At 36.8% G+C, this 72089-nt stretch overlaps 1 long non-coding RNA gene across 2 annotated transcripts; it reads left to right on the top strand.

Moving 5' to 3' along the window:
* Window positions 1-30578: 30578 nt before the first annotated feature.
* LOC118641367 lies at window positions 30579-46082 on the top strand. Of its 2 annotated transcripts, none has more exons than XR_004961593.1 (3): window positions 30579-30639; window positions 41394-41495; window positions 46034-46082. It is a non-coding gene; the product is annotated as an uncharacterized LOC118641367 (long non-coding RNA). The 2 variants fall into 2 exon arrangements; XR_004961592.1 differs by lacking the exon at window positions 30579-30639 and adding an exon at window positions 38673-38719.
* The last annotated feature ends 26007 nt before the right edge of the window (window positions 46083-72089 follow it).

Raw genomic sequence — 72089 nt, 5'->3', positions numbered from 1 at the left:
CATCTCTCACGATCAGAACTCCTCCCTCTATTATATATGACTGTATCCCAAATGAAACAAGTCATCATTTATACGTGACTTATTTCATCAAGGTATTATTATCCTAAGGAAGGTGCCCACAAGCAGGGCAGCCAGCCATTGTTCCTGTGTGTTTCATTCCTTCCCGGATCTTTGTTGCACTTGAGTAGGCTGCACCTGTGTTCTTAACTCACTTCACTAGGGTCACAAATGCGTAAATCTGCTCTATCTTCTCTTCTTAGGGCAATCTAACACAGAAAATGCAGAGTGAGACATTCAGATGAACTTAGGGAAACAGATGAGTTATACAAGCTGAAGAATGAGACATCCAGTTCACCCACATACTGAATACTGAAAAATAATAGCTCTATAGTTTTAGATCCCACAAGTCTTATTGTATTTTTTAAATTGTCAATATCTTTTTCTCCAGCACTCTGTTTTACTGACCATGGTGTTGACTGGTTGTGCCTTGTTCTAGATCTCTCTGTATCTGGCTTTCAGGTCCCCTGAGATGAGTTATTGATTATATCAGGTCTGGTGATTGGTGGGGAGAAGGTTCCTCAAATCCACAGCCCCACAAGTGGTGGATGAAAAAGTACCCTCTCTTCTGTGGCTCACTGTTGTAGGAACATACAAGCCTTCCTGACCCTGCTGCGGGATGTTGGGTAGTTCTCCAAGTCTCCAGCTTCCTTTGGACAGAAAAAAAAAAATGAAGCTTGGAAACCAGCAAAGAAAGGATGCAGAGTTGAACAAATTCACAGACCTTCAAGAAGTACAGGCAAGAAGAAAATGCAATAGGGTTGTGTAACAGAAACAAAACATAAAGTTATTCTCTACACCCTTCTAGCAAACTAGTTCTGTGGAGGTGAAATATCATGCTCTCCCACAGGATGTCATCCACAGCTCAGGCAACTTGGTGCAGGGGGACTGGTTCACCCTCTTCCGGCATTCCTTCGAGCTGGTCCCCAGTGTCTGTTGTTAGGTCTGCAGTTGTAACACTGGCTCATCTATCCTGTTAAAGTTGATTTATAGCTTAACTAAAACAGTTTTTCAAGAGTTAAGGCAGGATAGAAAACTCAGGGAGTAGTCCATGCATTTTTAGAATCTGTCTCACTGAATTTTTCTGGCTAGATGATTTTCTAAAGCTACTCAAAGATACGGGATCAGGAGAAACATTTTTTCCCCCTTCAACCAAACAGACCAGAATGCCTGTACTGCAGTGATATTTCTCGTCCACAAATAACATGAGATAGCAGTGGTTTTTACTTAAACATCATTTTCAATGAAAAGTAATGCCTTCAGTAACATGTTAAAAAACAAAACAAAACAGCAACGTTTTAATTTTGGTAAAAGAAAATATTTATTTTTAAGTGTAGTAATTACATAATTTTATAATTTGTTTTTCTCTATACTTTTGAAGTTCAATGAAAGCCAATACATGCTGTCTCCTCCAGAATTTGTTTCCTGTCAGAGTTTTTGCGATGTCAAAGATTACTGATAAAGAGGGCTTGGAAAGTGACAATATTAGTAATCTTGGAGAGAGTGGATACAAGGAGAACATAGTAGGTTACTAGCATTCCAGGACAGAAGCACAAAATACCAGCCCAGCCAATCTGGTGCTAATATAGTTGAATTATACAAGTTGTGTGTCCTACATCTTTCTTGTTAGCTTAACAATCCACTGGTCCCATGTGAACTGCAGTATTTATGGGATGCTGGTAAAGAGTTAGATTCACTAATAAAAATATAATTTGAGCTTTTTTTTTTAAATCCTCACCGGAGGACATTTTTCCATTCTTTGTTCAAATAGAGCGGGAGGGAAAGAGAGGAAGAGAGAGAGAGAGAGAGAGAGAGAGAGAGAGAGAGAGAGAAACATTGACATGAAAGGGACACATGAGTGGTCGCCACCCACATGACCCAACCAGGGCCGGGGATGAAATGCAACCAAGGTACATGCCCTTAGCAGGAACTGAACCAGGGCCTCTCCGGACCACAGGCCAACACTCCAACCGCTGAGCCAAACCAGCTAGGGCTAATTTGAGCTTTTTAAAGCATTCATTGACTTTGAAATATGCACTATAATCTTATAATGTACTCCAATCACTTGTGGAGTTCTCTTTGTGTAAAGTACTTTGATTATGAATTTGATTTCCTTAATGATAGTAGTGCTATACATCTTTTCTAATTCTTCTTTTGTGCGTACTGATAGTTTGTGGTTGTCTAGAATTTTTTTCATGTTATCTATATTTTAAAAAATGTTGCCAAACATATGATTATAATTTCTGTGATCTTTTATTTATCTATTTATTTATTTTTTTATTAATTAATTATTGTTACAGATGTTTCTCCTTTTCCCCCCACTGATTCCCCCCTCCCCCTCCCTCCCTGCCCTATCCCCAGTTTGTTGTTCATTTCCACTGTTCATGCATACACGCATATAAGTTCTGTGGTTTATCTCTCCCCCACCCCCACTCTTCTGGGGATTGTCAGTCTGTACCCCACTTCCAAGTCTCTGGGACTGCCCCATTCCTCAGACTGTTATGTTCATTATATTCCAAAAATAAGCGAGATCATATGAAACTTGTCTTTCTCTGTTTGGATTGTCTCACTCAAGATGATAATTTTCAAGTCTCAAAGGATAAGAGTTCTTTCTTTCTTACAGCTGTGTAGTACTCCATTGTGTATATGTTCCACTGCTTTTTTATCCATTCATCTACCGATGGACACTTGGGCTGTTCCCAGATCTTAGCTATTGTAAATAGTGCTGCAAACATGGGGGTACATATATTCTTTCTGATTGGTGTTTCAGGCTTCTTAGTGTATATTCCTAGAAGTGGGATCACTGGGTCAAATGGCAGTTTAATTTTTAATTTTTTGAGTAAACACCATATTGTTTTCCATAGTGGCTGCACCAGTCTGCATTCCCACCAGCAGTGTACTAGAGTCCCCTTTTCTCCACACCCTCGCCAACATTTGTTTGATGATTTGTTGATGGCGGCCATTCTGACAGGTGTGAGGTGATACCTCATTGTTGTTTTAATTTGCATCTCTCTGATGATTAGTGATGATGAGCATTTCTTCATATGTTTCTTAGCCATTTGTATGTCCTGTTTGGGGAGGTGTCTATTTAGTTCCTCTGCCTATTTTTTAATTGGGTTCTTTGTCTTCCTTTTGTGGAGTTGTATGAGCACTCTCTATATATTGGAAATTAACCCCTCATGTGATATATCATTGGCAATTATGCTCTCCCATATAGTGGGTAGCCTTTCCGTTTTGATGATTGTATCTTTTGCTGTGCAGAAGCTTTTGAGTTTGATGTAGTCCCATGTGTTCATTTTCTCCTTTGTTTCTATTGCCTTAGGTGATGTGTCAGTGAAAATTCTGCTGTGTATGATGTCTGAAATTTTGTTGCCTACAGTTTCTTCTAGGATTTTTATGGATTCATGAGTCACATTTAAATCTTTTATCCATTTTGAGTTTATTCTGTGTAGGGTGTAAGTTGATGGTCTAGTTTCATTTTTCTCCAAGTAGCTGTCCAATTTTCCCAGCACCATTTATTAAAGAGGCTGTCCTTACTCCACTGTATGCTCTTGCCACCTTTGTCAAATATTAATTGAGCATATTGCCTTGGGTCCATTTCTGGGTTCTCTGTTCTGTTCCACTGGTCTATATGCCTGTTCTTGTGCCAGTACCAGGCTGTTTTGATTACAGTGCCTTTGTAGTATAACCTGAAATCTGGTAATGTGATCCCTCCAACTTTGTTCTTCCTTTTCAAGATTGCTGTGGCTATTCAAGGTCTTTTTTGGTTCCATATGAACTTTTGAAGTACTTGTTCTAATTCTGTGAAGTATGCCATTGGTATTTTGATGGGGATTGCTTTGAATCTATAGATTGCGTTGGGCAATATGGACATTTTAATGATGTTAATTCTCTCAATCCATGAATAGGGTATGTGCTTCTACTTTTTTATATCTTCCTCTATTTCTTTTTTCAATGACCTGTACTTTTCTGCAAATAGGTCCTTTATTTCTTTGGTTAAGTTTATTCCTAGGTATCTTATTTTTTTTTGCCACGATGGTAATTGGGATTGTTTTCTTAGTTTCTCTTTCTGTGAGTTCATCATTGGTGTATAGGAATGCCATCGATTTCTTGACATTAATTTTGTATCCTGCTACTTTGCCAAATTTATTTATTAAGTCTAGTAAACTTTTTTTTTTAATCCTCACCCGAGTACATTTTTTCATCTTTTGTTCAGGTAGAGTGGGAGGGAGAGAGAGGAACACACAGAGAAAGAGAAACATCGATGTAAAAGGAACACATCGAGTGGCTGCCACCCACATGACCGACCAGGGCCGGGGACAAACTGCAACGGAGGTACGCGCCCCTTGCGGGAACCAAACCCGGGTCTCTCTGGACCGCAGGCCGACGTTCTAACTGCTGAGCCAAACCGGCCAGGGCGAGTCTAGTAAACTTTTGATGGAGTCTTTGGGGTTTTCTACGTATAGTATCATGTCATCTGCAAATAATGACAGTTTCACTTCCTCCTTTCCAATTTGGATTCCTTTTATTTTTTCTTCCTGTCTGATTGCTGTGGCTAAGACTTCCAGTACTTTGTTAAATAAGACTGGCGAAAATGGGCATCCTTGCCTTGTTCCTGTTCTTAAGGGAAATGCTTTTAATTTTGCCCATTGAGTATGATGTTGGCTGTAGGTCTTTCATATATGACCTTTATTATGTCAAGATCTGATCCCTCTATTCCCACATTGCTGAGCGTTTTTATCAGAACTGGATGCTGGATTTTGTTGAAGGCTTTGTCGGCATTTATTGATAATATCATGTGGTTTTTATACTTCATTTTATTTATGTGGTGTATCATGTTTATTGATTTGCGAATATTGTACCAGCCTTGCATCCCTGGGATAAATCCCACTTGGTCATGGTGGATAATTTTTTTTTTTTTTTTTTTAAAGATTTGTTATATGTTTTTTTTTAAATATTTTTTCTTTATTGATTTTAGAGAGAGAGAGGAAGAGATAGAAACATCGATTGGCCGCCTCCTGCATGCCCCCCACTGGGGATCAGGCCCACAACCTGGGCATGTGTCCTGACTGGGAATCAAACCAGTGACTTCTTTTTTTTTTTTTTTTTAATCCTCATCCGAGGACACTTTTCCATTCTTTGTACAGACAGAGTGGGAGGGAGAGAGAGGAAGAGAGAGAGAGGGAAACATCGATGTGAAAGGGACACATCGAGTGGCTGCCACCCGCACGACCAACCAGGGCCGGGGACAAACTGCAACTGAGGTACATGCCCTTAGCGGGAACCGAACCCGGGTCTCTCCGGACCGCAGGCGGACGCTCTAACCGCTGAGCCAAACCGGCCAGGGCATGGTGGATAATTTTTTTGGTATATTGCTGGATCCGATTTGCTAGTATTTTGTTTAGGATTTTGGCATCTATGTTCATCAGGGATTTTGGCCTGTAGTTCTCTTTCTTTGTAGTGTCTTTTTCTGGTTTTGGAATTAGAATTATGCTGGCTTCATAAAATGAGTTTGGAAGTCTTCCTTCTTCTTGAATTTTTTGAAATAGATTAAGGAGAATGGGTTTTAGTTCTTCTTTGAATGTTCGGTGAAACTCCCTCGTGAAGCCATCCGGTCCTGGGTTTTTGTTTGCTGGGAGAGTCTTGATTACATCTTCAATTTCTTCTGCTGTTATTGGTCTGTTCAAGTTTTCTGTCTCTTCCTGGTCCAGTTTTGGGAGACTATGTGTTTCTAGAAATTTGTCCATTTCGCTTAGATTGTCGAATTTGTTGCCATATAATTGTTCATTTTAGTTGTTAACGATCTTTTGTATTTCTGTGGTGTCAGTTGTTACTTCTTCTCTTTCATTTCTGATTTCGTGTATTTGGATTCTCTCTTCGTTTCTTGGTGAGTCTAGCTAAGGTTCCATCGATCTTGTTTATCTTTTCGAAAAACCAGCTGTGTGTTTCATTGATCCTTTGAATTGTCTTTTTGGTCTCTATGTCAGTTATTTCTGCTCTGATCTTTACTAGTTCCTTCCTTCTACTTGCTCTGGGTTTTCTTTTTATTTGCTCTCTAGTTCTTTAAGTTGTGAGGTTAGATAGTCTATTAGAGATTTTTCTTGTTTTTTTGAGGTAGGCCTGTAGTGCTATGAACTTCCCTCTCAGAACTGCTTTCGCTGCATCCCATAGATTTATGTTGTTGTGTCTTCATTTTCATTGGCTTCCAGGAAGTTTTTGATTTCTTCCTTGATCTCCTCGGTGACCCATTCATTGTTTAATAACATGCTATTTAGCTTCCATGTGTTCAAATATCTTTGTGTGTTCTTCCTGTAATTTATTTCTAGTTTCATGCCATTGTGATCTGAGAAGATGCTTGATATGATTTCAGTCTTCTTGAATTTGTAGAAACTTAGTTTGTGCCCTAACACGTGGTCTTTCTTGAAGAATGTCCCATGTGCACTTGAGAAGAATGTGAATTCTGTAGTTTTGGGGTGTAATTCTCTGTAGATATCTATTAAATCCATTTGGTCTAGTGCTTCATTTAGAATCTGTTTCCTTGTTAATTTTTTTGTCTAGAGGATCTATCCATTGATGTCAGCGGGGTGTTGAAGTCCCCTGCTATGATTGTATTGCTATCAGTTTCTCCTCTAAAGTCCTCCAGAAGATTTTTAATATATTTTGGTTCTCCTATACTGGGTGCATATATGTTTATCAAGGTTATATCTTCCTGATGGATAGATCTTTTCAATATTATGTAGTGGCCTCCTTTTCTCTAGTTATGGCCTTCATTTTGAAATCTATTTTATCAGATATGAGTATTGCTACCCCAGCTTTTTATTTCCTTTCCGTTTGCTTGGAAGATTTTTTCCATCCCTTCACTTTCAATCTATGTGAGTCTTTTGTTGTGAGGTGGGTCTCTTGTAATCAACACATGGATGAGTCATGTTTTCTTATCCAATCAGCTACTCTGTGTCTTTTTATGGGAGCATTCAATCTATTTACATTTAAGGTGATTATTGAAATGTCCTTATTTATCGCCATTTTTGTTTAGTGTGGTTGTATTTTTCTTTCCATTTCTCCTGCTAATTACAGTAGACCTTTTAACATTTCTTGCAGTGCTGGTTTGGTGTTAATGTATTCCCTTAGCCTTTTTTTCCTGGGAAGCTCTTTATTTGACCTTCTATTTTGAATGATAGCCTTGCTGGGTAGAGTAGTCTTGGATTCAGATCCTTGTTTTTCATGACCTTGATTACTTCATGCCATTCCCTTCTTGCCTGTAGTGTTTCTGTTGAGAACTCAGCTAAGAGTCTTATGGGGTTTCCTTTGTAGGTAACTTGTTGCTTCTCTCTTGCTGCTTTTAGGATTCTCTCTTTGTCTTGAATTTTTGGCACTTTGATTACTATGTATCTTGGTGTGGGCTTGTTTGGGTTCTTCTTAGTTGGGCCTCTCTGTGCTTCTTGAACTTGAGTGCCTTCTTCCTTCACCAAATTAGGAAAGTTTTCTGTCACCATTTCTTTGAATTTATTCTCTAACACTTGCTCATTTTCTTCTTAATATGATGCGAATATTATTATGTTTCTAGTTGTCCCACAGTTCTCTTAAGCTGTCTTCCTGTTTTTTAATCGTTTTGTCCTTTTGGTTTTCTGATTGGTTGATTTTTTTTCTACCCTGTCTTCTAATTCACTGATTTGGTCCTCAGCTTCCTCTACTCTGCTTTTTAGACCTTCCAATGTGTTTTTCATTTCTGATATGTCATTCTGCACTTCTTCTTGGTGGTTTTTAATTTCCAACTGGTTGTTTTTCAACATTTCTATGTCTTTACTCATGGTGCTCATGTCCTTACAGATGCTGTTGAGCTTCATCAAGATCATGGCTCTGAATTCTAGTTCTGTTAACTTGCTTAACTGCACCTCATCTCATCTTCGGTAGAGGTCTCTTGTTCTTTCATTTGGCTTTTGTTTCTGTGTTTCACCATTTTGGCTTTCACAGTGGGCTTTGGAGTCTGCCAAATTTTCCCTGTGGGTGTTGGTGTTCTGCTGTTTGTGGCTCCCTCTCCTGGGTTTGAATGAGGCAGTGAGGACCCACTTTATTAAACACCACTGTCAAGTCTTAGCTTTCCTGGTTAGTGTTGCTAGCCCCAGAAATGATAGTTATCCTCTAGTTGTTTTTTTTTTTTTTGCCTGGAGGCTATTAGAAGTCACCTGAAGAACCTTGGTTTCTGAGTTGCCTGAAAAACTCCCTCAGGTGCTCAGTGTAAGAGGATTTCCCAAGGGTAGGACAGATGCTAGTTGGTAATGGGCCTCAATTAGCATTTCAATGGCCACCAGGTGGGGTTGAATCTCCGAGGGAGGGACTGTTGACTCTCCCCAGGGCCCTGGGAAGGAGTAAGATGACCACAGTCCTGCGTGGCTGCACTCAGCAAAAGCTCTGAGCATCCTCCAAAACCCTAGTGTCCTCACACAGTTCCAGTCCAGTCTGCCTTCCCTCTGCCAGAGCCCAAGGTGAGTGACTGATGCCAATTTAGCCTTTGTCCAGACTCTGCGTCGTGGAGCCACCTGGGACTTTTAACCCAAGGGTACTGCTTCCAGCCAAGGGCGGCCGAGGCTGTGGCACCAGCTGAGGGCATAACACACAGCCAAGTTCGCAGGACTCAGCCGAGGGTGTAGCACTCAGCCGAAGCTACAGGACCCAGCATGGTCACTGGACGCAGCCGAGGTAGCAGCAGCTTTCAGCCCAATCCCCTGGTCCCAGCCCAGGCCGCTGCGGACCCTGGGCTCCCGGCCCCCTCTCGAGTCCTCACAAGCCTACCAGGATTGAGTCAATGTCCCTGGTTATGTGGTCCTCCAAGCTGCCTTTCGGTTGCCCCTTCCTGACGATATGTCTTTATTTTCATTGTAAATCCAGTTTGGACCTGGGAGATGGTCTGTGTAGCTTCCATTCACTCCGCCTCCATTTTTTCTCCCTGTGATCTTTCAATATTGGTAGCATCTATAGTCTTCTCCTATTTTTAATTACTGTTTTTCCTGTTTTTTTTGCTCAATCTCATTGGTGTTTATTATTTTCTTAGTTTTTACAAAGAATCAATTTTAGGCCTCCCTGATATTTTCCAGTCTATATTTTCACTGATTCTCAGCCTTTCTTCAATACATGCATTTTCCTTTTAAGTATAACTTTAACTTTATCCTACACATTTTCATATGAAGTATTTTTTGGGAGTTCAAATCATTTTTACTAACTATATTTTCCATTGTGATATTTTCTAAACCCATGCTTTTTAAGTAACTGTGTTTCTTTTCTTTTTATCCTCACCCGAGGACATTTTTCCATTTTTTGTTCAGATAAAGTAGGGAGGGAGGGAGGGAGGGGGAGAGAGAGAGAGAGAGAGAAAGAAACATCGATGTGAAAGGGACACATCGAGTGGCTGCCACCCACATGACCCAACCAGGGCCGGAGACAAACTGCAACCGAGGTACATGCCCTTAGCAGGAACCGAACCCGGGTCTCTCTGGACCACAGGCCAACACTCTACTGCTGAGCCAAACTGGCAAGGGCTAAGTAACTGTGTTTCTTACATTCAGGTGTGTGGAAAGTTTCTCTGCCTTATTTGTCTTTCCATTTATAAGTAAAGTAAGATTTGTGAAACTCACATTGAGAAATTTTAATTATGAAGATCACACTTTCTATATATTTACCATTTTCAGTGATGGCAAATATCCTGGAAAGTACTCTCCTTCACTGGAGACAACTTTGGTTGGTTACATATTTTGTGTGATTTCCTGGAGGAAGAAGAAAATGGTCCATGTTTATTTCAGACAAATCAACATTATACCTTGGAATAAAAGAAACATGTAATATATATATAAGTTAATATTTTAAGCAATACACATGTGTGTATTGCAGTAGAAATTTTTCTATTTTATCTGACAAAACGATTTACACTTTATTATTTATTACTTTTGTATAAGTTTTCTTTCCACTTTCTACTCTGTATTTATTTGATTTATATTTCTTTTATTGGAATATGTAGGTTCTGTTGTTTAAAAAAAAATCCCTCAGAAACATTAACATCCTTTCAAAGCCTTGCATCTATTAGTGGCCTGTACACTTCTCCTCTTCTCAATATTAGTTTTCAAAGAGTAGATTAAAATGTACTCCTAAAGACAGAACATCTACTTATTCTCATGCGTAGGATAAAATAATCCTAATGTGCAACCAATGATACACAGCCCTGCACACTAGAAGACCAAACTCAATGAGGAGAGGATTAAAGTGCTAGAGCAGCCATGTAATTTACCACATGACTACCACTCGTACTAGGTGAAGACATGTATTCTCCTACTTTTTGGTATCTGGCAAGCCTCTTCTTCATCTTGTCTTCTGTTCATGTCACCAAATAATAAGAAAATTCTAGTCAGAGGAAAAAAAAGTACAAAACAATAGAAGAATCCATAAATCATTTCTAATGTTTCATTTATTTGCACTTTCTTTGATATGCTAAAATGCTCCTCCTATTATGAAAAATAAATACAAGATTATAAACCTGTTATTCCAACAGATGGTGCATTTACAACAGTAGTAATATCTTAGAGTAAAGCAAATTCATTACTGGAAACACTGGATGAGTAGTAGCAATAAAAACACCACACGGTTGTTAATACCATTCTGACTAATTTTATTAAGGACTCTTGAATCTTATATCAAAGTGAGGGTTTGGTTTATAATAATACAATGAAAATGAAGATAGGGAATTCTCATCATATTCTGGGTATAATAAATATCTCAACTTTTAAAATATTAATGATGGGGCAAAAATACATTTTAACATAGATAAACAATTTAGTTGTTTTCACAACATATAAACAATTAATAGGTAAATATGAGTTGGCTTTCTATACAAAATCATCTAAATATTTGCTTTACTGTATTCTTTCCCCCAAAGCCAGTATGTGGAAAGCATTTTCAATGCATAGCATGCATGTAAAAGGTACTTTTTGGTCACCTAAGCCAGCAAGCTCGAGAAAATAAAACAAGGTAGACGTTTTATTTGGGGTGTAGTCACATTGCTTCTTCACTTTGTCTTAGATTTCTAGTAGCCCCATTGCTTCCTGTTTTGTAAACATGCACTTCCATGAGACCTCCTAGCTGGTCTAAAGCCTTCACTGTCTACATATTTAAGAACCCTAAGTACATTCGATTTTCTTTGTACCACAGTGTTATGACTTAAAATTTTGCATCTCCAGACTTTGCATTCCCTTTTCCAGTATGGTCTCAACAAAGAGTTGAGAGGAACATTCAATTATTCATTTATGTATCCTTGAATTACTAAGTTCATTCAATTCAATATTTACTGAGCACTTACTATTTGCAAATTAAATATATGCAACTGGATTGAAAAAGTTTCCAAAAAATTGTAAGTGAATGGTAACTTTCTTACCTTCCCTGCTGACTCTGGAATTATTGCAAGCCAATTTTTTTTTTTAATCCTCATCCGAGGATGTTTTTTGTTTTTTTTTTATCCTCACCCGAGGACATTTTTCCAATTTTTGTACAGATAGAGTGGGAGGGAGAGAGAGAGAGAAACATCGACTTGAAAGGGACACATCGAGTGGCTGCCACCCGCACGACCAACCAGGGCCGGGGACAAACTGCAACCAAGGTACGTGCCCTTAGCGGGAACCGAACCCGGGTCTCTCCAGACCGCAGGCCGACGCTCTAACCGCTGAGCCAGACCGGCCAGGGCCGAGGATGTTTTTATTGATTTAATAGAGAGAGGGAGAAAGAGAGATATTAACATTGACCTGCTGCCTCTTGTACACACCCCCACCTGGGGTCAAACCCCACAACATTTTGGGTATGGGATGGCACTCCAACCAACGGAGCCTCTCAGCCAGAGCTGAAGGCCAAATTTTTAATCAGCAATAAAGTTTCTTCCTGGACATGTGGAGAGGATTTTTTTTTTTAATTTCTTAGCACTTCTTATCAATTCTAAATATAACCCTCTCTATTAACAAACTCTTTCAATGACTAAAGAACTGCAAACAAACCAGCAGATCTCTGTCATCCTCATATGGCCAAATGTCGGTATAAAATGATGAGACCTCCACACAATATCTGAAGCAAACATAGCAAATGCATCAAGCTGAATTTAGGGCAAACACAAGTAAGAGTCATGTTGGGTCAGGCACAGTCATCCCAGAAGAGTTGACTGCTGATTTTACATAGGAATTTTAAGCACTGTAGCAATAAGGGATTGGCCAGCTCTCCTTGGCATTAGTGAGTCGATGTCATTTATAGAACCATGAGGTGGTTCATTGGTTGGTGTTGAGAAGTGCGCCTATTGGAGCAGAGCCAGCTATGTAGTCTGAAAGGTCCATTGCAAGGTAGAAATGTCGGCTCCCTTTTTCTAAAGGCAGAGGAAGAAAAACTCTTCTCCTTTTCTTCCATGGTTGTCTCTCACAGGAGACTGGCATTTGGCACCTGGACCATCCCTCACATCAGTGCCCAGGCCCCTATTAGAGAGGCAGAGGTGGCAATGGTCACTGAGTGGGATTAGAGGGGAGGGCAGCTGAGAACCCCATCAGGAATGTAGAGTGGTGATGGGTAGTGTGATCATGCATGAGCCAAGAATCCAAGCCGTTACTAACACTTGTTTCATTGACTCACTGGACTTCATTTACAAAACACAAATTCAGAGATAAAATTATAAGACAATGACCATAGAGCATTAAATTCTAAGCACTGGACTTAGCCCTGTGTCCCTATATTGGACACATGCTCACGAAGCTGGCCATGCATTGAGGTAACTTCCTTCTTGATTAGCTAGAATTAGAAGGAAGGACCTCTATTATTGCCAGGTGTATTAACTGGAATAAAGTACACTATTAAAATTCAGTGCTTATAGTACTTGTTCCCAAGTCTATAGAGAGCTGTCATTTATTGTTTAATCATGTTGAAACTGGTCCTGATGGCTACTTTTTACCATGGCCATTAAACAGTCAGCCATTTCCTGGGAGTATGGGAACTCATTTTTATTTTCAGTGCTAAAGCTGCAGGAGAGCCCTTCAAGAATGGTGAAGATGTGACAACTTCACCACTCTTGCTGAATTCCTCCACGATGAAGTCTCACTTGGGTGGATCTCATTTTTCAGTCTGAATGTTGATAAAATGGATAGTTGAAACACCTGTAAGGACAGTGAATGCAAAGAAGCACTTAGGTCTCTGGGCAACATAAACAACTGTGAAACAATATGTATGACACAATATTATAAGAAGGATATTGAAGGCTTCCCAGAACCATGATCTGATCTGGTACAGTGATACCTCGGTTCTCGAACATAATTCGTTCCAGGAGGACGGTCGAGAACCAAATTGTTCGAGAACCGAAGCAATGAAACCCAATAGGAAATAATGGAAACTGGATTAATTCGTTCCAAGCCCCAGAAAATGCCTATTTACTGGCCTAATTTGTATATAATATGTAGAAAAACATAAGTCTCAACAAGAAATAAAAGTGTACAGTATGTCTAAGGGTTAAATTCAGTGTAAAGCGTGACTCTCTCCACAAAGCGTGACTCTCTCTCTGCGCTCACACTGATGACGCGAGCAAGGCGCGCTGGGCCGAATGAACGCCATTCGGCTCAACTCGGCTCCTCTCGGAAGTTCGAGTTCCAAATATTTGTTCGGATTCCAAGACAAAAGTTTCTCGAATCTCCTGGTCGAATACCGATTTGGTCGAAATTCGAGGCGTTCGAGAACCGAGGTATCACTGTATTTCCCCAATCTAAGTGAGATGCAAGCTGCAAGAATTGAGTCAGTTTAGATACAGATTGTTCTACCACACCTGTGATGTTAATTCAACTATGTCATGAAGTATTTTCAAAGGCACAGATATCCCCTGGTGGGCCAAAGGAAATCCAATACTATTCTAATTTTTTTTTATAATGACTTTGGCTAAGAAATATAAACTTTTTTTTTTTATGCCTTGAGGAAATGGGATGTATTATTAACTAATGTGCAAAAATTATTTTATTTATCCCAGTGAGTTTTCTAACTACTATTGATGAGATTATGATGCTCAGGAATAATATGTGCCATGACCTATCATTTAATCCTCCAGAAAAGGTTTTATCCTTTCAGACAATTTGTAAAAAGACAAAGTCTGTTGAGGGTTTTGAGGGTCATACACTTTGAATGAAAGATAGCTCAGTGAAAAATTAATCTTGGCCCTGATTTTCATATAGGGAAAATAATCTAGTAGCTGCAGAAGAGAGATGTTCAACTTTAGAGGATTCATGGACATTTTGTTTCTGGGTGCTGTTGACAGTTACTGCTAAATCCCAAGCCTCTTTCCCTTTTGGGGAACATGGGTTTTCCTGTGTTTATTTGTCTCTATCATGCATCATTATTGCTAAGTTAGTATACCATCTTTATATCATTCTTTAAGTTGGCTACACTAGAAATGTTTAGGTTGAAGTTCTGATTACATAGCAATAGAATTTTCCAACTCTATGTAACACCAAAATACATATTTGCTCTTGAAAAAAAAGCAAATGAGTAGAACTTCTTCCAAGTAATAGATGTGAGATAACAGAACCTTAATGAAGTATGGTACAATTAAATCTACGAACTGATTCATAAATCCATTTTACTTCCTATAATTTAAATAGACTTTTAGAAAAATATCCCCCACCTCTATAAATAGACTTTTAAGAAACTATACCCCACCCCCATATAAGTCATCTTTTTGTGTGTCACTTGGGAATTCAACAGAAAAATTAATGCCAAATAAAAAATTAATTCAAGGAATATTTATTTACCAAAGGACTATTTACAGAGGAACTTTAATAAGGTAACTATAAAATATAGTGTAGTAACCTTGGGCTAGCTTTTACCATCCCTGGAACTGAAGACATGAGGGGAAAAGCTTCATTCATTATTTTTATGTTCACAAAGTTGTGCAACCATCACTACAATGTCATTTTAGAACATGTTCATCATTCCAAGTGGAAATCTCCTTGCACATTAGCAGGCATTCCACATTCCCACTGCACCGCCTCCCTACTTACCCCTTTCTGAACTTGTACCAGCTCAAGGCAATTATTAATCACTTTCTGTCTTTAAGGATTTACCTTTTACAGTTGTAACCCCTTATTTGTTGGGGATATGTTCTAAGACCTCTAGGGGATACTTAAAACCACAAGTAGTACAAACTCGAGATATACTATGTCTTTTTTCTATACATACATACATACAGCGTGGGGCAAAAGTAGGTTTACAGTTGTGATTATGAAAATAATACGATAATTGATAAGTAATATAAAAAATAACTGTTTCCATACTGACAACTATAAATCTACTTTTGTCCTACGCTGTATGATAAACTTTAATTTATAAAGTAGGCACCATTAGAGATTAACAAAAATAACTAATAAAAACAGTTGTAACAGTATACTATAACAAAACTTATGGGAATGTGGTCTCTCTTGCAAACTATTTTATTGTACTATACTCGGGCTTCTTTCCATGCTGTGAAATGATACAGTGCCTAAGTGATGGAGGTGAAATGACATTGGCACTGTGATGTATGGTTAGGCTACTATGAGGATTACTTGAACACTAGGACTGTGATACTGCAACAGTCTTTCTGCTAACCTAGACAGCTACTAAGTGACTGGTGGGTGGTTTTAGCATAAACAGTGTACACACGTTGGACAAAGGGACAATTCTATCTTTGTTGAAAAGATATTCCTTCCCCATTATACTGTCTAGGCACACTGGTTGAAAGTCATTGATACATGTGAGGGCTTATTTCCAGACTCTTCACTTCAATCCCATTGATCCATATCACTGACCTTATGTCAGTATCACACTGTCTTAATTACTGTAGCTTTGTAGTAAGTTTTGAAATTGTAAAGTGTGAGTCTTGCAACTTTCTCTTCTTTTTCAAGATTGTTTTGGCTCTTTATTACCATATCAATTTGAGCCTACATATGTCTTTAGAGCTGAAATAAATTTCCTGTAGGTAGCATTTAGTTGAGTCTTGCTATTTAATCCATCTAGCCACACTGCACCTTTTGTTTGGTGAATTCAATCTATTTATATAGAGAGTAATTATAAATATGTAAGGATTTACTACTGACTTCTTACCAGTTGCCTTCTTGTTGTTTTGGATTTTTGGTCCCCCTCCCCCCCATTTCTGTCTACCTTTGTAAAGTGGTGGTTTTCTATGGTGATTTTCTCAGTCTCCCCTTTTTTGGCTTCATAACTCTAGATTTTTGGTTTGTGGTTACCATGTGGCTTACATAAAACATCTCATAGATGAAATAGTCCTTTTTACATTGATAGCAACTTATCTTCATTTGCCTATAAAGATTCTCTACCCTTTCACTCCTCTCTTTTATGTTTTTTTCCCCCAATCTTTATTGTTGAAAGAAATACAGATGTCTCCCCTTCACAGTTGATCATTTTAATGTTCTGAGTTCACTGAGTAATTATAGTAGCTATGCTTGTCTTTAGTGCTCTTTTCATTAAGTGATTAGTATAATTAAGCGATTAACAACACACTATTCTAATATAGAGTTACAGTTTTCTAACTTAGACTTTTTCCCCCCATAGTTGCTAGAGTATTGTCTACTTTAATTTGCTTTTATGTCAGTCCTTAGGATCTTTTCATTTCAACTTGAAGAACTTTCAGCATTTCTTGCAAGGCAGATCTAAGTGGTGGTGAACTACCTTAGTTTTTGTTGGTCTGCAAAAGTATTTCTTCTTCATATCTGGAGTTTAACTTTGCCAAATGTAGTATTCTTGTTTGACAATTTTATCTTTAAGCACTTAGAATATGTCACTTCACTCTTCTGATCTATAGAATTTCTGCTGAGAAGTCTGCTGACACCCTTATGAGGTACCTTTGTTGGGTACTTTCTTTTGTTCGTTGGCTGCTTTAAGATTCTTTCTTTATTATTGTTTTTTTTGTTTTATTTTTTTGACAGCTTCAGTTCAATATGTCCTGGGGAAGGTCTTTTTGCATTGAAATAACAGGTTGTTCAAATCATTTTGTGAACTTATATGTCTACTTTGTTCCTCAGGTTTGGGAAGCTATCAGCCACTTTATGCTATTTTCTCCTGGTAGACCAATTATTTTTATATTTGTTTTTCTCATTATATCTGATATCTCTTGTAAAGTTTGTAGCCTCATTATAAATCTTAGTTCTCTCTCCTGTTGTAACTGCATCATTTGTAAATTCCTATCCCTAAAATCACTGATTCTTTCTTTGATCTGCTCTATTTTCTAAGTTCTGTAATTCATTCTTCATCTGATTCATTGAATCTTTTAGCTCCAAAATTGTTGTCTGGTTCTTTAAAAAAATGTTTATATCTTTGGTAAAAAACTCCTTCTGTTCATTAATTTTATCCCTGAGTTCAATGAATTGCCTTTCTGAGTTTTCTTGTAACTCCTTGAATCTCTGTAAATACTATTTTTAATTACTTATCAATTAGGTTGCTATATTCTGTGCCTTTGTTTTAGGTTGCTGGAAAATTGTCATTTTCTTTTTTATGCCATGTTCCTCTGATTTTTCATCGTATTTGGTGAAATGTGCCTCTGCGGTCACATGTGAAGTAACGCACACACACACTTATCTTACTTTTTTACACTTCAACAGAATAGTAAACACTAATTTAAAACTTTTGTTTTTCTCTAGCTGCACTAGCTGTGGGGCTGCATTCTAGAACAAGTATAAAGAGTTGGCATAGAAAAAGTTGGTTGCAGGGTGGAGGGAAGTATGAACTTGCCCCTGAAGTCTTGTGGGTAACCACTGACTTGTAGGAGGATCTTCAAGTGGGGGTACTCCCAGAATTCTGGGGGCAGATGTCCTGCTGGAAGCAGGGAGCAAATTCCTTCTAGGCTCCTTTATTATTATCTTCTTCCTCTTTCCTTTCCTTCCCCCCAGTCCTGAAGGTCCCTCCTTAGAACATGCTGCTGAAGTGAAATGGTTCCCTCCAGCTGTGATCCATGCAGCTGTTGGTCAATCACCTCCTCTGTGAGGCAGGTGCCACTAACAAGACCCCAGCACACTGCAGTGTCATCCTCGGAGGGGAACTTATTCTTCAAGATCCTCCTCCTCCTCTGCTTCCAAACTTGTCTCCATCTCACTCTGTGTGCCTGGTTCTCCCATTAGGCTGGCTGGACCTCTACAAGTGATCTATCTCACTTGTATGTCTGCCCTATTTTGCACTGTCCAGTTTTGTCTTTTTCTCAGATAGCGGCAAGTTGGGGTGACAAAAGCTTATCAACTCCCTTGGATATGCAGCACGTTTTGAGGGCCTCTCACCTACTTCCTGAAGTAGATGGGTAGACCACTCCTGGTGTGATGGGCAGAGACACTTTTGTTTGGTTATGAATGACTAGTTGTTAAAAAAAAGGATGGGAGTAGAAAAAGAAATGACCCACATCACCATGATGCTGATGTTACCCATACTATATGTTTTTAACTTATTTTCTTACTGGTTTTCCTGGAAATTTAAAACTTTACTGATTCATTTGCCAGTTCAAATCTACTTGAAGCTCTGTAGTAAATTTTTAATTTCAATTATTGTGTTTTTCATATCCAGAGTAACTTTATAATTACAATTTAATTATTGTCATATTTTCATTTAATTCTTTGCATATGTTGCCATAGTTTAAAAAATATATATAAGAGCTTATTTTAAACTTTATTATACTAAATCCAAAATCTGGTCGCCCTCATCTATTTAGGCTTTTTTTTTTCTTGTCTTGGTGGTATACTTTCCTGTTTCTTTGCATGTGTCATTTTATGTATTTATTTTTAGTGAAAACTGGACATCTTACATAATATTGTAACAATTCGGGTTTTGGATCCATTTACTCCCAAGACTGTGCTTCTTTTGGGTTTTGCTTGCTGTTTTAACATACTTTGTAGAATAGTTCTGTATTTTCTATAGTGTGTGACCCTACAATTAATTCGCTGTTGGCATTAAGCCTGACTTCAACGCTTTCATATTTTATTAGTGTAACTTAGTGCTAGATTCATGATGAGCTAGTCGATTTCCTTTATCCATGTCTGTTTCACTCAATGGAAATGTGACCTATATGAGAAAGCATGCCTTCAAACTTTAGGCCGTTCATCAGAAAGCGTTAGCTTTCACTATCTGCCTCACAGGGTTTGAGGGCCAGTCTGCTGCTTCCCCAGGTCTTTTCTAGTATGTTTACTGGATTGCACATAGACTCATTCCTTTATTTTTTTTTAAATAATGTTTTTTTTTAGAGAGAGAAGAAGGGAGAGATAGAAAGAAACATTGATTGGCTGCCTCCTGCACCTGCCCCTCATCTGGGGATCAATCCTGCAACCCAAGCATGTGCCCACTCAGTCCACTGAGCCACACCAGCTGGGCTGGGCTCATTCTTTTAAATCCCAAAGAATATGTGGAAACTTTTTAAAGTTCCCGATGGTCATCTAATTCTCCAGGATTTCCTTTAAAATCTACATAAAAGCTCATGTTTGCCCCAATTATAATCACAACATTATGTAACTGAATAATGGCCTATAACTTGCTATTATTTAGGTTATGCTCTGGTGATAGACTCTTCCTCTTCTGAAATGAGTTCTAACAAAATGGCCACCGTACCCTAAGAAAATACGCTTTCCATGAAACTTCAAGTTCAGACAAAATGTTGACTGTGCTTTTGGTTATTGTGCCGCTGAGCTATAGAGGAAAGGGCAATGGGAGTATTTCCAAATGAAACATCACAGACTCCATTGTCTCATTAAGGTTCAATAGTTTCTGTTAGATATTCACTTTATGCACTTTTTCAAAATTGCCAGAGTGCTCACGTGGTTGAATTCAGGTGTTTTGCCCACATTTTAATTGTTTTAGAGGGACAGCAATTTCAATGTGACCCCTACTCTATCATTCCAGAAGTTAATCTCCCTAAAGTATCTTCTTTTAGGAGTCGCAGTGACTTTTAGTCAAGGGACACTACTTTCTAAGGGCAGTAAAGCAACCAGATAGGAAGAGTCCCGGGAATAAACACCCTGGTCTCACTGTTCTTATTCTACTTCAAATCCTTCCGGAGCTTTCATTTGGTCAAACCAACCAGAGCTCAGACGCAGGAATTACACCCATCTTTGCAGGCCTGCCTCCCAAGAAACAGAGAGAAGATAATCCAGGAAAAATTTATCATCTATATTGATAGACGTTTTTGAACAATTAATTAAGTTAGAGAAGTTAAAAATCAGAACTAGTTTCTGATAATGTTTTTGTGTTATTACAAACTAAAGGGAAATATTGAAACCATAATTATTTCAGCAAGACACGAAAATGTCATTTACCAGAAAAAGAAGTTGGAGTGATAATTTGTTTGACTTTTGTTCTTTAATTTGCTTCCCTGGAGTCTTCATACATAGGGAGCCTTTAAAAAATGGTCAATACCATTTAGTCACACCGAGAAATTATAGTCTGCAGTACTCCTCTAAGACTATGTTTTCAATTCTGCATTTGTATCTGAGCACTGTATAATAAAAAATTCATGAGTTAACTGTAGAAAGTTGAGTACCGACTTAGAGAGAAATGATTAAATAACCTTGAAAACTGATGTATGTGGCAAAATGAAAAGCGTTCAATATGTAGTCTGTCAAAGGATGAAATAGGGAACAAGATGACTGCTTTCACATACTAACCAGAGGCAGAAACAAGAAAGAAAGAGTTAAAATGTCAAATCTTATAGTGAAAAATGAATAAAACAAGTTAAAAAGATCTTTGAAAGTGTACCAACATCAGGAGCATCTATTTCCCCATTGCTACTTTCAGTGAAGCTATATTGAAACACATGGCTACCGAGTCTATCACGCAGAGGTGAAAAGATTGTGCTCGGAAAGGAGTAATGTGGTGAAATGTTCCCACTACTCAAAGCAATTTACATATGAAAATTACCATGACATTTTTCACAGAAATAGAACAAACAATTCTAAAATGTGTATGGAATCACAAAAGAACCCAAAATGCAAAATCAATCTTGAAAAAAAATCTGAAAACATCACACACCCTGATTTTAAGCCATAGTAATCAAAGCAGTTTGGTATTGGCATGAAAATAGACACACAGAACAATGAAGCAGAATAACAATCCCAGGTGTGGAATAATAGATCCACACCTATATGGTCAAATACTCGATAACCTAGCAGCCAGGAATATACAAGTGGGAAAAGAGAGTTGCTTCAATAAATAGTGTTGGGAAAACTGGATCACAATATTACACTATAAACAAAAATCAACTCAAAATACTTTTTTTAAGTTTTACTAGTGTCTCACTTTCTTTTATCAGAGTCTTATATCTTCATTGAACAAGTCTTTCACTTCCTTGGTTAAATTCACTCCTCAATATTTTATTCTCTATGTGCAATGGTAAATGGAATTGCTTTCTTCATTTTTCTTTCTGATAGTTTATTATGAGTGCATATAAACATAAAAGGTTTTTTTACATTGATTCTATATCTTGCAATTTTATTGAATTTATATAACATAAGTTTTTTGTTTGTTTGTTTTGGTGTTGTTAGGGTTTTCCCATAGAGAATATCATGCCATCTGCAAATAGTGACAGTTTTACTTTTGTTTTCAATTTGTACTGGCCAAAAACCATGTACTTTCGTGCTGCAGTCTTCATATCTGTGGCTATTCTGCAACTACCAATTTGTGCTGCTTAATCCTTTCTCCTTTTTCACCAACCCCCCTCCCCTGTGACAGCTGTCAGTCTGTTTCTATTTTGTTTGTTTATTTTGTTCATTAGATTCCACACATAAGTGAAATCATATGGTATTTTCCATTCTCTGACTTCTTGTTGTGATCTTGATCTTAGAGGAAAAGCTTGCAGCTTTTCACCATGATCATTCGGCTTGCCTTTATTATGTTCAGGTACACTGCCTCCATATCAAATCTGTTGAGAGTTCTTATTATAAATGAATGTTGCACTTTGTCAGATGCTCTTTCTAAGTCTATTGTGATGATTATATAATTTTTACTCATTTTGTTAATGTGGTGTGTCACATTTCTTGATTTGTGGACATTGATCAACCTTGCATCCCTGAAGCAAATCCCACTTGATCATGATGTATGATCCTTTTATGTAATGTTAAAGTAGGTTTACTAAAATTTTGTTGAGTATTTTTGCATATGTTTGTCAGGGATATTGGCCTATAATCTACTTTTCTTGCATATTTGTCAGGCTTTGGTATCAGGGTAATGCTGTCCTTACCCTCCTCTTCTAGATTTTCAAAGGCTTTGAGAAGAACTGGTATGGATTCTTCTTTAATTGTTTGGTAGAATTCACAGGTGAAGACATCTAGTTCTGGACTTTTGTTTGTCATGAGATATTTGATTATTAAATCAGTCTCCCTGCTAGTAGTCAGTCTGTTAAGATTTTCTTCATGATTGCCATTTTAAACATTTTTATGGAATTTATTGGAGTAACATTGGTTAATAAAATTATATGTTTCTGGTGTACAATTCAGTCTTGATAGGTTATACATTTCTAGAAACTTATTCTAGGTTGATTTGTTTAGCAAATAATTGTTCACAGTGGTCTATGATGACTATATTTTCTTTCTCTTTCATCTGATTTTGAGTCATAAGCCCAATTGTCATTTAGTTTCTCTCTTTAGGTTTGTTAGTACTTGCTTTATATATGTTGGTGCTCCTATGTTGGGTGCATAGATATTTACAAATGTTATATCCTCTTACTGGATTGTCCCTTCATTTATATGGAATGCTCTTTTATCTGTCTTTTTGGTCCATGTGTGTCCTTACATCTGAAGTGAATCTCTGCATACAACATATAGATGTTTTGTTTTTATTATACATTTAGCTATTCTTTTTTTTAAAAAAAATCCTCACCTGAGAATATGTTTTTATTGATTTTAGAGTGAGAAACATTGATCAGTTGCCTCTGTACGTGCCCCAACTGGAAAGCAAACTTGCAACATTTTTGGTGCAAGGGACAGCGCTCCAACCAACCGAACCACCTGGCCAGAGCTCTGTCTTTTGTTGGAGAATTTAGTCCATTTGTGTTTAAATTAATCATTGGCAGGAATGTTATTATTGCCATTTGTTAATTGTTTTCTGGCTCTTTTATAGTTCTTCTCTGTTCCTCTTTTGGTCTTTTCCTTGTGTTTAATTACTTTCTTTGTGTCTCTATGATAGGTTGTAGTTTGTGATTATTGTGAGACTTATCTATATGTAACACCTTATAACGACTTAAGTTTGATCACACTTTAAAGTTCTACATTTTTACTAACCCCCCAAGTTTGGTTTTTGATCTCATATTTTAAATTGTTTTAGCCTATGTAGCCTTTAAATAAAATTATATGAAATAAGATTTTACTTTGTTCCTTTTCCCTCACATATTCTTAGTTATTAAAAGTTTTGTTGGGAGTGACATCACCAAGATGGTAAAATAGGTTGGGATGACTTTGCTTCCCCTCACAAGTAAAACAACTATTCAAAAATAATACCCACCTGTGCCTATACCACAGCAAACAAGACAGACGTCACAAGAAGGGTAAGAGAACTGGATACAGAAGATCACGCTGCTCCTCCTTCAGGCCAGTGCAATACCGCAGGAAGAGGTCTCCCCTAAGCCTCGGGTTCTCCCAGTGAGAAGTGACCCAGCATTGTAGGTCACTACATGGGAGCCCCTGCACTGGTCTCAACCCATGGGCATTTCAGGGAACTCTGCAGGGAGCAACCACAGGGAATCTGACTGTGCAGAGAAGCAGAGAGAGGCTTGCAACAACTGGCACATGGATCTCGGCAAAACAAGTTCAAACCTGCAGTTCTCAAGTAGCAATCCCAACCAGTAGCTTTGGTCATCTGCAGAAGCAAGTCATTGGTACACTCTGACCAGGGAACACGTTGAGTAGGTCTGCCTATTAGATCCTCAAAAGGAGAAGTTTAGCTGGCTCTGGAGCATAGATTGCTCAGGCTAGGAGCTGAGTCATAGCCTCAGCTGCTGGGGAGAGTATTTCCCGGCCCCATCTGACCAGAGGGGCTGGGTAAAGCACCTGAGATGTGTTGCTTAGCAATGAATGCTGAAGCTGAGACGTGGGTGGGCACCCCCAGAGCAAAACCAGTACCAGGCATGTGTGGAGAGTTCACTTGCTTCACCCAGACAAGGAGATTATTCATAGCTGAAACTGAGGATACCTACTGCACCCCTTCTCACGGGTAAATCTGTTTGGGAAAAATTGGAGAGGCCTGGAGTGGCCCTACTTGCTGTGGTAGTGTCCCATGACTCCATCTGACCAGAACACATGGAAGCTGCATAAGCCAGAGATGTTCAAGTGGAGAGATGGGCAAGAAGAGCTGATAGTCTGCAGAGCAAAGCCAGGACCTCAGCCAGGGAAGTCGAAGCATGAGTCAGCTTAAGTTAAGACAAACTTTAGTCCTACTGCTGCTGCTCTGCCCAAGCAGGGAGGCTGATTTGTAGCCCACTTCCTGCTGAATCATCTTTCAGCTTGCCTAACCAGGAATATAACCAGGCAAAGGACCTGAATAGACCGTTTACAAAGAAAATATATAAATGGCCAGCAGGTACATGAAAAGATGCGCAATATCACTACTCATTAGGAAAATACAAATAAAAACCAGAAAGATATGTTACCTCATCGATGTTACAATGCCCATCACCAGAGAGGACAGGAAACATTTGCACACTGCTCTCGGTACCATTAATTGGGACTGCCACCATGGAAAACAGGATGGAGGTTCCACTTCTGAGAATCAGGCAGAGGGAACAAAACCACTGACTCGAAAAGACGTCTGTGCCTCCATGCTAACAGCAGCATTTTTTACAGTAGCCAAGACATAGAAGCAACCTGTGTGTCCATGATGGATAAAGAAGCATGGTACACGTATGTACAATAGAAAATTATTCAGCCATAAAAAAAAAAACAGAGGTAATCCTATTTGCAACAACATGCATGGACCTTGAAGGCTAGTTATGCTAAATTAAATAAGTCACACAGAGAAAGACAAATACTGTACAATCTGACTTATATCTGGAATAACAACCATAGTTACTAAAGATATGATGTACATCATGACAACTGTGGTTAACCTTACTGTATGATATACAGGAAAGCTAAAATAGCAGATCATAACACTTCTCATCACAAGAAGAAAAAATTGTTTTCTTTCCTTGTTTTTAAATCTTCATCCAAGGATACTTTTTTTTCATTTATCTTCAGATACAGCGAGAGAAACAGTGATAGGCTGCCTCCTGCATGACATGGACCAGGGCTGGGGACCGAACCGATGACTCTCTGGCCCATGGGCCGATGCTCTAACCACTGAGCAAACTGGCCAGGGCAAAAAATTGTTTTGTTTTTATTGGATGTATAGGAGATGATAGATGTTACCTAAATATATTGTGGTAATCATTTCACATTATATGTAAATCAAACCATCATTCTGTATAGAATAAACTTTATATAGTGATGTAATTAATCTCGATAAAACTGAAAGGAAAAAAAAAAAAAAACATAAGCAACATATATACACCACAGAGTAAGAAAAACAAAATTCAGTGTTTGAGGTAACGTGGCTGTGAAGGAATTCGAATGCTCTGCCAGGGATGGACAGAGATGATTCAAATACAGCTTTATAAATGTGGAAGTCCTTAAGTTGAAAGTTAAAAATGGAAAACTTTCTGCTGGTTAACCTGGACCATATTGAGAGGAGGCTAAAAAAACCAAACCATATGAGTAGCAGGTGAGACACCCTTGCAAACCTACATTTATAAAAAGACAGTGAACATCAAAGGCTCATCTGAACTTCAGTGTGTGAGTCCCTTTCTTATGTTGGCAACAGTGATCTTTTCTTCCCTAAAAAATTGCTCCGCCCTGAAATAACTGAAGGCTGAATGCATAATAAGATAAAATGCAGTAAGAGCAAGACCAGATGGAGGCAGAACACACAATGATTCTGCAGTTTAAAGATAAAGGAGCTTAACTGTTTAGAATTATTAATCCGCTTGGTTTTGAAAATGTCTTACACCAATGTAATTGAACAAAAGAATTAATGCACAACAATAATGAGGACAGCTTTTATGTGCTTTTCTTTTGTTTAATTTTTATTGCATTCTTGATGCATTGCCAGAATTTTTTTTTATGTGAATTGCTCTGCATGTTGGATTTCTTTCTTCTTTCAACATGGAAAGAGCTACTTAGTGTTTTTCGTTTTTTAAGAAGCAGATAATTACAGCACTCTATTTGTTTTAACCTTAAATTTCTAATCAACAGGCATTCCTAATCATGTGTAAGGCCCTTATTTAAATATTTCATATCTCTTCACAGCCCCTACACTGAAAAACTAAAGGCTACAGCTTCATTCTGCCACTCAGAATGGCCATCCATTTATTCCTAAGGGATTTTGTACTGTGCTCTGTCTTCTCTCTGAAATGTTCATCTACCAGGCACGTCTTCACATGGATGGCTTTTCCTAAACCAGCCCCATTGCCTACACCAGCACCCGATATTAGTGGGCCACAAGAAATGTTTTCTGGTCAAAGGATGTATTCCTGCACTCGTGAAGGGAAAGTACTTTGCAATGGTGAAGTATTGAAATGAGGTAATGCGAAACTGGAGACTGATCAGCTTCATTTAGATCTTGGTTCAAGTTCTAGAATAAAAAAAAAAATAAGTGGATAATTTGTGAACAAATGAAAAAGTAGAGATTCTTTGGACTCGCAGACTCACGAAGAAAGTATGTCATGTTATGATGCATTCTTAGGAAAAACAAGAGAATACGCAAAGTAAATTCATAGACAAACCCATTCCTCAGTGATTGGCTCTGTGTGAGTCTCCACTAGAACACAAGAGTCCATGCCCTGGGATGTGAGTGTCTCTGTATGTCCTCGTGCATGTCATTTAGCCTTTCTGATTCAACTCTGCCATTTATTTTCCTCATCTGAAACTTCATAGGGCTCATAAAATGCTTGATGGAGTGCCTGGCATATGGGTGCTTATTAAATGTTATTGTTGCTAATGAAGGTTTCTGTTTCTATTTAAATATTAAGTTGCAATAAATGGGATTATCTGTATCTGCCTTTCAAGACCACAGTCTTCTGAACTGATAAATTATGATAACATCTTATTATTGAACATTAATTCTTCTACAGGATACTAGATCGATAAAACCTTTTACATGAAATAACATCAAATGTTTGGATTATAGCAAGTAAAATGACAGAGTACACCTTACTATTATTACGATCAAAATATAGAACTGGGACTTAACTGGTCCCAAAGAATAATAAACACATAAGGGATTGCCATTGATTATGCAAAGATATGACCATATATCTGATACCCTGATAGGACTCCATTCTCAGAGGAAGAAGTCTCTTACCACGGAGTTTGGAGTATGGGTCATCATGCTAAAGTCTAAGAACTGAAATAAAGTGATAGCGGCAGGCCCAAAATATGAGTACAATCTTCCTAACTTACTGCAGGCTAGCCACTCTGGTGCCAAGGGGGCTACGAAGAGAAAAATCGGAAAGGTAGAAACATTTGAGACCAAGGCTGCTTCCTCTGATTTTCCAGGGGAACCAGAGGACACAGATGTCAGGCCTAAAGCACATGCAGGACTCTCTCAGTGGTTACTATGTTCCTGCAGACTTTCAGGGTCTTCTCTGTAAAGTCCCCGGCTAGGTGACTCTGGTACCCCAACCTCTGTGGGAGTCCAGCTTCCCCTATTCACCAGGAAGTGTCTTGTGAACACTTATAAAAACTTGGTTAAGTGCTAACTTTTAACAGCCCACGTTTCTCAAATAAGAAACTAAAACCCAGAGGTTAAATGACTGGGCCATGGTTACACGGGAGCTGGAGCTAGGATTATAACTCCAAACTATTAACATGTACTTAAAATGGGAGGAATGTAAATAAATAAAAAACTATTTTCAAAGTTTTTTTTTTTTTTTTTTTTTTTTTAACCTTTAGAATAAGAAAATATGTGGGTTTTGACTGTCCTTTCCGATTTTTATTTTTAAATCTCTAAGGTCCATGATAAAAGCAGTTGAGAATTTCTGCGTTGGGAAGGCTGGAGCTAGGGGGAGACGCGTGTTTGTGATCCCATATCTGACTGGTAGCATGGCAAGAGAACGAGGCAATGAGGCACATCTCAGAGGATGAAGGGAACTTTTATGGAATAAGGTAAAAAAAAGTAAATGATTGGATTAATACTCAAGGGGGCAGGAGCTCAAGTGTTGATATTTTGTGATTACTTTTGCATCTCTGATTTGTACTCACCATGATGGGAATGCTTGGGAAAGAGCCCTTAGACCACAATTTAATACAGTAACCACGATAATCAACCAACAATTTCAATCTAGTCAAAATAAATTTATGTCCCAAATATGTGACTTTTATTTTTCAGAGTAGGCAAATTAGGCCATATAATATTACAGAAAGAGTTCCAATCATGAGTAAAGTAGATGTTTAAAAATGATTAAACATCTGGAAACAGGTTGTTGCTGGGAAATCTGGTACTAAGTTTTAATTATCAAAGTGGCCCTAGATATTATTTTAAATATGAAGTATTCTGGGATGGTACCCAATTATTTTCTAATGTATTTCCCTAGTTAAAAATGGCACTATAATATTGAAATACTTATTAATTCAACTTCTGAATTATATATAACACAATAATGTATTTGTTACATTTATTTAATATTATGACTTCACTAGATAGGCAAATAAATAGTTTTAAAATAAAATTATTTACAATGTAATATATTCTAAGAGTTAACTGCACTAAATTCTTCTCATAAAATCTTAAGACTTCACTGCCAACACAGAAAAATCTAAACAGTTATGGATTCAATTCTACAAATCTTTAACTTCAAAGCAATATTTGCCCCATTATTTTTTCTGGTTAAAATTATGGAGAAAAGATTATAATAATGAAAATTAAAATGTTTCATGTTTGTTGTTCTACTTAATCATTAATTTTTTTTCCTATGCTTTAATTCAATACACAAGTAAGGTTGATGAGTAAAAAATATTTATTACTATGTTGTATTATCATCTTATTCTTTATATTGTGAAATTTGAGTGCTTGGATTGTGTTTTATTCATCTTTTTATTTCTAGTAACTATAGCTGTGTCTGGTGTAAACTAGGTACCAAACAAATTATTAATTTATTTGTAATTTAATCCATTTTTTACAAATTTTATGACTTTTATAAAACATACCAAATAAATGAATAATGTAGAATTCTGGCTTAAAATTAGATATTTAATTCCACAAAGAAGCCCTTATATTAACAAAATGTCAAAACAACTTGTTTTTGACATCATGCTTCTGAAACTGATTGGAGCTCTCAGAAATAGTTGATTTTGATACTCCTTCAGTATAAGAAGAAAGTAATTTTGTTTCACATACTTAACACAGCACTGTGTACTAGGGAAATAGCACTCATGCACAATAGGACATAATTAATAGAGAACATTTCTAATTTCTTCCTCTCATTCTGTTCATCTGACTAATGTAAGATAACTTTGAGATGAAACCTGTCAAGCAGAGTCAAGCAGCTTATATACATTCATTTACCACATCTGTCCAGCATCCACTCTACCTTGGCTCTAGCAGGCCGACCTCAGACCCGGTCCAGTATTAGCCTAGGTTTAACTTCTAATTACCTTCCTGTGGTATTTAGGCCTGGTTCACATTTGCCTCTGCATACATAAGCACTGCTGTCAGCTAAGAAAAGATAAACTCCTTACACACATGTGCAGATCTGAAGACAGAATCATTTCAGTCTCTTGGGAGCAGAATGTTGTTGGCACATCTACCAGCAGATGAAAGAGTCTCCTCAATTACTAGCATAAAGGAAAAGGTGCTGAAATCCACACACAGGAACACCGGCCAGCACATTTTAATTAAATCATAGATTCTGTTATGTACAAAGTTTAACTTTCCTGATAGAAGCTGAGTAAATGACATCCAATTTGGTGAATATGAACATGCAGGATGACTAATTCAGCTAGAATAGGGGCACAAGGATGAGGCGGGTATGATTTTCCATTAACTCTAGTCTCTCTCTGAAGGACCTGGTAGAAAATACACAGATGTATAATTTATGGACCTGACAATACAAGGTCTTGCAATCTAGTTGAGACCAAACATAGAGGCAAAAAATAAATATAGTGCAGAATGTTTAAAGATGAGGGGTAATGACTAAGTCATGGAAGGAATTTCCAAAGAATAAAGTACTCTAGCAAGAACTAGAGGAATGCCTGTGTGTTAAGAAAGGAATTGAAAATCATCTAAAAGAGAAACAGTGGCATTGAAGATGATCAAACTTGAATGAGTAGATCATACTGTTTCATCAGACTAGAAATCCAAAGATGGTAACTTTAATGTGTATTAAAGATTGCAAGTTAGTTGTATGTAACTCAGTAAATATTTCACATGTCTTAGGGACTTTGCTCATACTGTTCTTTTCATCTTGATATATCCTTTTATTTCATAGGTTGGGAAAACTGGATAGACACATGAAAAGAATTGTCAAACTCCTAGTAGAAAACATAGGTGAGAAACTTCTTGACATTAATCTGGGCAACAGTTCTTTGGATGTGACACCAAAAGCTAGGCAAAAAAATAAAAATAAAAATAAAAATAGACAAGTGAGAGTGCATCACATTAGAGAGCTTTTTCAAAGCAAAGGAAACAGTCTATCAAGTGGGAAGGCAGCCTACTGAATACGAGAAAATATTTGCAAACCAGCTATGTGATAAAAGGGTTAATCTCCAAAATATATAAGGAACTCCTACATCTCAATAGCAAAAGCCAAACAACCCTATTAAAAAATAAACACTGAAATAAACATTTTTCCAAAGAAGACATACAAATGGCCAACAAGTATGTGAAAAGGTATTCCACGTCACAAACCACGAGGGAAATGCAAAACCCCAGTGATATCATCACCTGACACCTTTAAGAAAAGCTATTATCAAAAACACAGAAGGTAAATATTTGTGAGGATGTGAAGTAAAGGGAACCCTTGCATACTTTTGATAGAAATGTAAATTGGTATATCCATTATGGAAAATGGCATGGAGGTTCTTCAAAATGATACAAAGAAAACTGCCTTGTGATCCAGCAATCCCCCTTCTGGGTTTTTATCAAAAGGAAATGAAATCAGTATCTTGGAGATACTGCCGCATTATTTATAATAGCCAAGTGTCTGGCAATGGATGAATGGCTATAGAAAGCATACTTTTATATACAGACAAAATGAGATATAATTCAGCCTTAAGAAAAAGAAATCTTGCCATTTGCAACCAAATGGATGAACCTGAACGACATTTTACTTAATAAAATAAGCCAGACATGGCCTCATGTATATGCAGGGTGTGATCAAAGTAGGTACATGGTTTGTACAGAAAATACAATAATTAATAAACAATATAAGATATGAATGTCATGAAACAATGTATAAGAATTGAAATCTATATAAAGCTCCAAGATGTTAACAGATGTTTAGGCTGTTCAGTTAAAATGGTATCCATTAAGAGAAGAAAGAAGGACAGATTGGAAATAATGAGTTTCATAGCTATGCACTATTAATTCTGAATAATGAGTTTCATTTTATACGTTTTCTCACTTGCTCAGAAGAAATAAATTAAACAATTGGAGATAATCTAATATGTGTAATTATACATCATTTATTATTCAATGAAAAATAATAATAGATTAAACATCTAAATGAGAGTGATCTATAATGTATCTGTCACACATGAAAAACTGTGTACATAAATCAATACTTTATAGTCATAGATTAATGAGCTCAAGTCATCTGGCAGTAACATTTCCATTTGTAAGTTATCAAAGTTGAGGATAAGCGCTCAGACTCAAGGCATAAAAGAAATCTGAGACAATAATAAATCAAACTGAAACACATTCTGTCAATTTTATCTTGAATTAATTTGGAAACATCACATGCCAAACCACAGATCCTTAGAAACCTGATGACTATGAGGACTCTTGGATCGAATGGAGGGATAACAGCTCCAGCAGGTCCTGATCAGCAGGGGTTCACAGGGCACGCAGTAGGTTGAGTTTATGGAACAGCTTATCCAAAAGTCCTGTTCTTGGAGAGAGGTCCAGCACTGTCAGCCACGGAGAACCTTTTAGCGGCACCTTCTATATGCAGGAGGGAAGAAGTTACAACGAGGCTCAGAAAAAGTCCTACTGATGTAAACAAAATTAGGTGGTAAACAGTTTTATAGCAGTCAATTGGAAAATTGAGCAAACATGAGCGATCACCCTCATGTCTCAGTGGTGAGGGGCCACCAGGAATGATATGAAGGAATGTTCCAGGAGAACGCACCCAGGACATGAGACGAGTGTGTGTCATGACAGAGTACGTATGCACAAACCTCCTCGTAACATGTAATTAAAAGATGTATAGCCTCACCCTGGCTGGTTTGGCTCAGCGGTTAGAGCATTGGCCTGCAGTCTACAGAGACCTGGGTTTGGTTCCTGCTAAGGGCACATACCTTGTTTGCAGTTTGTCCCCAGCCCTGGTTGGGTTGTGCGGGTGGCAGCCATTTGATGTGTCCCTTTCATGTTGATGTTTCTCTCTCTCTAAAAAAAAAAAAAAAAGTATAGCCTCCATCAATACTGAAACTATATATAAAACTACAAAGTATAAGGTGTTGCCCTGGCCGGTTTGGCTCAGTGGTTAGAGCGTCGGCCTGCGGTCCAGAGAGACCCGGGTTTGGTTCCCGCTAAGGGCGCGTACCTCGGTTGCAGTTTGTCCCTGGCCCTGGTTGGTCATGTGGGTGGCAGACACTCGATATGTCCCTTTCACATCGATGTTTCTCTCTCTCCCTCCCACTCTATCTGAATAAAAAATGTAAAAATGTCCTTGGGTGAGGATAAAAAAAAAAGTATAAGGTGTTGAATGATTAATTTTCAAACTCATAAAAAAAATAAGGCAAAGACATTGTATTAAGTGGACATTACTACATGCGGAGGAAAAACAAAATATACAAAACATTCCTGTTTTCTTAAAGTACTTGATACAGGGAATATACAACTGTATTAAATAATTTAAAATATATATTTCTAAAGCGGTAGTTTAAAATTAGGGGCACCAAGCTATGAAAGAAGGGGAATGAGCAACGAGAACTGTTTTTTTGTTTTGTTTTTCAGTGAAAAGTTTCATTAGGAGGTACTCCTAATGCTATGTTTTGTACAATGTTTAGAAATTGTGTTAAAAGATGATTAAATGCTTTTCAGAGAAGTGAAGGGATAGAACAACCCCCTTCAGCAGAGGTAAGGAATACGGCAAGCTGGCAAACACTGAGGTGGGACCCAGTGGAAAGCTCAAAGCCAGACATAGGTACAGGGCTTCACGTTTAAAGTAACTGAAGCAGGTTAATTTATTGAGAAAACAGTGTACGTTGCTTCATCCTATATTTATTTATTTTTCTGCTTATAATTCCTTGATTCAAAAATATTTTTCAGTGGCAGAGAGTGGTAACTTCTTAATCACTGTCTATTCCTGTGTTTTGTCAAAATTTAGACTCATTCTAAAGGATACATAATGTTCTAGAGCAAGGAGAGGAGGCATGATCTGATAGACAGCCAGAAAGGAAAGGGAATTTTTCTGCAAGCAGATTAGTCTACATGCCCAACAAGCACAGGGTGAGCACCCCAAGGCACTCTCCAGAGAATCAAACATTTCTCAGAAAAAAAAATCTATCTACGTATATTTTTCATAAAACAATTACAAGATTCTAAAATTTGACAGAGGAGTCATCAAATTTTAAAAATAGATTAAATTCAGTGATAATATATTATTAGAATTAATGAGGATGACTGCACATTAAAATCCATAATCATGTGGGATTTACTCTAGGAATAAAAGAAAAGCCAGTATTAGGGTATCTATTGGTAAAATTTACTATTAATTAATTCATCAGTCATTTACTGAGCACCTATTGTGTGCAAACCCTAATTTCAGGTGCTGGGCAAACAAAGTCTTTGCCGTCATGGGACTGATAATTGAATAAAAAGTCAGACGTGAGAATTAGTTCGAACAGAATAACATAAGGAAAACAGATGTGAATGGGAAATGATGGCAGTGTCTAGGGATGGCTTCTCTGAAAAAGCAGAAGCCATGTGGAAAAATGGAGATATGGGCAAGAACATCAAAAAATATCTGGGAAATATTATTTAGCAGAGGGAATGAAAGCCCCCACCCAAACTAGGTATCTTTCAGAAATATATAAACAAAGATAAAATGAATCCTCAGTCAAAAATAAAATCAAAATTGAGAATGAGAGTGCAAGCACCAAAGGAATCAACAAATCATTGTTGTGTCCCCCCCACCCCCCCCCAAAAAAAACAGGATATGCCAGATACTGGGACAAACAAAGCAAGAGAGGTCCTGCTCTCCCCACCCTTGCAGTGCAGAGAGCTAATGAGACAACGCAAAATATAGAGCCCAGAGGAGGGTAACACAAATCACCTGGGAGGTCAAGGAAGGATTTATGGATGAGCTGACATCTATATTGGCTATAACTGATTGCTAGAGATTAGGAAAACAAAGAGGAAGGGCATGCTCTGAAGAGTTCCTAGAGAATGAATAGCAGTTGTGAAGGAAAAGAGGAAAATAAAAGTACAAGTGAATTTTGGGTAAGGAATTCAGTCTACTTCAAATGCTGAACGTAGGGTTACAGAGAGAGCCCTAGAGAGATCGGCAGAGATAATAAAAAGACTTCTAAAACCTCATCTCAAGGTCAATGAGCAGTGAGTGGAGGGGACGATATAACCAGGTTTTCGTGTTAAGTAGTTGCCTCTTGCTGCAGTATGCAGACTGCCTTGGCATACAAGATTAGGAGCAAAGAGTTTTATGGGTCGGCTATAATGTGAGAGAAAAAAATGGGAATTGGTTACACTAGAGGTTTAGGGCTGGAGAAGAATAGAAATATTCAGAAGGTATTTTAAAAATGGAATATAAATGGCTCAGCAACTGAGATAATGTGAAGAGAGAAGAAGGAATTAAGAATGATTCCTGCTCTCTGGCTTGGGAGACAGTGAATCGCAGTATAAATCCCTGTGAATGGAAAAAAAGCTGGCTTATGTCAAGAGGATAAATTCAGCAAATGATATGACTTTGGGGTGACTGAGACATTAAAATAGAAATATCAAAAGGTACTTGGATGTAAGTAGAACGATCTACATCTCTGTCTACCCCAAATAGCCCTGGTTGGTTCTTGCTGCTTGGAAGTGGGGCACTCTCATTCTCTCTCCAGGGTCACCCTACAGGTGATGAATTAAATAATCAAAGAAACTGAAGCTACAGAAATCTACCTGTAGTGCAGATATAGATTTTGCAGTTAAACATACATAGATGCTAGAGCTCTGTGCATGGCTGAGATTAACCATTACTAACAGGGAGAAGAAGATGAAATAGAAAAAGACGTTTGAAGGACACCATTTTGAGGACAGGCAAGAATTCTTGTAAGAGACTCAGTGTTACTGTGGGGTAGGAAAAAAACAACAGCAGCAAAAGCTTATCTCAGGGCATTCAAGCTGTGAACTTTTAAAGAAAATATTAAATTCTACAAGCTAAATACCACCACAATGATATTCCATTGTTTGAAAATACCACTGATTATTTATCAAGCCCACTGTTGACAGTTTTTTGGGTTGCATTGAGAGTGTCACTGCTGAAAAGAATACTATAAATTTCCTTGCACAAGTCTCTGGGGCTCAGGTGCAAGAGTTTCTGCAGGGTGCATTCCAAGGAGAGGAGCTGTTGGGTATTGAGATATGGAAATTTTTAACTACATTAATGTGTGAATGTTTTCCAAAAGGATTTCACAGAATTATGTTCATACAGCAGCCTCAGAAAACCCTTTCACTTTGTTATCCTCACAAACACATGGCTCCGTCAGTTCTACACAAATAAAAAACATTGCCAATCTGCTGGGCATGTAATGGCATCTCATTTGATTTTATTGTCCATTTCCCTAGTTACTAATGAAATTGAATATCTTTTTATGTGTTCCTTTAACATTTGGTGATGCTCTGTTCAAAACTGTCTGATTACTGTTTTTTTATTCTCTTGGGATATTTATTTAACCTGAATACAATAATTTCACTCCCGATATGTGTATCTTTTTATTTTCTTTATTGTGTCCTTTGATGAACATAATATATTTTTAAGATACCACAAAATGCATAGCACTTTATTAACATTGCTTTTTATTGGGATACAATTTATAAAAAATGAAATGTAAGAACTAATGTGCACAGTAGCATGAGTTTTAATGATTATTTACAAGCATGTAATCCACAGCACTGTTATAAAATATATTCCTCCAGAAAGTTCTCTCATGCCTTTCTTTTTCCAGGTCTTAATTGTTTTTTTTTTTTTTTAAAATGGATCTTATGATTAGCAATTTTTCAGGTTAATGCAATTCAATGTATTCATTACTATTTCACTATTAGTGCTTTCTGCACCCTGTCTAAGGAATCTTTGCCTACCTTCAGGTTTTTTTTTTTTTTTTCACTTATGATCTATCTCAAATTAATTCTTGTGAATGAATGGAGTAGGAGTTGAAGTCCATGAATTCCATATGGACATACAATTGTTTCAACACCATCTGTTGAAAACACTTTCTTTTCCCCATTGCATTTCTTTGGTGTCTTTTTTGTTGAAAGTAAATTTTCCATTTACGTTTGGGTCCATTTTTAAAAATGTATTTTTTTATGTTTTGGCACTAGCACACTTTAATAGAAACATGTAATAAGTCTTTAAAGTCAGCTTTATGAGTCTTTCCAAAGATTTTGGGGGGCTTTTCTAGGGGCTGTTCTATTTTCTGTGATTGACCAATTCTTCAAACTATAGATCGATGTGGATAAAATTGACATCTTAAAACTTTAATGTGTACTTAAAAATATATTTTAAAATTACTATTTCTTTCCTCTTCCAACCATAAAAGAAATTATAAAAAACTTTGTTAATCCTTTCTATTCTTATTTGTTAATTTTTTCCATCATTTTAGTCTCATTTTTTAATCAACTGAATTAGACATTTTTAGTCAACATTTATTTAGACTTACTTATACATTTAACAGGTCTTTCCGTCTTTATTTTGCTGTATATCAGATTAGACTCTGAAGTGTTACATTTAAGTCTTTAACCCATTTTGAGATGAGTTTTGTCCAAATGACTTTGTGTCAGATACCAGACAAACCGAAAAACAAAGTGATAACTTTACAGTATAAAAGCAATTGACAATTTTTTATACTGTAAAGCTATCATTTTGTTTTTAGGTTTGTCTGGTATCTGACACAAAGTCATTTGGACAACAGTCTTATACCAAAAATATCAAATGGAGAAGTAAAGACTATCTCAGACATGATCACAACAACTAAGAGAATTCATGGCAACTTGACTTAAATTTCAAAACTAAAAGGAAGTCATTTACTGTAGTTGGAAAGAATATAATACCAGATAGAAGCTTAGATCTGAAAAAAAAAAGGAAAAACACTGGAAATGGAATACATGTAGATAAAATTATATTCATTTTTTTCCTTTTAAAGTAGTTTTTAAGAAAACTAGCTGAAGACTAGGGTAAAAGAAGTATCAAGGGAAATTAGAAAATATACTCAGGGAAGCAAAAATGAAAATTTACATATCAAAGTTTGTGGAATGCAGTTAAAAACATGTTTAGAAAAGGAAATTTACAGCACTAAGTTTCTGTATTAGAAAAGTCCCAAACCAATGACTGTAGGCACTCCCTTAAGAAACCAGAAAAAGAACACATATAACCTAATCAAAAAAGAATACACAGGGACAAACCATTAGACTAGAAAAGAAAGTAAGAAAAACAACAAAAATGTATATAGAATGTCAACACAACAAAAACTGGTTCTCTGACCAATAACAGAAATGAGAGAAACCACATCACTATAGATATTTCAGATATCACAGGATTATTAAGAAATACTACAGAGGACTTTGTAACTATATATTTGATAATTACATAAAATTCAATTTCTTTCTTTTTTTAATCTTCCCCCGAGGATATGTTTATTGATTTGAGGAGGAGAGGAAGGGAGAGAAACATTGATTGGTTGCCTCCCATATACGCCCCAACCCAGGATGGAACCCGCAACCTACTGGGGTACAGGAGGATGCTCCAACCAAATACCACCGGGCCAGGGCTGAAATTCAATTCTTGAAACATGCAAGAAGAAACAGTTATATAATATAGAAATATCTGATATTCTTTTTTTTTTTCTTTTTTTTTTTTTATCCTCACCCGAGGACATTTTTTCCATTTTTTGCACAGATAGAGTAGGAGGGAGAGAGAGGAAGAGAGAGAGAGAGGGAAACATCGATGTGAAAGGGACACATCGAGTGGCTGCCACCCGCACGACCAACCAGGGCCGGGGACAAACTGCAACCGAGGTACATGCCCTTAGTGGGAACCGAACCCGGGTCTCTCCGGACCGCAGGCGGATGCTCTAACCGCTGAGCCAAACCGGCCAGGGCTCTGATATTCTTATATGTACTAAACAATTTGAATTTGTAGGTATAAACTTTCAAGAAAGAAAACCCCAAGAGGTACAGATTATTTTTACAGGTAAAAGATAAAGGATTTCAAAACTTAGTTCATGAAACAAAGTCCCAACTCTCCTGGTTGACTCTTTATAAAAACATTTTGCTGTCATATAAATAGAGGATATATCATATTCTCTATTATGTAGTTTTGAATGAATCTCTGGCTACAATTCAGTTTGCAGTTTACTTCCCAGTAGTTGTTATACAAAAGATAAGTGTAAAATAATTGACTACTTTCTTTCTGAAATAACAATGATGAAAATAAATTGTGAGAAATATTAGAAAGAAAGATTGTCTGCTTGTGTATCATCAGAACAAGGGAAGTGCTTGTAAACACATGTTAAATGAATATTGTCACTGTAATTCATTTTGAAATTTATAATAAAATCCTTGCTTTGAAAAAAAGAGACATCCAGGTTTAGACAAATGTGTAAAATGAGTATACTTTCAATAGCAAAGACAGATCAAGAACCTCTAAACAAACACAAAAGCACAATAAAATGCAGAATTGGTATTTTAATGTTTGTAGAATAAATGGAGCTAAAGTTTAAGATTTCTCTGTTTCCCCCTTCTTTTTTCTCTTATCTCAACAACTTAACATATGAATGGGGATTGGTGTCTCATCATAGAAAATTCAATTTCAATCCAAGAAATAGCATAATTAAATCTCTAAATACTAATGTTGGTTATTATGGAATCAAATTATAGGGTTGGTTATCTATCATAAAGGAATCTTTTATCAAAGAAGAATATTATATATAACTCTAATGGCATTTTCTTTGTAAATAAATACCGTTGTTGTCATTGAAACAGTGATATTTATAAGTTAAAACTGTTTACTAAAACTCTACTTTTTATATTGAATATGTTTAAATGATTTTTTTTCTAAAATACTTAAATTCTGATAAAGCAAATGCATAGAAAATATGCTATGTGTTCCTTTTCTCAACCTCAAGAAGAAATTTTTACATCAAGAAAAAATTGTTAGAGTTCTGTTCATATTACAATAAAATTAAAATCATCAAAATAATGCACACATAAAAGCCATAAAATTTAAAATAGTACAGAAGTAATGTCTGCCTAACTTTTCTTTTTTTAAAAAAATCACAGGAATCATTTTGAGCTCAAAATAAAGGCAATTTCTCAGAGAAATTGTTTTTCTTGTGATAGGAACATTTAACATGAGATCTTCCCTCTTAAATGTTTAGAGCACAATCCAGTGTTGTTAACTATAGGCATCATATTGTACAACAGTTATCTAGAACTTCCTCATCTTTCACAACTGAAACCTGATACCCCCTGAACTCTGTCCTTGTCCTTCCCCCTTCCCTAGCCTCTGGCAACCAGCATTCTCCTCCCTGCTTCTGTGAGTTTGAATGTGTTAGATACCTCATATAAATGAGAGTATGCAGTATCTGGCCTTCTGTGACTAAAGTGAATTAAAGTACTATGACACTATTCACTTAACATTGTTTACTTAAGAGCACTTCCTGTTACTGCTAATCATTTCACTTATCCACCTTCTCTATATTCTTTCTCTCATTTTTTGCCTTCTTTCTGATTATTCAAATATTTTTTCACTTGCACACGTTGTCCCTGTAGACTTCTTAGCTCATTCATCTAGTGCTTACCCTAAAGATTACAATTGTATCCATAGGTTGTATCCATGTTTTCCTGGGTGACCCTTCCTTGGCTGCTCTTTTTTCTAATTAAAAAACTGTCTACGACTCTTCTGTTTGTCCATGTCTCAGTCAGTTTTCTCTTGGTTCTTTGCCTCTCTGATATTTGCCTCTGGACCTCTTCATCACTTGCTTTTGTGTCTCAGAGATTTCAGCTACTTGGCTCCTAGACCGGGATGTTTCAGCTCAGAAACAGTTTCGGCTCTAGGGAAATATCTACCCGGAACATTGTACTCACTTCCGTACTTTGATTCTCTCTTTGATCACGGCTCCCTCACGTTTTCAATGCTACGGTACTTCTCCACTTTTGGGTCATAGTTATTAAGCATTTCACAGATTTTCCAGTTATGCATTTTATGAGGCTTTCTCTGATGCAGACTATTCCTACACAGTTGGAAGTAGAAGTCATTCCTTCTTTCGTATATTTATTTATTCACCACTTATGTGTTCAACTCTTACTATGTATCTATTCAGTATGTATTTATTGAGCACATGATAAATGCCTAGTGCTTTTCAAAGTAGTAGTTATGCCATACTAAAATAAAGGATGATTCTATTCTTATAAAATGTATATTCTGTATATAGAGGCATGAACCAAAAGCCCTAAATATACAGACATATATTATTTGTTATAGGCACATAAACATTCTGTAATAAAAATAAAGAGAATAGAGTTATAAGTGCACCTTTAAGATAGGGTATTTCTCTTTGTGGAGATGATAGGAGCACCATGTGAAACACGAACCTTGTTGGGGAAAAATAATATTATACAGAAGAGAAGAGAAAGTACAGAAAAAAACCCACCAAAACTGCAAAAAAATCCAGTGTGATGAAGCAAAATAATTAAGGGTCACAAAAGGTTGTGCGCTCAGATAGATCTAGGAGACAGCATGTGGGGACTTTCAGATAATAGCAATGACATGGGATTTTATTAAAAATGTGAGAAGTTATTAGAGGGTAATTATGATATGGGTTAATGTTTCAAAAATATTTCTTTGGCTGCTTTATTGTTAACAGACTGAAAGAGACAACAGAAGAAACAAAGAAACTTTTCAGGATACTATGCCAATATACCAAGCAAGAGTTCATGATGCTCAGAGGAGGCTGGGACGCACAGAGGTTGGTCAGGTGGCTATAGTCAGTACATCCTTTCAAGTTAATGCTTCTAGTTGAGTTTATGGAAAATGGAAAGTGGGCTTGTAAGAAAGAGAAAAGTCAAAGATAATCTCCAAGTGTTTATTTGAAAAACTATAAGAATGGAATTGAGGGAAACTGGGAATAGATTAGATTTTTGGAAGATTATGGACTCAGTTTTGGTTTTTGAAGTTTGAAATGTTTATGAGGTGTTCAAAGGAGATGTTGCACAGACAGTGTGAGATTCTCAAACACAGCATTAAGCTAGAACTGGGGAAATAGATTGAAGTGTTACTACTGAATACAGTGGTGGCCAAAGGTAGGTCTACAGTTGTTCATATGGAAACTAATAGTTAATAAATCATAATACAAAAATAAACTGTTGCATGTGCTCACAACTGTAAACCTACTTTTGCCCCACCCTGTATATTCTTTTAAAGTCTTGAGAAACAATAAAATCCTTAGGCAGTGAATGCACAGAGAGAAAAAATACAGATTAATACTGAATTTTAATTTCTAGAGATTTTCCCTGGCCGGTTTGGCTCAGAAGTTAGAGCATCCACCTGTGGTCCCGAGAGACCCGAGTTCGGTTCCCGCTAAGGGCATGTACCTCGGTTGCAGTTTGTCCCCAGCCCTGGTTGGTCATGCGGGTGGCAGCCACTAGATGTGTCCCTTTCACGTCAATGTTTCCCTCTCTCTCTCTCTCTGTTCCTCTCTCTCCCTCCCACTCTACCTGAACAAAAAATGAAAAAATGTCCTCGGGTGAGGATAACAAAAAACAAACAAAACAAAATAAATTCTAGAGATTTGAAAAGGAGAATATGTCACATGAGTCTGAGAAGGAACTCTCAAAAAGGTAGAAAAAAATCCAGGAAAATGTAATATCTTGGATTACAAGGTTATTATTTCAAGATGATGGTATAAAATACCACTAAGACATTGAATAAGGTGAAGACTAGTGATTGACCATTGGCCATGGTCAGCCTCTTTGCCAGGTGCATGATTTAAAATGGGAGTCATAAAGATACATAGGTTTTGCCTTTAACAGATTCATAATCCAGTGGGAGTAGAAAGACATTCATCAAATGATCACACACACACACACACACACAAATGCGTTTGTGTCAAGTTTTCCAAAATAAAGGGTCTATAGTGCTAAGAAAAGGAAATATGTTGCAATATAAACCAGGTGTGCAGGTCAGCTGGTAACTCCTTTCTGAAAATATATTTAGGCTAATAGCTGGAGGATGAATAGGAGTTAAATAGGTAAAGAGGGGAGAACAAAAACAAAAACAAGAACAGTTATAGTAACATGTGTGCATCAGGAAAGGATACTGAAATATGGAGGGGCTGACAGACCCAAGTATGGCTGCAGAAAGATTGTGTACAGATGTGAAGCTAAGGGATGAGAGAGAGAGAGAGAGAGAGAGAGAGACCAAACCAAGGAGGAAATAATCAGTTGCATTAAGAGGTTTGTTTTCATTCAAGGTAATAAGAAGCACTATCAGGGTATAAAGCAGAGAATAAACAAGACTAAGTTTGCTGTTTTAAATAAGTCCCTGGACTAAAATATGTAGGGCAATTTAGAAGAGAGGCTAGAATAGACAAAGGTATATGCAATTTAGAAAACGATAGTGTGTTACCAGCAAGAGAGGCTGGCGCAGGACCAGGATGGTGGTTGTGGTGAGGAAGAGCCACAAACGACTTGAAACTTCAAAACAAAGGATTCAAGTCTATGTCTTAGTACTATGGGACTGCATAACATCATTTTAATGCCTGTAACCACATTTATTATTATGGAGTATTATTAAATGCTAAATACTATGCTAAGAAATTATTTTTTCTTTATTCTAAATTCCTCTATGAAGTATGCATTGTTATGATGCCCTGTTTGACAAAGAAACTGAGATTAGAGAGATTAAGTAACATGCTCAAGATTGCACAGCAACTAAATGAAAGAGGCAAAATTTGAATTCAGGAAGAGACACTCTTCTAAACCATTACTTTCTAGTGCTTCCCAATGCAGGAAAAAATATAGGTAATCCTAATTTTCTTAAGAAGCCTGAATTTTTTCAATGAGTCTTTAACCTTCATTGTCCAAACTATGTCATTTTATTGCTTCCCAATTCACTTGACCTTTGTAGCTACGCTTAATTATAAAACTTAAAACCTTAGTTATCCTAAATAACTGCTTTTCAGGAACATTCAGACATCTTAAGGTCACTGAAATATAGGGGTGTGTTTTTTCATTAAATACGTATTGATTTTTTTAAATCGCACACACATTTGAAAAAAATTATTAGGGTTAAGTACTGCCCTGTTTCATAGTTTTCTTCTGGGAAAAAATTAGCCCCGAACTCCCAACACTCCTAGTATTGCCTGTCCTGAGCTGCCCTTCAAGATCCCACTTGCCCCTGAGATGTCAGGCTAGCGTGCTTGCCTGCTGACGATAAAGTGGCTGAGATGGGGCCACGTCAGCAGAGGAGAGGATAGTGCCTTAACTAAAAGGAGAAAAAGAAAGTTTCTTTCCATCTCAAGTTTCCCACCCTTTGTCCAGGGGTGGTACCAGTTCTAGCTCAGCAGTCGTATGTCCAATCCGCAGGTCAGGTTTGTGCTCCACTCCAGAATTGAGCAAATGACCAGGTGAATGTGAGAACCCATCACCTCTCCACTGGTGAGACATCTCACTATTGACACCCAGAAGAGTGAAGACGGGGAGAGCAGAAAACTGTGACAGGACTTAGGTGGGGCATGCAAGTAGAACCTAAGTTATCTAAAGAAACAAACTTAATTACCAGACTAGACTAAAATATAATGTCACTTCCTCACGTGTGTGTTTTCTACACATTAAAAAGTCTAGGCTAATTACAGAGAAACCAAATAAGTAAATCTTCCTTTTAAAAACAGTTAGGATTGAGAGCTGAATATTATTATGCTATGCAAAGTAAGCCAGACGGAGAAGGGCAAATGCCATGTGATCTCACTTATATGTGGAATCTAATGAACAAAATAAACTGATGAACTCACTAGACCTAGAGGCATGAATACATGGAACAGACTGATAGGTCAGAGGGGAAGGAGTACTAGGGGGACTGGATAAAGAAGGTGAAGGGATTAGCCAAAGAACATATATGTATAGCCCATGGACACAGACAACAGTGTGATGATGGCCAGAGGGGGTGGGTGCTGGGTGCTGGGTGGATGTGGGTAAAGGGGGAAAATGGGGACATCTGCAGTAGTGTCAACAATATACAAAGAAGAAAGACCATATTTTTTAGGGCTGAAGAGTAAAATGCTTTGACTATGAATGTGCCAGAACTCCAGAAAGAATGTAGTTCATGTACCACTGGGTACAGAGAAATAAATAAATAAACTTCTCCAATGGAGTTCAGGATGCCAGCTCAAACTCATGTGGTCCAGGGTTACCCAGCAGCAAAATCTGAGAAACAATGTAGCTAACTCCCACTTCAAGAACTCTTTTCTAAAAGTAAAAAATAAACAGAGTATATTTATGAGAACATCAAAGAGAAAAGAGGGGTAAATAAGAAAGAGGATTTTCCATAGAAAATATAAAACCTAAAGAGTCTCAACAATCAAGGAAGGAAAAAGGAAGCCAAGCCACACATACTTTAGAAAAATAAAACTCCATTTGATTGTTTTTAGTATTTTTTTTTTTTAATAAAAATTTGCTTTCTTTGGCTAAGGAACAAAATAATAAATAACACCTGTCCTACTCCCAAGATGAGATCTTCTATTCTGTACATAAAGAACTTGAGATTACCACAATAATTTGAAAGTGTCACCTTTAAATTGTACTGTAATGACCAGTTTTTGTAAGAGCTCCATGTTTCATTTTAATGATCTGACAGGAGCTTCTGAAGAAGTTTCATGATAAAAGGACCAAGCAGTAGCTTATTGTGCTAAATAAGTGTGTCTCCTAAAGATGTGGGAAACAGATTTCCATAAAAACATATGCAACAGAGCATCAAAGAAATAATGCAGACAAGCTGAAAGGCACTTGAGTCAATGGCGAGAAAGTAGAGGTGCTTATTTCAACATGAAGGAGTGTTGTACAGTCTCAAGAACATAGGCTCTGGCGTCAGACTGAAAGCCAGAGGGCTCTGCTGTTTACATGATGTAGAAAACAAGGCACTCGGTTATCTTTGTGTTCATTTCTTCACTGATAAAATAAAGACCATTATACGATATACCTCATGGAGTTGTCATGAACATTAAATAAAGATGTGCCTGTTAATCGTTTAATTCTATTCCTGGTAAGTAGTAAGCAATAAAAATGCAAATGTGATGGTGCTATGGTATTTTAGTTGAAGATAAGGTTTCTAGAATTTCTACTTGGATTATTTTTTAGACTATAAGTATTAAGTTAGGAAACCCAAAAAAATATTTTATTTTTGCCTCAAATTGTAAATGTTAATCAAATTACACATATATTGTAAGTAATTTGCATCTTAAATTTAGACGGAATTAATAACTAGACATTCTTGGTTTTTATTCTATGTTAGGTACTTCCAAATAAAAGGCACTTAATAAATATCTGTTGGATGACAGGAAAAAGGACAGAAGAATGGAGGAAATGAGAGAGGAAAAAAAACATATTTGAAACTAATCCAATGCATTTAATGTATGTTAAAAAAAAAACAAAAACATATAGATAAGATTTAATCCTAAAATTGTATATAAATTCGAAGCAGCCTGTGCTAGCTATTACCATAGATTAAGCCAGGTAGTTAGGTAAGACCTGTTATCTTTAATAACACTATACTGAAAAGCAATACACTAGAAAATGTCTTAACCACGTTTACTACAGCATGTCTCATGGCACCTGTCACATATTTGGTTCTCAGCTATTATTGGAATACATTTGGAATAACAGAATGTAAAACAATATCTTTACAACTATCCTAGAATTAAGTATATGGTGGTATTCACTGCATTAATACAAATTTATTTTTAAAAATCAACTCTAACTATTGTAGAATCTCGATAAATTTTCATTACATAACAATGTCAATAACAATTCTTGCCACTTGAGTCCTAAAAGGTAGGTGATTCAAATGACAATATTCATCCTTTGTGATGGTTTTCAAATATTTATGTATGAATGTTATTTGGAAGCCTAGCATGTCAAGCGGTTAGAAGTTGAGCAGCCAAAGTTAAAGTGATATGCAGAACCAACACCTCAGTTAGGAAAGGGAAATCGAGCGGGGGGAGGGGGGTTGACACTTATTGTTCTATACAAGTTCTCTCTTGATTCTCGGAAGAGAATTCAGCACACAGCTGAAGAAAATGGCCAGGTGGGACCATTAGCAGTTATTCTCATAAGTAACCACTCCAATTCAGTGTGAAGCATCTTTGGGATTCTTTTCCTGATGCCATATTCTTATTTTGGAAATTAGTTTGTCTGTATTATAGATTTAAAGATGCTCAAGTATAACCAAGTGAATTTTTTTTAAAAATGGAATATATTTTGTAATTCAAATGGAAAAGACTGGAGAAAACAAAACAAAAAGATGGTGTGAAATTTTCCACTTTATTTCCCATTGAGATCAGGCGGGTTTTTTTTTTGTTGTTGTTGTTGTTGTTTTTAAAGAAGACAATAGAGAGGGATACTTGTAATTCATTTAACTGTGGAACTGTCCTGATGAAAAACTTTAAAAAGGTTGAGGATTAATTTCAATAGTGAAAAATATGTGTGGGTTTAAAGCATTCTCCAAAGAGAGGTATATCTTAGAATTAATAAAATGACTTTTTTTTGTCTTAGATATACCTAATTCTAAAGCACAGTGCATTATAATGAGTACCCAAATAAACAGTTCAACTTACCTAGTTTTAATATGTACTTTCTAGTACAAAGAAATGGGACTTGCTTATTTTGTACATAAGAGAATAAACACATTATATAAAGAACCAATCATCTAACTTGTTATTATCCCCTTTAGTTCAATTAAAAATAACTTACTGAGGACTCTCATTTTGGTGTCTGGTTTAGAACAATAATCTAAAACAGTAGACCATACCCAAGAACTACCTCAGTAAGTTACCCCCCATCCACATTTCTATGTACTATATTCCATTATTTTGTGGTCTTTTCAAAACTACAGTTACTCAATGCATTGCACTAATTATTTTAACAGCCTAACATTAACATTGTTTAATATTTTAAGAGGTATCTTGAACTTCATAATGCTATTAGTGACAGGAATTTCAAGCACTGTGGCCAAAACCTGGCTATGGAAGCTGGAGGAACTGTTACCTTAGGATAGCTTTAAAGCACAATTCGCGGGTGACCAGGACATTTGTAATAGCATATTAACCCTGGGTATCTATAAGAAACATTGAGAACAAATCAAGAGCATCTAAAACAAGAGTGACTAAGGCACATTGCAATGTTATTGAAAAAATTTGTGATAGTAAGCCACAATATGCAATTAAAATAACATCATTTCCACAGAGGTCAAAGGCATTGAGAATTTGAGGAATGGGATTCAGAGCTGTGTACATTAAATCAGAGAGGATTTATGTTGTTTACATTGTGAAAGATTGTGCCATGTTGAATTAAATGCAAGCAAGCTTAAGATGGTAATGCTTAAATAACATTTTTCCCTTTTCTTTAAAAATACAGAAATCAACATTTTAATGACAATTCCTAGAAATTAGCACTATTTCATTGAAGGAAGAAGGCAGAACACTATTGTACTCAAGAGAAAATTCAGATTTTATTATCCCTGTGTTACCTCTCACTTGGCTTCCTCACTCCATGAATTTCAGCCCTGAGATAGAAACCTGTGCCAACTGTCTTACGCTTTTTAACAAGATGTATCAATGAGCCAATTTCATCATTAGTTATACTTAGCAACAGAACTATATAATTTAATATATTTGATAATATTTCTGTTGTTAATTTTGTGAAATATAATACTTTCTAATAAAAATAAAAAGTTAGATATATAAATTATTATAGCCTTTTAGTTGTGAACATGTATTGTGGCATATTCTGCCTTGATTACTTCTCTGCTCATGATACAGCCAAAAGATTTATGAGAAGTCAAACTTACAGATCCACAGAAGAAAACACAAATATGCTTCAGATCACGTTGGAGTCAATTCTTCGGGAAAAGTTTTATTGATGTTTTACACAAACTCTAGAAATATTTAGAAGTAACTTTTAGAAAGTTTGAGAATATTCACTTTCTATGTTGTTTCTTCTTTAACAACGTAACGGGCTGGCATATAACATTAATGGAAAACATGAAGTTTAAGAATAATCTGTTTGATTTAGGAATAGTGGTGCTATTTTACTGAAGCATACACTTGAGTGGTATAGTTTTCTTTTGCCCCTTTAAATGTATTCTCCATCCTCTCTGTCCTGTTCTACATTCCAGGCTTCATTGCCCACATGTCTTCCACATGGGTTTGGCTATTAGGAGATTATTAGAACACCATTGGGTTATCAGATGCGGGAAGAAGAACAAAGTTGAGCATTTAACCCCCTAGCTTCTTTCCTGCTGGCCCATGGCAGCCCCTCCTAAGAGCCAGGGGTGGTAGGTGTTTTCTGCTAAGCCAAGGCTATATTACTATTTCTTCTTGGTTTTCCCTAATCCTATTTGCACCTTTGCAAACAGCCCTTCATTAAAATCTTTTCAATTACCCATTTTTTAATACTAGATTTGAACAGAGAATTGACAGAAGAAAAATCAGGATACAGCACAGAAAGATAAAATATGCAAACAATGAGAGAAGTGTAGTGATGTGGATATAAAATACATCAAACGTGTATCTCAAATTTCCAGAGGAGATAAGAGAGCGAATGGTGAAAGTCCTATTTAAAAAGATCTTAGCTGAGATGAGAACTGATGAGAAATCTCAACCCTCACATTTCAGAATAAAAAATGCTATGGTCGCAATGTTTGTGTCCCCCCAATTTTACATGTTGAAACCTAACTCCCAAGGTGACAGACAGTGTTGGGAGGTGAGGCCACTGGGAGGTGACTGGGTCATGAGGGCAGAGCACCCAGGAATGAGATGGGTGCCCTTGTGAAAGAGATCGGAGAGAGCTCTCCTGCTCCTTCTGCGTGTGAAGTCACAGTGAGAGGAACTGAGAGAAATGAGTGTTGCTCATAAACCGTCCAGGTTATGGTGTTTGGGTCATAGGATCCCCAAAGGACTAAGACAAGAAGGAAATCTCAAGCAGCTAAGATACAAGGAAATTCACACCCAGACACATTATAGTAAAACTTCAAATAGTAAAAGATAAAATGATAAACTTTGAGGTAGCCAAAGTAGCAAAACACAGTAGCTTCACAAAGCCACCGCCAGACTAAGCTGACTTCCCAGAAGCAACAGCTGGAGCCGAAAGATAGAGGATATTTCCTTCTGTGCTGAGATCAGTAACTGTCAACAGATAAGTTAATTCCTGGCAAAGATATATTTCAAGAATATGGCCAAAATAAAATTCTTTTCAAAAAGAAAATATAAACTGTACTCAAGGGTTTTTAAAGACTGTATTTCCATCCCAACTGAAAGATTTAGGGGGCAATAAAAACTGAGGAACAAAGTGTTAAAATGTCAGAAAAATCTAAGCAAGCACCAGCTACTTGAAAATATAATGATGTATCGCAGGAATAAACTAAAATAAACAAAATAGAATTAAAAGATATGGCAATAGTAAATGCAAGTCACAAAGGGATTGAAGAGAAAGATAAACATTAATTATACTTGAGTTTGACTAGTAAAATATTTGTACTGTCATTTCTTGGGTAAGAAGGGAAAATTAGAAACAGGCTGTGCCACTCTTAAAATAGTACATGAAAGGAAAATGAAATGGTTAAAATAAACTCTGTATATCCAAAGAATATAAGAAATGGGGGTGAGGATAGAACAGATGGAACATATAGAAACAGAAATAATGTGATACAGAAAATTTATATAGATTAATTTCTAGAGGAAAAGACCACCTCCATTACATTAAAACTTTCAATACTATAGCTATAAAAAAATAAAACAATATATTACTTCTAAGAGGAACCCGTGAAACGTAAGGATGTAGAAAGTTTGGAATGAGAGAAGAAAGTGTTCCATGTAGAAACACAGGGACTATTGTGCAGAAAGTTTCTGTATCCATTCAGACAATGCAACTGCTGGAAGTAATGAAAGGAAATGGTGCTAGAGGCAAACCCTGTGTCCGGGGAGGTAAACCACAACGGACGGACACAGTGCTGCAGACAAGTGAGAAGAAACATTGCTTCTGGTAGGACATTTGGGAGATTGCAGCTTATTAGAAACCAGGGGCAAAGGGTTGTGCAGCAGGGAGAAGAAACAATTCTCCCTCGGGGTCTAAGTTCTTCCCTCGGGGTCTAAGTTCTTCAGGCTGCTACAACAAAATTCCTGAACTGGGCAGCTTACAAGCAACAGAGATTGATTTCTCAGTGACAGCATGGTCGGGTGAGGACTCTCTTCTGGCTTGCAGACTTCTCCATGTGTTCTCACATGGCAGAAGGAGGAGCTAGCTCTCCGGGGCCTCCTGTATAAGAGCACTAATGTTACCCATACTGACTGCCCTTGGGCATTAGATTTCAACATATGCATTTGGGAGGAGACACAAACACTGAGACCATAGCATAGCATTCAGTTAACCAGAACTACTGAAAAGCCTTCAAGTAAGATAAACACATAGAAACGAAACGATAGTGAATTTTGATGTAATATGAGAAACTCTAATATTGTAAACATCTGACTATGGAACAGAACTTTTGGGGAATAATAAACTCTTCATTAATAGAGGTCTTATTTGGGGTGATAATTTGGAAAAATAATCAGAGATGATTTTATATTTTGGCAATTATGTGAGCAATCAGATGGGGATGTGCACGCTGCTGGCTAGCGAGTGAGGGCTACACCTGCAAAGGAGAGCGAAACAGCTCCGAATAAACAGACGACCTTCGTGAGCACACATCTGCAACTTAAAGACCTTTAACGTTGTATATTTAAAAGGGTAACAGATACAATATGGGTTCTATGACAAGAAGCCCGAGGAAAGAAATATACTTCCAGATTTAGGGGAAGATAATGACTTTTGGAGGAAAATTATTGATTGGATGTTCATAAAGAGTGTTTTAGAAAATCAGTCTCTTAGTTAAGCTGTAAAAAGTTAAAGCACTTCCCAGCATATTATTTTACGCTATATATAAGGGATTTTATTATTGTATATTATACCATAAATGTGAGAGAATGATGTCCAAAAATATCACTGGAGATTATTTCCATATTATCTATGCAAAGTAGAATTCCTTGGTTTTCTGCAGGACTATAATGAATAGACATATCTTTCTGTTTTCTTTATCTATTGTTCTATTTCTCCCTCTATCTATAGTATTCACTACACACAGCTATTATTCCTTCTCCCTAATGCATGGCAACGAATTTATTTTATAAAATCAATATAGCACCAATATTGATAAAAGAGTCTTCTGGCACCTCAATGTAAAATTTTCCTTTAAATGAGGGAGCCACCAAGAAAGTGTGATTAAAATAGTTCTCAGAATTTCTGTCTCCAAGTTTCTGAGAACAGGAGAATCTATGATGAGATCTAGGTTAGGAATGGCAGATCAAATTATATTGTGGCACTAGGGTAACGAATAAAATAATAGAAGATCTGAGAACCCAGTGTGCCCTTAGACAGTAAATGTAAAAGTGAAAATTATGCATTACTGGTTAAGGGCAAGAGAAATTTTAGAACTGGACATAATTACAGAATTTAAAGAGCCCACCACTTTAGCTATGTTATAGTAGTTATATTTTATAATTTTATTCCTAATAATATCAGATTCACAACATTAGATTAATGTATTTTAGCCGAAATAATTGACGTTGAAAGAGATGTTGGATCTTAGGAAGTATCTATCAACCTTGTAGCATTTTCTTCTCTCTGCCTGAGAAAAAACGGGAGAGGGTCAACTACAGAGTTGTGATTGATGCAGAAGTTACCTTGGTTACCTTGCTTGTTTGACCTTTTTTTTTTTTTTCAATAGAAATAAATTCTTTGTAAAAGGGAGACAGTTTTTACCACCAGTTCAGATATTATTTATAAAAGAAAAATAAATCACATATATCCACGATATCTCCAGGAGGGCAGTTCTCAAATCTGTACATTTCTTAGAAAAAAAATGTTGACAGATCTCAGCTGTCGTCTCAGTCCCCTTCTCTACGTTGTCTGCTCAATCTTGCTAATCATCTCCAAAGCATCCTTTCCTCAACACATAACCGAAAAGAAAGACCTACGAGGAAAATATTTTCTCAAAGGAGCACTGTGAATTGTAAGCACTGAGATTAACGGCAATTAATCTCAAATGGTGCTTCACCTTCATATGGAAGAGGAAAATGCCAAATTTAGATGCTCATTCACTCGTCTCCTATTTATCTGTCTCCCAGCTCATCTCATCCTATCTCAGGTCAAAACCGGAGAAAGAGCGAGCCACAGTGACAGGAAGAATATCTCCCTCTAGTACCCAGAGCTGTCAGAGATGCTAGGATTCTTGAGCTGTGATGTTCAGTTCGAGTAAACTCAGTCCTGGGAACAGTGTGTGTTTTTTTTATCTTAGAAGGTCTAGTACCTAACAAATAATGCCCAGATTATTGATTGAAATACAATTGTTTTGTCTAAGGTTTCAAACCCTTGGTGAGTATGGAGTAAAAGATAGATGGCACAACTGAGAGATGTGTGTACCTCGCATTGGCTTCTAATGTATTATACGATGGTGCTTTGCAAACTATCAGCGTACGCTGCTATGCACGCATGATCTAAAGATTACATGTGCATACCGAAACAAATATGTTCAAAGGTCTTACAGCCAGGAATTGTCTTGTGGGAATTTGATGGGCCTGCATACACCTTCCAAATAGAAAAAGATGTATGAGAAATTCTAGTTTTGCCTTCACTACTGCTCATATCTTAATGCTGTCACTTGGCCACTGCAGTACATTAAGAAATCATATGCAAAAAGTGAAAAGATCCCTAAGGACTCAACTGAAATTGCAAGTAAATTCAGATTATCCACTCTGCATATTAATATCAGGGATGTCTCTTGCATGCAGGAGATGATCATAAAATCACGGTCCTCCTCATGAGATAAGCACGGTCTGGATATTCAGGAATGCTCACGGCTATTACCAATTTTGTTATAGCCACAGAATACACCTTCCTTAGCAAATGTGAGAAAGGACCAGCTAGATGACTGTTCTTTCTGTAGGATGTTAAGGCTAAAATAAAAGTGTAATGATAGGAGTTCAAATAGATGAGGGAGGGACATAATTTAAAGTTGTCTAATTGATTATGTGTGAGAAAATATATTTATATTTTCTAATGTAATAGGTCCCGACTATCTGCTATGAAATGCCTTGACTTGTCTTCTAGTACTGCAAGTGGGAATAGGAAAAGCACTTTGTTAAGATAACAAGGTTTATGTAATTATAAGTAGAAGAAAAATGATAACAAGGAATATTTAGAAATTATTCTGTCATGTGAGGTTAAAGGCATCCACTTTAACAGGATTGACCTTTTACATTAAGATAGAATAAAATGTCACCGAAATTAAAGCGATACAAAGGGCAGCAGGAAGGTCCCTTCCATACAAATAAACTGCCCCCCACCCCCAGGATTGCTCTGATGCATGAAATTCCAGCGTCAGTCTGATTTTCCTTTCTTATGTCTTCTTCACAGTTTTTATTACGGATTTTACTCAGGACAGAAACTGACAAACCCTCACCTGATTTCTGTGATGACACTCATGAAGTAATTAGACATAAGGAGCAATAAAATAGGGGGCAGAAAAAGAAAAAAAATAATAATTTACAGCAACCAAGTTTACTTAACTTGAAATTTTAGACAGAGCTAATCATGAGAAAGTTACCCGGTCATGAATAACTCCAGCACCTCTGAACACACATTTTTACATCAAATTTGCATACTGTGTGCGAACCCTGCAGCTTGGGTATGCTGCACAGGAAAACAGACAGGGCCTAGAAGGAACCAGTCCTTGAATCACCTGAGATGTTCACAATGACGCTTAGGAGAGTGGGGTGGGGGAATGTCAGGGTCGGGTTTCCTGAGACGCTGATGTATTAGTGGTGCTTTAAGAATCCACATCCATGGAAGGCAGAAGACAGAAGACAGATACAGGATTGTGCAGAAGGGGAAGTTCAACAGCAGCAATGCAGTCCCAGCGAGACCTCAGCCCTGCGGTGACCTCTGATTCTGTGATGACCCCTCAGAGTTGTCAGGATTTGCGTTTGGACTCTGGGCCTTGAGGCCCCTGTATCAAAGAGTCATTGAATACAGGTCATCTCTGGAAGAGGGTTTGACCTTGGGCCAGACTCTCTACAGCTGAGTCAAGTTTTCTGAAGGGGTTGAATGCTGAGGGCTATAAGGGAGATACATTGTTCTGTCCTAATGGTGGATCAGTATCTACAACCAAGATGTATTACTTTCTTCAAATTTAGCCAAGGTACTTATTAATTACCCTCTGATGGAAATTTTTACTTTCACTCTTTAATGTTCTCTTTTCAACACAATCTGTACATATACAAGCTCTACTATTTCCTATTCCTTTCCTTGTCAGTGAGTCCATCTTCTGATACCTTTAATGTATTTATTCAACGCCATCTTGCGTGCCAAATATTAGAGTAGACTATTTAAATATATGTAGGGAAGATGCAATCATTCCATGCTTAAAAGGAAAATAATGTCTGATACATGCTTTCTATTTTTGTGGTTTCTACATTGTGTTTTTTTTTGTTTGTTTGTTTTTGTTGGTCAAAATTATTACCATAACATGAGTCACTGCATCCTTTGTATCTACTTCTTTGCTACTTATTTTCATTTATACACAAAAATGTATGCAATAATTCTGCTACAATATATTAGTTGAATTGGAAGTATTAAAGTAGCTACTCTTAATGGCAGTACTGGGAGAGGTGACTTCATTATACTGTCTTAGAAATTCATGCTGTCATTAACTAACAATAAACCGGACAGCTGAGCTTTCCCCCCATAAAGCCATGCCTTGGGTTGTCTGAGAAAACATAATCTCCAAAATGTAAAACAAGTAATCACTTTATATATGACTTTCACTGACACTGGAAAAAATAAAACATTTTATTTTAATTTTTTAATGTTTATTTATTTTTGTTACAGATGTTTCTCCCCCCCCCCACATTGACACCCTCCTCCCAATCCTGCCCCCCTCCCCAGCATTGTTGTCCATGTCCTTGTTTACGCATACATACATATAAGTTCTGTGTCTGGAGGCCAGGATCCTTAACTTCTCCAGAGTCCCCTAACCCAAGACTGTTCAGTGTTAGGGTTTGAGAGCAGCTCAACCACCCCCTTGGAAGTAGAGGTGGCCTGGCCCTATTATCCAAAATTGTACCCTGTAGTCCAAAACTTATCCAGGCCAGAAAGCCAAGTTTCTTTAAGGTGTGCACTTTACTGAACTGGTCTCAAGTCAGTGTAGAGGTAAGCCCTGGCTTGGCTGCCTCCACACCTCAACCCACTCCCAAGGGGGACCAAAAGCCTTCGTACATCTCAAGTTGAGGACTTAAAATGAGAAAATTTAAAAAAGTGAATCTGACAGATAAAAGCATAAGCTGAGTCCTCATTTTATGTGTTGGGTATGAGGATTTTAGAGATGTACAAGTAACTAAACACAGTCAATTTCAATGTTTCTAATAGGTTCTTTGGTTGATTGTGGCTATTTATAATATAGTTATTATCGAACTAAAACAACGCACTCCAAAGACCATTACATGATGAATTTTGCCTAGTGAAACCCTGATTCTAACAAGTTCTAGATGCATATTCCTAAAACAGTTCTCCACTTTTCCCTGACACTATAATTTTTACAAGAGTAACTCAATCTCACTATTCAAAGCTCAGTTTAACATGAATTCACCTGTCTCAATTCCAAACTATGCGATCACTCCCTTACATTGCAACTTAGACCCCTGCATGTCCCTTACATACTGGATATCAGGCAAATACTAAGTACAGTTGACCCTTGAACAGGAGGGTTGAGGCACCAACCCCTGCATGGTTGGAAATACCCACATAACTTTTGACTCTTCAAAAACTTGGTTGTCCCTCAGTACCTATGGGAATTGGTTCTAGGAGCTCTCCACCCCATGGATACCAAAATCCACAAATATTTAAGTCCCCAGTATAAAAAGGCACAGATAGTTGGCCCTCTGCACCTGCAGGGACCCAGTTGGCCCTCTGCACCTGCAGGGACCCAACTGTGGATCAAAAATAGTAAAGGTATTTATTGGAAAAAAAATTTGGGTATAAGTGGACCCACAGGTATGTTTATATGGCACTCCTCATATTCTTGACACAGATATTTAATTACTTCATTAATGTTAGTTTTCCACAGGGGCTTTGAATATTCTTGACAGCAGGAGTCTGTTCTGCTCACCACAGAGTTCAAGCTCATGTTGTTTAAGGATCAACTATACAAAGTATTTGTTGACATAACTATTGTTTTCTGTCCTGTCCACAGAGATGTAAGCTGCCTCAAGAACTATGTGTGTTACTCACCCCTGTATCCCGAGGACCCCCCAGACTTGGCCAGACTTATAAGAGGCAATTTCTAAGTAGTGACAGGATGAACACAGGATGAATATCAGTGAACTCCTTCATGTAGGGCTTATCAAATTCATATTCAAATTTTGAAAATAAACTATGACTCTGGTCTTTATCCTACAAGAAATGGATAATATTTATAATATCTATGCATTTTTTATTTAATTGCTATTTCCTTCATCCATTCATCTAACAACTACTTATTTGACACCCAGTATTGCCAAACACTAGGTATACAATGGTGAGCAGAACAGACTCTGTCCTGCTCTCAAGAATATTCAAGCCCCTGTGGAAGACTAACATTAATGAAGTAATTAAATATCCATGTCAAGAATATGAGGAGTGCCATATAAACATACCAACAAAAATTGTAGGGAGCTATGAGAGTGTGTAAATAGCACCTGCTATTTATGAACTATGGGATTCAGGAAGACTTTTCTGAAAAAAAAAAAAAAAAAGCATTGCAGTTGAGATGAGTAGTCAGGGTAGATTAACAAAATGTGAGCCTGGCCAGTGTGGCTCAGTGGATTGAGCAACGTCCCATGGACTAAGAGGTCCCAGTTTGAGTCCCAGTCAGAGCATATGCCTGGGTCGCAGGCTCTCTCCCCAGTAGGGGGCATGCAGGAAGGATGTTTCTGTCTCCCTTCCTGTCTCTGTAAAATAAATCAATAAAAACATATTGAAAGAAAAAAGCAAGATGTGAGTGAAATCTTTTCATTCACTATGTTGTACAACGATCTGAGGGCTTATCACCTGGTAGTGATGGAGCAAGTCAGAAGGATCCAGAGAAGCATGGTCGCCCATACTCTCTAAATGCACAGAATAGCACAATGGTGTGTAGAGTGCTAGGGGTTATGCTTCCAAAGGACACTGCTCCTCCACTGTGCTTCCACGTTACGAAGTTAGCATGAGAGTGGTTTGTGACTAAAAGAGAAAAGCTTGACTGCATGGTGTTCCAGCAGTCTGTAAGCACAGGTGCTCAATGGAGTTCTGGAAATGCTGTTTCCCCAGGGCCTTGGGGAACTGGGTTCAGATGAAGCCACCCCAGGTAGAAAGTGCCTTCTTTTTAAGGTAGCTTGTTGCTAGGCAAACCAATACATCACTACGGTCCATCATCACATGGCCTTGCTTTTCTCCACATAGTGGTAGAGAAGTAACTAAAACCCTAAGATAGGAAAAAGAACAGATATCTGAAGACAGGGAAGAAGGCTGCTGCAGCTTGGCAGAGGTCATGGGATATTTCTACTTAATTAATTTTTATGCATAAGGCCACATTCATTTTTAATCAGCCTATTGATATATTAGTGATTTTATGTAAAGAGTTCCTGGACACTTCAAGATTTGGCTCAGTATGAAGTGGACATTGAAATTAGGACAATTTTCGTTTGGTTTGGTTTTGGTTTTGTTTGGTTTAAGCACTTGGCATTAAAAAAGCACACTCTCACGGGAAGTTTATTGAAGGTCAGTATTTGATGCAATAAATAACTTTTTACATCCTCTTTTCTGCTCTTCCAGAAACAGTGCTAGTTTTTGTCACAGTTCATGCCTGCTGGGTCTCACGGGAGCTCATTGTTATTGTCTTCGCTACCTGGCTGGGTCTACTTTTCTTGTAGAATAATCCCCATGTTTCTAAATTGAGGTTTTGAGGCAGACTTATGTGGCATATATATCCTTTTAAAAATTTATAAGAACAGAACAAAACCCAGAATCCTTCTATAAGACACAGGTGAATTTAGCAGGCCCTGATGCTTCAGCTGGAGGCAGTGCTATGAAGTACACAGCCACCCTACAAGGCCCACATTCATTTATAGGAGCTGATGGCAAATGCCTTCTAATAGACAGCTGTTTGCATATAGCTTCCTATCAGAGCTACATCAATGCTGGAACCATTTCCAGCCATATTTGCACCTCCAGAGAGGTAAGCAAGGTGTTTTTCTATACGTTTTTCACAGTGTATGTTATTTTCTTAATTGCATTCTTGATTAAAGGCTGCTGTGTTATAAACATTGACCATCACATAAGGAAAACTAGTTTCAGGACATCTCAAACTAAAGTGTTCCTATTTCTTTTGACTCTGTTATACATTTCACTGTGACCTTGCCACTGACTCAGCACATCTCTCCATCTCTGGACTTGTCCCGGGGCTTTCTTCTCCAGCATTTTATTTCAATTTTCAATGCTCAATCTTCCTGGTAGACAGCACTGTACAATAGGGATGACAAATACTTATTCTGAGTACCGAACTTTAGATCAGTAAGGCCTTCCTGGAGTACTGTGTTAAAGCACCATTCATCTATTGTAAGCTTCAGTGGGGTTCATAGCAAAATGTACTGATGTTCATTATGCTGTCAGCCATACACATTGAACAGGATGGTAGAAAAACAGGAATTTCTATTGGGTAAATTCCATCATAAATAGAGAAGAAATAACAGGGACTTTGGCCTTAGGTAGATCTAAAATCCTGATTGAGGGAATGGTGGATGGGAAAGTTGTTACAAACTTTTAGGCTGAGAGAATCTAAAAACACTAGATTACATATGAAATAAATCTTCCTGAAAGCATCATGTTGCTAACAAGAGAGTAAAAGATCTTTGGAAAAGCAAACATCTGGACTGCTGAATGAATCTGGCATTTTGTATCACTTTTCCACAGTCAGAATTACCTAATTCAGAAGAGGTGGTGATGAGGGCTCAGTATCACTTAGGATAGATTTTCAGACAGGGAGGCACCATTTGGAGACCCTGGCCTGCCTAGAACAGCACGAATTAGAGAATTTACCCAGTGCCAACATTTACTAATAATTTCAAGAATATAGGAAGACACAGGAAGAAATAGAGCAGGTCATTTCTCACCACATTAGTGTACTTCCAGTCTGTTCATAATTATTATCTGAGGTCTCCAAGTTCTGTATGGGATCACATCATTTATACAGAGGGAGCTGTCTTAGCTACAGTATATCACTATTTTGTATTCTGATGGTTTAAATTACATGGCATTTTTTCATGACCCATAATTATATGGATTCCATGTTTGTTTGCCAGAAATAATCTAGACAGACCAATTACACATTGCTACAGCACATTATAGATGAGGGCTACCATAGAAATACCATTAGTGTTTGTGCCAGGAGGTCTTCCATTAGCATATTTTTTCAAGATTTGTCTGAGTCACTTTCTTTTTTTCATTCTTGGGGTCAACCACTTGATAAGGTGAGAGAGGAGATTCCAAGCCCGCTGCTAACCATTTCCTTCCTATGTTCTTAGATTTCTTATAGGTGGGTGATATAAATTAAAAAGTTTTCTCTACTCCAAGTTAATAAAATAAATTATCTTATTATTGGGGATATTTAAACATTTGCTCCATTTAGCTATTGTTTTCCTATAAGATAAGAGGTATGAATCTAAATGCATTATACCTACATGGTACTCAATTATCCCAATATTATTAGTTGCATACTAATTTTGAGTTAAAATTTCATTATCATCTTTACTTTATGAAAATATAAAATATTTAGTACATGCTCAGGATTATATTATTCTTTTACTTCTATACAATTCTGAATCTATTAAATTCTTAATTTGCTTTAATGAATAATAAAGTGCTTTTTAATTTTGATGACATATTGTGATTTCTACAGCTTATTTTAATACAATGTTTTCTTAATAATTTATCTTAAAGAATAAGTTCCAGTTTTGCTTGCTATAATTTTTAATTTTCTTCTAATAATATCCGTCCTAATAATAGATCAATTGTAATAATATAATCCATTCAATCTTTTCCAGTGTGTGGTTTTGTCATTTTACTTTTCCTATTTAATCAGTTTCAAGTCCATATGATCTTTGATTTTATCTTTGGGTTATATTTTACATTTTTTTTCTTTTTTATATAGTTGACTATTCCAACAGCTCTGACCCTGTCTCATTTATCTGTTTTATCTACATAAATACATATCTTATGAGATTAAATAGTTAGGCAGGGTTATCTAACCTTATTAATAACAGTATTAATCATGTTCTAGTATTACTATTATTAGTAATTATCATTAATAGTATTATTAATAGTTCTCTATAAAAAATAACTTCATTTCATCTAATGAATTTCAAACTCATCTCATGAGCTTAACTTTCATGCTTGAAATAACAGGGTGAATTAAATGGCAATTCAAGGTGACTCTGGATTTATTTTATGACCTTATATTTAATATAATGAAAATTATCAGATCTATGAGTACTTCAATATCGTTATTTTAAAAATCAGATTAACTATACTGAACATAATCAGATTGCTTACATTGATATTATTCATTAAGTTCCTCTCTATCTCCAACTGAATAAGGATAATGAAGGGGTGAAGGAGGAATGAGAAAAGGATTAGGGAAAAAAAAAGTTAATAATTGTTGGACAGACTTCTGGTCAAGATAATGGCATAGGGAAATAGGTACTTGCCTCTTCCCACAACCACATCAAAATTACAACTAAACTACCAAACAACCACCATTGAGAACCACCTGATATCGAGCTGAATGGAAGTCTGACAACTACCAAATTAAAGAAGCCACATCAAGACTTGTAGGAGGGGCAGAGGTGCGGACTGGCTGGTCCCACACCCAAGTGTGGCAGATAAAAATCAGGAAGATACTTCAGCTGTAAAGGTCCTCCCTGAGAAGTGAGGGGTCTCCATTCCACACCAGGTGCCCAGCTCAGGGTTCCAATGCCAAGAAGAGAAGTCTCTGTCACTTCTGGCTGTAAAAACCAGCGGGAACTGAGGCTGAGGGAGGCTGAGGCTTCTGGAGCCCAGGCCGCTCCTTTTACAGGGCCCGTGAAAGAATTACTTGAACTCAATCCTTCTGAGCTCCAGCATTGAGGAAGCAGCTTGAAAGCACCAGAGACATACAGGGAAGAACTGATTCTTTGGCACTGGGGCAAAAGCTGGTGGAGCAGCTTTCTCCTGGACAGACTTGCTGTCGGAGGTCATTATTCCTTTGATGAGCCCTTCCCGGGGTGGCAGACAGCAGCCATATCTGGGACTCCAGCAACCTGACTCACACTTTATGCCATGCCCTGGTGATTCCCTGATGCCCTGCCCCACCCAACCTTCTAGCCCACCCAAGCTGTTTCCAATGGCTTTACCATAGGATTGGCGTGTCTTGGATCCTGATCAGATTTTCCAAAAATCTCTCAAACAAGCAGCATTTGGTTTCAGTGAGCACCATACTTCTGGTTAAGTGACTGACCTTGCCCAGAGCCAGCACACCCAGTGGACAGCTTCAGACCACATCGGAGTACACCACTCAACCACCTCCACAAGTGATACACTCAAAGAGTGAACTTAGTGGGTACCAGAGCCCTGCTGAAGTAAGTATTGCTCTGTGTGGTGGGCCCTACACAGCTGATCCTCCAAGGTAGTCAGAGGCCAGTGGTCAGTGGGCATAGCCTGTTCCTGCAGTTGATCAGCCTGAGTAAATCCCTCCCACTGAAGTGCCAACAGCAATCAAGACTCAATTACAACAGGAGGGTGTGCAGTCCACACTAGGGGTGCAAATTGAGGGCCCAGCTAGGGTGATCAGGGAGTCTGTGCCACTGGATCCTACAGGATACCTGCTATAATAGGCCACCCTACAAAGCCTAGGAGATATCGCAACTCTACCTAATACATAGAAACAAACACAGGGAGGCAGCCAAAATGAGGAGACCAAAAAACATGTCCCAAATGAAAGAAAAGAACAAAACTCTAGGAAAAGAACTAAACAAAATAAATATAAGCAATCAATCAGATGCAGAGTTCAAAACACTGGTTATAAGGATGCTCAAGAAACTTAGTGAGAACTTTAAGGTACTTAAGGAGAATTCCAAGGTACTTAGTGAGGACATCAACAACATTAAAAGAACCAGTCAGAAATGAAGACTGCATTGACTAAAATAAAGAATAATTTATAGGGAATCAATAGTAGAGTAGGTGAAGCCAAGAAGCAAACCATCAATTAGGAATATGAGGAAGCAAAATACACCCAATCAGAACAGCAAAAAAGAAAAAAAAAAAAGAGGATAGTGTAAGGAGCCTCTGAAACAACTTCAAGGGTACCAACATTCCCATCATAGGGGTGCCAGAAGGAGACAAAAGAGAGCAAGAAATTGAAAACCTATTTAAAAAAATAATGACAGAAAACTCCCCTAACTTGGTTAAGGAAACAGACATACAAGTCCAGGAAGCACAGAGAGTTCCAAACAAGATGAACCCAAAGAGGTCCACACCAAGACACATCATCAAAATGCCAAAGATTAAAGACAAAGAGAGAATCTTAAAAGCAATAAGAGAAAAGCAGTTAGTTACCTACCAAGGAGCTCCCATAAGACTGTCAGCTGATTTCTTAGAAGACACGTTGCAGGCCAAAAGGGAGTGGCAAGAGATATTCAAAATGATAAAAAGCAATGACCTACAACCAAGATTACTCTATCCTGCAAAACTATCATTTAGAATTGATGATCAAATAAAGAATTTCCTAGACAAGAAAAAAGTAAAGGAGTTCATCACCACTAAACCAGTATTATATGAAATGTTGAAGGATCTTCTTGAAGGAGAAGAAGAACAAAAATATAAAAATAACATTCAATAAATACATATCTATCTACAATTGAATCTACAAATAAAATGAGCAAGGAGAACAGAAACAGACTTATAGATACAGAGAACTTTTGTTGCTTGCCAGATGGGAGACAGTTGGGGGGATGGGTGAAAAAGATGAAGGAATTAAGAAGTACAAATTGGTTGTTAGACTGATGAACCTCAAAGGAAAAGGGGGAGGGAGTGTGGGAAGAGATAAACCAAAGAACTTCTATGTGTATATGTATAATAAATGGACAGAGACGATACTGTGGGGAAGGCAGGAGGGGGGTGGAATTGGGGAGGGTCAATAGGGTAAAAAGAGGGCACATATGTAATATGTTCAACAATAAGATAAGTTCAGCCAAAAACAAAACAAAAAAACAAGAATATAAGTTTAAATATATATGTATATATATTTGTTGGAAAAATGAGAGGGTTGTTAAATGTGAAATGAGTCCATGAAACAATTTGAATATATTTAAGAAAAAATAGGTGTAATATATCAAACCAAATTTTTCATTAAAATAATGAGAATGGTTTTATAGATATGATGACAAATACAAAGTATAGCAATGCTCAGCTATTCAAATATTCATATTCTAAGTTAGCTGCTGATCCCAACTTTTTGAAAAATTGAAAAAATGTTAAATATCATGACACCTATGATAACACATATTTTTATTTTTCAGTTATTAAAGACATATCCCTGTCTTCAAACAACCATAAAAGTCAATTAAAATCTAAATGCTTATTTTTTAAGGAAGCATGTACATTTCTGAGTTCTAATAATTATCTCTATGAAGGCAGCTCAGATTCTTATGATTCAGAGTTGATGTGAAAAGGAAAAGAAAGGTGCAATGAGAACCCCAAAGAATTTTTTCATTTGCTTTTCCTTTTAAGTACTGAAATGATTAAAAGAAACTATATGGAGGATAGTAAAATGAAAAGTTACACGTGCATTACCTTGATTTGAGAATTATTAAAAAAAAAAACAAAACTATTTGGTTCCAGTAGTAAATTGTGGGCATTATTATATTTCAACAACAAATATTTCTGTGTGAATCTCTAAAAGGACAAGAACTTCTTTACTACCCTGGCCGGTTTGGCTCAGCGGTTTGAGTGTTGGCCTGCAGTCTAGAAAGACCCAGGTTCGGTTCCTGCTAAGGGCACATACACGTACCTCGGTTGCAGTTTGTCCCCGGCCCTGGTTGGGTCATGCAGGTGGCAGCCACTTGATGTGTCCCTTTCACATGGATGTTTCTCTTTCTCTCTCTCTCTCTCTCTCTCCCCACCCCCACCCCCACTCTATCTGAACAAAAAACAAAAATGTCCTCGGATGAGGATAAAAAAAAAAGAACTCCTTTACCTAACTATGATATGATTGTCAGGCCTAGCAAAAAAAAAAAAAATCAATAATTCTCTAACTATATCTAATATACAATTCATATTCACATTTTCTCAAATTTTCCCAATATCATTTATAGCTGGTCGAATAGAAAATGATTCATTTAAAGGCATGATTTTGGTTGCCATGACTCTCAAAACTTTTTTGACCTAGAGGAGTCTTCCGTGACATGGCAATGCTTGTTGAAGAGGCAGGCCATTTCTTTTGTAGTTATTTCCTACCTTCAGCATTGATCTGGTTGTTTTCTTGTGGTGGTATTTGACACTTCAGTCACCTTTTATGACCAGCAAAATGGATATTGTATTGAAAGGCTCAAATAGATTCAGGTTAAAATAATTTTGGCGAGATTACTTAAGAGAGGATGCTATCTGCCTCAGATTACATCACATCAGAAGGCCTGTCGTCACTTTCTGTTGTCCACCATTAGTGATGCTGATATTCATCCCTGAATTAAAATAGTGCTTTCAATGTAAACACATGTTTGTTACTCTTGTGCAAGAAATCTGAGGTATAATAGGTAGACACACTGGGTTGATCATTGACATCTTAACTACTAGTTTTATCATGCATTGAAGATTCTTGCCAGGATCAGTATTTTAGAGGTAAAAAAATATTAGAAAATTGGATATATATTTATTATTCTAGCTATATTATTCATTGCCATTCTTCAGTAAAAAAAAAAAAAAGACTTTTCTAATTTATTGAATTATTTTAACCATGAAAATATTAGCTACAAGAAAGTCAGAATTAATGTGTAATTACTTCTCACCAATTTACAGAGAGAGATAGGGTCATTTCTAATGATAGCATATAAGTAGTTGTTGCCATTGCTTGTTTGATTTTCACTTTCTCTTTGGAATATTATTATATATATGATTTTCATATATTTCATGTGCTTCAAGCTACTGAAGTACTTCTTTTTTTTATCCTCACCCCAGAATATTTTTGCATTTGTCTTCAGATAGAACTAGAGAGAGAGAGAGGAAAGAAGAGAGAGAAAGAAACATTGACATGAGAGAGACACATCGACTGGTTGCCACCCACACAACCCCAACCGGGACTGGGGACAAACTGTAACTGAGGTCCATGCCCCTAGCAGGAACCGAACCCAGGTCTCTCTAGTCCGCAGGCTGACACTCTAACCACCGAGAAAAACTAGCCAGGACATGAAGTACTTCTGTATTTGATGTTCAAGTAGTTCTGAAATTGCCCAATAAGAAGGTATTCAAGATGGCTCCTATGACTTTTTAGACATTTCTGTTCACTTGCTTTTTGATTCTCTCACAATAGACTGTTCTAGGCCTTTCTTACATATTCCATCAAGAAATGGAGCCTGCCAGTTCTCCAAGTAGCTCTGGTTCCTCACAGTAAAGAGTGGGCTTTGCTAGCATTTATGGAACAATGTTTATTGTCAATGGGTATTGTTGCTTCTAAACTCTTTATTTATTTATTTCATACTTGCATTCATCTTTTTTTTGTTCAATTTTTAGTAAATTATTTTGTTACAGATGTTTCTCCTTTTCCCCCACTAGACACCCTCCTCCCCATCCTGCCCCCCCACCCCCAGCATTGTTGTCTATGTCCATTGTAAGAAAGAAAGAGCTCTTATACTTTGAGATGACATGGAGGGATCTGAAGAACATCATGCTAAGCAAAATAAGCCAATCAGAGAAAGACAAATACAACATGATCTCACTTATTTGTGGAATATAATGAACAAAATAAGCTGATGAAAATAATAGACCCAGAGACATAGAAAGGAGTATGGTTCAGACTGATAAACTCTTACATATTTTATGTCAGAGTAGAAAATATATTGTACAACTTATTTCCAGTTCAAATTTAACATTTCAGGGTTTGAATTATTATTATTATTACTATTATTATTGTATATGTGTACCTATTTTATTTAAAATAGAAATTTGATTTCTGAAAACATAATTATTTGCTCCTCATACAATATGTATAACAGCTTCAAAATGACCATACAAATATATTAACAGCAAAATACTGAAACATTAGACTTTAGCATTTCTTTCAGTCTTGAAGCACCATGTTTACTAATATTATTTTCTATTTATTGAAGTTTTGGGATCTGAACATGTATAATTAAAGTATATATAGTCAAAAGTATGCTTGTATAAGACCAATTATAGAACGTGAAATAATTTAAGTAAACAATTTCTAAACCTTTATATATTCATAGTCCTATTTTTCTGAAGTACTTTTTCAAGTCAGATTCATCAAAGGCTGTGTTGCTCTATTCCACATTGTCCTTTTTGTTTAAAAAAATTGTTGGTAAAACAGTTTTGTTTTGTTTTGTTTTGTTTTTTACATAGTGCATATTATTATCTTTAGGCTTTTCTTCCAAGTGACTGGCACCCATTTGGGTACATTATTATTTACCTAAGCTTAAAATTTCTACTCAAATTCAGTAGAAAAGTTTTGATAGATTGATACGCACAATCTTAAAGATGGCCCAGATTAATGTGGAAATCAATCCCACCAGCTTATTATTGCTTTCAAAGTCTTCAGCTGTTCTGATCAACTTGGCAATTCCTTTGGCCTTCAGTTTCATTGCTTGGTGTGGAAAACCATGTGCACTACTAACTCTGCATATGACTCCTTTTGAATGATGAAAAAATTTAAAAGTTGACATGTTTCGGTAATGATAATTAGGGCCCCTTACCCAACAGAAAAATGCCTTCATGTGCAAAATACAATCTGATTTTAGAGATGTAAAAAAAAAAAAATCTCTTGCTTTAAAATGAGGAGATAAAATGTTGCCGATACCATCCATACAGAGATAAATAAAAGGATCTCTTTCCTCGTAGATTTGTTGTCAGATTTTCATCAACTTGAGATGGCAAAACATATTGAGTATTGTTTTAGTTTGATTTTTGTTTATCGAGGGTATATCATAGCATTGTTTCCATACATTTAAGGCTCCTGGCATTTTCTTTAACTGTGAACTTTTTTCACACCTTTTACAGTCTTTATTGTCAGAACTTGGACTTTTTAAAAATTTGATTTCATGCAGGTTTTAATGACTTTGTGAGATTAACCTTTTGCCTGTTGTATATATAGCAATTATTTTCCCATAATTTTGTCTTTTTATTTTGCTTATATTTTTTCTATATCAATATTTAAATTTTATAATCAAAATAAAAATTATTGTTCATCTTCTAGAATTTGAAGAATAATTAAACATATTTTTTCCACTCCACAGTTATAAAAGAATTCAACCAATGTAGTTCTAATAATGGCATGATTTACATGTACATAGTTAACACTCAGACCCATGGGGAAATAATCCTATGAAGCAATGTAAGGTAATATTTTACAAATAGCTACCCATTTGACCCAACGCCAACATTCATTGATTTGAAATGCTATCTCTATTGCATACCAAATTTTCTTATGTACTGAATTCTCTATCTGGATTTTATATTCTGTTTTACTAATCTGCTCATATATCTATGCCATATACAGTGATTTTATTATTAAGGATTCATCTTCTGTTTTAATTAATATCTAGTTAGCTTTTTAGTAGATGTTACTCAGCTATTCTAGCATTGTAAAGGCCATTTTTGTTTCTCAGAATCTATTACCATTTCTTCATCTAAGTTTAACATATTTCTTATTGGTGTATTTAATAATTTTATATTGAGACTGGGGTCTTTTTTCCATTATATCTTCTAATGGATAGTGTTTTTATATATGAAAAAAGGTAGATTTAAGTTAATTTTATATCCTGCTCCCTTACTGAATTTTCTCATACTTGTAGCAGCTTTTTCATTGATTTTTTTTCAGTTTTTCCACAATATAAAAAGTAATCTCTTAATAGAGTTACTTTTACCTGTTTCTTTATAATTGAGATATATATATAATTTCTTTCTCTTGTCTAATTTAATGGACTAATATCTCCAGTGCATGTTTTGGTTATATTTTAAATATTACATATACATAGAACTCCCTATTAAACAAGTATATATATATCAATAAATTATTATAAAGTGCCCGCCTATGTTATCACCACCCATGTTAGAAAAATGTTGCCAGCCACCTACATGCCCTGTGGTTAATATTAATTTAGCCACACTAACTTCCTACTGACTAATGTTTGCATGACATTCTGTACTACACTTGCAGTAGCTGTCATCTAGTAAAAAGTTCAATTTTAATATTACATATTTCATGTTTAGAGTTTCCATTTAGTTTTTTTTCTTATATCATCCACTTTTCATTTTATTCATGTTTCTTTTTGATAATTGAGCACATAAAGGTTATGTGTAATAACTAATATAAAGTTCATGTCTTCAAATTCCAACATCTCTGTGATTGCTAGTTCTGTTTTTGTTGATTGATTTTCTCCTATGGGTTAAATTTTCCTATGTCTTGATATATTGACTAATTTTTTGGTTGGATGCTGGACTCAATCACGTTACTTTTTCAAGGCCTGGATTTTGTTATCTTACTTGAAAAATTGTGTGTGATCTTTGTTCTGTCAGGCAGTTACTTACAAATTAGCTTGATTCTTTTGAGATTTGCTTTCAGGGTTTTTAAAGGAAGAGTCCAGAGTAACCTTATTTGTGAGTTTAAACCCATTACTAAGGTGCAACCTTTCTGGAGTCTCCACTGAATACTCTGTGTTCAATGAAGTCTCTCTTTACTCTAACTAGTGAAAACTCAAACTGCTAGCTTTCTGAAAACTTTGATAATTAATTGGCTTAGAGTTACTCAGAATCTTTTCTGTCTGTGAGTTATTCTTTACTTGGTCTCTTATATTTATTGTGATTCAGACAGAGCCTAAAGAGGTTTCCCATGCAGATTTTTGGAACTCTTTCTCCGCACAGTTCTGTTATTTTTCATCCTGACCCACTCCTTCCAGTCACCCTAGGCTTCCCACACTCAAATCTATGGGTTCTATTTGTGATCCCTCTCTTGTTTCATGGTCCAAAAATTGCCTTTAGAAAAAATTCAGTACAATTATAGAACTGACCTCATTTTCCCCTTCTCTCAAGGATAACAGTCCTGTGCAGTGGCATGTCCAATACCTAAAAAGTTATTTTATGTATTTTGTGCAGTTTTCAAGTTATTTATGGGAGAATGGCAATTCTGGAGTTGTTATTTCAAAATTCCTGAAAGCAGAATTCTAATTACCTTTTTAGTTTCTTAGCGGTATATTTCTTGGTTGTCTATTGTTTTGTACTGTTTAAAATTCAGCAATAAACCGTAAGATAAAAACTTAGTAAAAAAGCTAATTGGCTTCTGCGAGTTTGTCTTACCTTAATTCTTACTCCATTTTTTGCATACATGTGGGTATGTGTGTATACACACACACATATATATACACACATGCACATACCTACACACATGTATGATTGTGTCCTAATTTCATTTTTCTCTTTAATACTTGAATATGTTTTTCCTGAAGTGCCTTTTAGAAAGAGAGGGAATTGAACTGGTGACCTCTTGGTGCATGGATCGATGTTTAACCATTGAGCCACACTGGCCAGGCTCTCTACTTAATTTTAAAAGGTTACTTTTTCTTAGCTGTTTTCTTCCATTCCTTTACTATCAATCGCTTCCCTCAAGAGAACCCTGTCGCACCGCACATTTCCTTTCATTTCGTCCACTGTGATGACTCTGAGCTGTGCTGTCTCACAGACACAGTGGCTCCCATTCGGGATGGTACCTCTTTCTTCTAGGAGAAATCTTTTCTGAAGTTATTCAGATTATTCTGCTACTAAGGCCTTGCTACTCCCTATTCTTCTCCGCACCTACCATTAGACTCATAGCACCTCTGTGGGTATTGCTTCTGGTCCTGATGGTCTCAGGTTCTTATCTTTCTCCTTAAACCTAAGTTAAGGTATATGCGATTCTCTATCATCTAGTCACTCAGTAGAGGTAGGTCATGTATATATGTCCTATCCCTGTTGCATGGTATGAATTTAGAATAAGTGTGGGGATAATCTGACCTAGGCAAATGTCTCTATTCTACAACAAGCCAGAAGATCTGCCCCATAGAATCGGCTGTGGTCACAGAGACAGGCCTCAGTAAGGCTAGGCAGATAACAGAAGACTTAACATAGTGTATAGATATGGCCTATGGTTGAGTTTGCCTGGATGGGTGGGGTAGAAGGGAAATCTGGTCAGGGAAAACCTACAGATTTTCTGATGGGAATGCAGTAATGTAGAATATGGCATAGCTCCATTATAAGTTTAATTCTATTTATTGTTGATATTCAACAAGGATATGGTGTTAGGTATAAAGCTGAAGTCAAGGATATTGCACTAGATTCCTTGGAAGAACAGGACACAATGAATAATGCATAAATTTAGTTCTATAAAATAAATCATAACATAAAATTGAGAAAATGGAAGAAATATTTAGTTAATGACTTATACATGTTTGGTACTATACCAAAAGAAATTGGATAGGGCATACCTTGAACTTATTCCTTGGCACGCTAGATACTAATATTGCTTAAAGCATCTTAATTATGAAAACATTAAGCAGTGGGGCTGATGATCTTCATATTATTATCTTCTATCTGTGCCTCTGAAGCTTGGGCGCTCCTGATCTGCAGAAGGAAATACTGCTATTGTTATTAATATGAAGCTACTAATTATTGAGTGTTACATCTCTATGAGGTTGTAACTGTACTAACATTACATTCATTTCCACATGAAGTAATTATCAGAAACAAAGTATTAACTCAGTTAATGCCCTTAATTTATACATTTAACTGCCTCTAAGCAGACTGTAGCAATTGTATTATAGTTTTAAGGGCCAGTAATGTAGGATTACCAAGGTAAAAACATTTCTCTAGTAAGAGTGGCCAGGCATCTTCCTTTCAAAAAAGTTTTGTTTTGTTTTGCTTTGTTTGTTTTTTTTTCCCTTAAATGACTGTGG

This window comes from Molossus molossus, unplaced genomic scaffold (genome assembly GCF_014108415.1).
Source record: "Molossus molossus isolate mMolMol1 unplaced genomic scaffold, mMolMol1.p scaffold_m16_p_3, whole genome shotgun sequence".
Lineage (NCBI taxonomy): Eukaryota > Metazoa > Chordata > Mammalia > Chiroptera > Molossidae > Molossus > Molossus molossus.
The sequence above is the reverse complement of the archived record's forward strand: the minus strand, read 5'-3'. Positions and strand labels throughout refer to the sequence as shown.